This window comes from Bombina bombina, chromosome 4 (assembly GCF_027579735.1).
Source record: "Bombina bombina isolate aBomBom1 chromosome 4, aBomBom1.pri, whole genome shotgun sequence".
Taxonomy (NCBI): domain Eukaryota; kingdom Metazoa; phylum Chordata; class Amphibia; order Anura; family Bombinatoridae; genus Bombina; species Bombina bombina.
The window spans coordinates 813,614,710-813,686,798 of NC_069502.1; positions in this window are offsets into that span (position 1 = coordinate 813,614,710).

The following is a 72,089-nucleotide window of genomic DNA, read 5'->3' on the forward strand; positions in this document are numbered from 1 at the left end:
TCTTATATAAAATACAATATTAATATATAGGGGGCGCCCAAGCTAAAACAGTGGTTCAATATACTGTTGTTACAAATCTATAATGATACACTACAAGGAGTTATATGAATGTGGATCTATCCACTCTGTTTGCCACAATAGGCTATAAATAATGTATCCAGTATTATTATCCAAGCTACACAGTTATAAACTGGAACAAAAGCTAGTGTAATACAACAGCAATATAAGGCACAATTATGACAATGTAGAGAAACAATAATTAATAACCATAGATAATTAAATCTACAGTAAAAGTGGGTAAATCAAAGTCTCTTATGATGATGAAATAATCGATGGAGGCAGCAATCTGTGTTGTATTACACTAGCTTTTGTTCCAGTTTATAACTGGGTAACTTGGATAATAATACTGGATGCATTGTTTATAGACTATTGTGGCAAACAGAGTGGATAGATCCACATTCATATAGCTCCTTGTAGTGTATCATTATAGATTTGTAACAACAGTATATTGAACTACTGTTTTAGCAAGGGCGCCCCCTATATATTAATAGAGAAACCATGCAAATGCATGTATCTATGTATGTGCATGAAAAGCATATAAATGCCTGTATTTAACTATAAAAAATGTCTGTATCTATGCATGGAAACAAATACAAATGCATGTATTTGTGCAAGAAAACCATAAAAATGCCTGCAGGTGTATATAAAAACCATACAAATGCCTGTAGCAGTGCATGAAAAGCTTACACATGCATGTATATGTAAGTGGAAACCATACAAATGCATGCATCTGTGCTTGTATCTGTGCATATGCATGAAAAGCATATAAATGCCTGTATCTAACTATAAAAGTTACTGCATCTATCCATGGAAACTATTCAAATGCATTTATCTGTGCAAGAAAACCATAAAAATGACTATGTACATACAAACCATACAAATGCCTGTGGCTGTGCATGGGAACCATACAAATAATTGAATCTGGGAATGAAAACCATAAAAATGCCCGTATCTTTGCATGGAAACTATACAAATGTTGTATCTGTGCTTGGAAACCCTAGATATGCCTGTATCAGTGTATGAAAACCATACAAATTTCTGTATCGGTGCTTGGAAACCATACAAATGCTTTTGTCTGTACATGCAAACAATATAAAATAATTTATCTAACCATGAAAAACTAACAAATGCCTGTTTGAATCTCTGAATATAAACCATACAAATGCTTGGATATGTGCATGGAAATAAAATAAAAACCTGTATCTGTAAATTATACCATACACATGATTGCATCTAGGAATGAAAACTATGCATCTATGTAATGTATCTATTCATGGAAACCATACAATGCTTGAGTCTGTGCATGAAAAGCATATAAATGCCTGTATCTAATTATAAAAATGCCTGTATCTATGCATGGAAACTATACAAATGTATGTGTCTGTGCAAGAAAACCATAAAAATGCCTGTATGTGTATGGACAAACCATACAAATGCATGTGGCTGTGTATGGAAGTCATACAAATGTCTGAATCTGTGAATGGAAACCATACAAATGCTTGGATGTGTGCATGGAAACCAAATTAAAACCTGTATCTGAAAATGAAACCATATAAATGCTTGCATCTAGAAATGAAAACCATGCAAATGCCTGTATATGTGCATGGAAACCATACAAATGCCTGTATCAGTGAATGTGTAATGCTCGTGGGATATTTCCCTATCAGACCAATCCTGGCCCATAGTCTTCTGATCCCAGCGTTAAGTGGCAATATAAGGAAATATCCCAGAACAAAGGAGAGATAATAAATGAGGATGCAATCCGATATTTACAGTAGATATGAGAAAAACAGGGAAGTGGTCCCAGACAGGGCGAGGAAGGCACCAGGTAGACAGTCCAATCCTTCAGGGAACCAAAGGGTAATGCAGAGAGTGGTGAACAAAGCAAAGTCCGTCAACAGGCAGGCAATCAAAGGAATCAGCAGTTCAGGGGTTCATCAGTAGAGTGGTCAGAGACAAGCAGAGTTCGGCAACAATAAGGCAATCCAGCAGTTCAGGGGTTAATCAGTAGAGTGGTAACAGAATAGCAGAGTTCACAACAATAAAGCAATCCAGCACTTCAGGAATTAATCAGTAGAGTGGTCACAGAAAAGCAGAGTTCAGCAACAATAAGGCATTCCAGCATTTCAGGGGTTAATCAGTAGAGTGGTCACAGAAAAGTAGAGTTTAGCAACAATAAGGCAGTCCAGCAGTTCAGGGGTTAATCAGTAGAGTGGTCACAGACAAGCAGAGTTCAGCAACAATAAGGCAATCCAGCAGTTTAGGGGTTAATCAGTAGAGTGGTCACAGACAAGAAGAGTTCAGCAACAGTAAGGCAATCCAGAAGTTCAGGGTTTAATCAGTAGAGTGGTCAGAGAAAAGCAGAGTTCGGCAACAGTAAGGCAATCCAGCAGTTCTGGATTGATCAGTAGAGTGGTCATAGACAAGCAGAGTTCAGCAACAATAAGGCAATCCAGCAGTTCAGGTGTTAATCAGTAGAGTGGTCACAGACAAGCAGAGTTTAGTAACAGTAAGGCAATCCAGAACATTAGCAAACAGAGCAATAAAAAGTAGTACCCAGGGAGCACAAGAAAACCTATACCTGGGCAAGGTATAGGAAGTGAGGAGGTACTTACATAGGCGCAGGTTCGTGCCAAAGATAGCAGACAGGTGAGTGGCATCAGGAGTAAGATCTGGTGTTCGGCGATAACGTCATTGCCACATGCCACAACAACCACCGCAACCCATGGCAACAGCGTGACACAGCCCTCTTCTTAAAATGATACCTCAGGGACCCAAAGACGGCTTGGAGGGATGAGTAGCATGAAATCTGGAGACCAAAGATGGAGCATGCACATCATGGACTGGAATCCAGGAACGATTCGCCACAGAGTAACACCTCCAGTGCATGAGGTATTGAAGTTGCCTGCACCTGTATCTGGAGTCCAGGATCTTAGTGACCTCATACTCTGGTTCACCATAACCCAAGAGTGGAGGAGGAGGAGGTCTGAGTCAAGTATATCTGTTCATGATGTAGGGCTTGAGCAGTGAGATGCGGAAGACTGAGTGTATGTGCAGGGTTCTGCGCAAAGCCACTTTGTAGGCAACAGTAGATAGTCTTTTAAGGGGTTCATCAGTAGAGTGGTCACAGAAAAGCAGAGTTCAGCAACAATAAGGCAATCCAGCATTTCAGGGGTTAATCAGTAGAGTGGTCACAGACAAGTAGAGTTCAGCAACAATAAGGCATTCCAGCAGTTCAGGGGTTAATCAGTAGAGTGGTCACAGACAAGCAGAGTTCAGCAACAATAAGGCAATCCAGCAGTTTAGGGGTTAATCAGTAGAGTGGTCACAGACAAGCAGAGTTCAGCAACAGTAAGGCAATCCAGAAGTTCAGGGGTTAATCAGTAGAGTGGTCAGAGACAAGCAGAGTTCGGCAACAGTAAGGCAATCCAGCAGTTCAGGAGTTAATCAGTAGAGTGGTCAGAGACAAGCAGAGTTCAGCAACAATAAGGAAATCCAGCAGTTCAGGTATTAATCAGTAGAGTGGTCACAGACAAGCAGAGTTCAGTATCAGTAAGGCAATCCGGAGCATTAGCAAACAAAGCAATAAAAGTAGCACCCAGGGAGCACAAGAAAACCTATACCTGGGCAAGGTATAGGAAGTGAGGAGGTACTTACATAGGTGCAGGTTTGTGCCAAGGATAGCAGACAGGTGAGTGGCATCAGGAGTAAGATCTGGTGTGCGGCAATGACATCATTGCCGCATGCCACAACAGCCACCGCAACCATGGCAACAGCGTGACACAGCCCTCTTCTTAAAAGGGTACCTCAGGGACCCAAAGACAGCTTGGAGGGATGAGTAGCATGAAACCTGGAGACCAAAGATGGAGCATGCACATCGTGGACTGGAATCCAGGAACTATTCGCCACAGAGTAACACCTCCAGTGCATGAGGTATTGAAGTTGCCTATGCCTGTATCTGGAGTCCAGGATCTTAGCGACCTCATTCTCTGGTTCACCATAACCCAAGAGTGGAGGAGGAGGAGGTCTGAGTCAAGTATATCTGTTCATGATGTAGGGCTTGAGCAGTGAGATGACTGGGTGTATACGCAGGGTTCTGCACAAAGCCACTTTGTAGACAACAGTAGATAGTCATTTAAGGACCTTGTAAGGCCCTACATGTTGGGAAAGAAGTTTAAAGGTTCTTGTCAAACCAGGATGTCCTGATAGTTTGCAATCATGAGCCCAGGATAGCACTGGAGTACGTAAAAAGGAGGTACAAAAAGGATCTCAGGTGCTGCAGGGACTTCAGGAGGTTTTCTTGACTGAGCATGTTGCAGTATTTTAAAAAGAGAGGTGTTAAGCTGAGCAAGCACACAGAAAGGTGGAATAATTTATTTGGTAGGAACTTCAGAGGAATCACTAGACTGTGGAAACTGATGGGAAAGTGTGTCAGCCTTTTTGTTCTTAGTCTCAGGAAGATAAGAGACTATGAAGTTAAAATGGGAAAAGAATAAGGCCCACCTTTCTGCAGGGGAGAATTGCTTGGAGAAAAAGGGTACAGGATGCAATTTGGAGGTTAAGGGGTTCCTTTGGGTTAAGACTGCACCTGCTCCTATCTCAGAGGCCTCCACCTCTAGAGTGAACTGCAGGTCAGGGTCGGGATGGCGTAGTACAGGAGCAGTACAAAAGGCCTTCTTTAGGTGACCGAAATCGACCACAGCTACAGGAGGCCAGATTTTACAATCTCTGTTTCACTTAGTCAGATAAATAAGTGGAGCAATGATGCTGAAGAAGGTTTTTTTCATAAATTTGTGATAATAGTTTTAGAATCCCAAGAAACACTGTAGTTCCTTCAATGTGGTAGGTTGGGGCCAGTCTAGGACTGTGGTTAACTTAGTAGGTTCCATGGCAAAACCTTCCTTAGAGATAACATACCCTAGGAACTGGATCTGGACTTGATCAAATTTACACTTCTCCAGCTTAGCTAACAAAGCATTGTTTCTGAGACGGAAAAGCACTTGTTTCACATGTTCATGGTGTTCTCTAAGTTCGAGGAAAATATGAGTATGTCATCCAAATAAACAATGACAGTGTGATTAAGAAGCTCATGGAAGGCGTCATTGATGGAAGCTCGAAATATAGCAGGGGAATTGAACAGCCAAAATGGCATTACTAGGTATTCATAATGCCCGGATCTCATGTTGAAAGCAGTTTTCCATTCAAGACCCGGAAAAATACGAATGAGATTGTATGCCCCACGAAGATAAAGTTTTTATAAAGTAACAAGCATTCTGGAGTGAATCATTTAACTCATTGATTAGGGGAATAGGATAACGGTTTTTGATAGTAATGTTGTTTAGGGCTCTGTAGACAATGCAGGGTCTCAAACCACCATCCTTTTTACTGACAAAAAAGAAACCAGCCCCAGCAAGAGAGGAGGAAGTGCAAATAAAGCATTTAGCTAAGCTTTCTTGGATGTATACCTCCATGGTTCTAGTCACGGCCTTAGACAGGGGATAAGTCCTTCCTTTAGGGTTGCAGATTCAAAGTGGATTAGGCCTGATCCAAGGGGAGTGCCATCCAGAGTGGTTATTTTGAGACACTGGTTTTTTCGGAAGATGAGGCAAACCTGCAGGAATCATGAAATGGTGGTCTAGAAAATTTCAGCTGCTCCAGAATCAACAAAGGCTTGAGCATGGACAGATTTCTAGAGAAAGGTAAGGGTAATGGGTACCAGGATCCGAGAAAAGTGAGGAGAATTGGTAGCGACCATGCTTAAAGGTACCCCCTTTTATCCTCTAAGAGTTGGCTTTTCCAGGCCGTATGTCACAATTCTTGAGTTTGTGTGAATTAGAACCACAATAAAAGCCTAGTCTTAACCTCCTTCTTCTCTGTCTTTCAGATTCAGAGGACTTAAGGGAAGAGGTAGGAGGTTGAGAAGGTAGGATTCTGCGAGTTCTCTCTCAGCTTGTTGCTCTTGAAAGCGTGAATCCAGACTGATGCAAAGTTCTATAAATTCATCCAGGGTAGAAGGAACATCACGATAAGTTAGCTCATCCTTGATGCGTTCATGTAGACCTCTCCGGAAGGCCGTCCTGAGAGCACTGCAATCCCAACTGGTCTCGTGCCAAGGTGCACATGAAAAGCTTACACATGCCTGTATATGTGCATGGAAACCATTCAAATGCATGTATCTGTGCATGTGCATTAAAAGCATATACATTCCTGTATCTATGCATGGAAACTATACAAATGCATGTATCTCTGCAAGAAATCATAAAAATGCCTGCATGGGTACATAGAAACCATATGAATGTGTGGCTCTGCACGGAAACCATACAAATGTCTGAATCTGTGAATGGAAACCATACAAATGCCTAGATATGTGCATGGAAACCAAATAACAATCTGTATCTGTACATGAAACCATACAAATGATTGCATCTAGAAATGAAAACCATGCAAAGGCCTGTATTTGTGCATGGAAACCATACAAATGCTTGTATCTGTGCTTGGAAACCATACAAATGCCTGTATCAATGTATAAAAAATCATACAAATGCCTGTATATGTGCTTGGAAACCTTACAAATGCTTTTGTTTGTACAAGCAAACAATATAAATCCTTTATCTAAGCATTAAATGCATATGCATGCCTGTATATGTGAATGGAATCTATTCAAATGCATGTATTTGTGCATGTGCATGAAAATCATATAAATGCATGTATCTAACTATGAAAATGCCTCTATCTATGCATGGAAAATATATAAATGCATGTATCCGTGCTTGAAAAGCATAAAAAATGCCTGCATTTGTGCATAAAAAAAACATATGAATTCCTGTGTCTGTACATGGAAATCATACAAATGCCTGATTCTGTGAATGGAAACCATCCAAATGCCTGGATATGTGCATGGAAACCATACAAATGCTTTTATCTGTACATGCAAACCATATAAAATCCTGTATATGTGCATGAAAAGCATACAAATGCCTGTATCTGTGCATGAAAAGTTTACACATGCCTTTATATGTGCAAGGAAACCATACAAGTGCATGTATCTGTGCATGTACATGAAAAGTATAAAAATGCATGTATCTAACTATAAAAATGTATGTATCTATGCATGGAAACTATACAAATGCATGTATCTGTACTTGTAAACAATAAAAATGCCTTTATTTGCATTTGGGCATAACAACCAGTCAAATGCCTGTGACTGTGCAAGGAAACCATACAAATGCCGGAATCTGTAAATTGAAACCATACAAATGCCTGAATATGCACATATAAACCAAATAAAAACGTGTATTTGTACATTAAATTATACAAATGCTTGCATTTAGATATGAAAACCATGCAAATGCCTGTATTTGTGCATGGAAACCATACAAATGCTTGTATCTGTGTTTGGAAACCATACAAATGCTTTTGTCTGTAAATGCAAACAATATAAATCCTTTATCTAAGCATTAAATGCATAGGCATGCCTGTATATGTGAATGTAAACTATACAAATGCATGTATTTGTGCATGTGCATGAAAATTATATAAATGCATGTATCTAACTATGAAAATGCCTCTATCTATGCATGGAAAATATACAAATGCATGTATCTGTGCTTGAAAAGCATAAAAAATGCCTGCATTTGTGCATAAAAAAAATATAAATTCCTGTGTCTGTACATGGAAATAATACAAATGCCTGATTCTGTGAATGGAAACCATACAAATGCCTGGATATGTGCATGGAAACCAAATAAAAACCTGTATCTGCACATGAAACCATACAAATGCTTGCATCTAGGAAAGAAAACCATGAAAATGCCTGTATCTGTGCATGGAAACCATACAAATGCTTGTATATGTGCTTGGAAACCATACACATGCCTTTATCAGTGTATGAAAGCCATACAAATGCCTAGATATGTGCATGGAAACCAAATAAAAACCTGCATATGTACATAAAACCATATAACTGCTTGCATTTATTAATAAAAAAAACAACAAATGCCTGTATTTGTGCATGAAAACCATACAAATGCTTGTATCTGTGCTTGGAAACCAATACCAATACTCGTACCAGTGTATAAAAACCATACAAATGCCTGTATCTGTGCTTGGAAACCATAAAAAGGCTTTTATCTATACATGCAAACAATATACAATCCTGTATCTGTGCATGAAAACCATATAAATGCCTGTGGCTGTGCATGAAAACCATCCAAACGCCTGAATCTGTGAATGGAAACCATACAACTGCCTGGATATGTGCATGTAAACCAAATAAAAACCTGTATCTATACGTTAAACCATACAAATGCTTGCATCTAGGAATCTAGGAATGAAAACCATACAAATGCCTGTATCTGTGCATGGGAACTAAACAAATGCTTGTATCTGTGCTTGGAAACCATATAAATGCCTGTATCAGTGTATGAAAACCATACAAATGCCTGTATCTGTGCTTGGAAACCATACAAATGCTTTTCTCTGTATATGCGAACAATATAAAATAATTTATCTAAGCATGAAAACCATACAAATGCCTGTGTCTGTGAATGGAAACCATAGAAATACATGTATCAGTGTATGAAAACCATACCAATGCCTAGATATGTGCATGGAAACCAAATAAAAACCTGCATCTGTACATGAAACCATATAAATTGTCAGAGTATATGAATATTATGATGAATATTACATATGTATACATATATATGTATATATATGTATATTTTATACACTGTATATGTTAGATGAGACCTCAGGATTAATTGAACATGAGTTTGTTGAACACAGCTTCTAATCCACTGTGGTCCCAACCCCCTACCAGATGGGAGCTGGGTGAATACACGTTTATCAGGATTGGAAATCAGCATAGCTTTGAAGCACCACCTCCTGCTGTGTAAGCACGCAGACAAATTTTCCTAAAAGAAACTAACTCAGTGACCATGCTCATTTGACTATATGCAGAGTTTTATGACTCTAAGACATTTGGTCTACCCAATTTAAAACAATCACTTAAAAGGATAAAATCTAAAATAGTTGGATAAGCATAGTACTTACAGGAAACCCCTTTGATTATTTAGAATAAATGATCTGTGTTTTGGGTGGAGAATATGTTTGGGAGCTCTCTGGAATTTGTCACCTAAATCTTGTGATTTCAAAGTAAGATGTGTAGCAAACACACAGCTAGGGGGAAGGTGACACAAATAGAATTAAATACATTTTGCAAAGGGAACAATGTCAGTTTTCCATGTATGTTTAAAATGATTCATGATATATATATTGAAATTAAACACATTATATTAAATAGATAATTGCTAAAGGGGATATTTATATAGGAAATAAATTCATATATACATAGAAATGATATATATGTTTTGAAAACATAAAAGGTCTTACTTAGCCTCTGGTTTTTAAGAATATTTGTGGACCTAAAAGTAAATGATTAATAATACTTAATCTTATTTCATATGGACCATAGACATATGAATGCTTAGATCATTTCTAATAATTGTTTCCATTTCTATTGCAGGCATCAATTCATATATGCAGAAATTGTCGGAGACATAGAGCATACTATATCATGTGAAAACATATTAGAATGTATAAATGCCATTCATTTCAGAATAATTGGCAGTATAAATTAATATAATACAATATAAATAATGTTAGACACATGTTTCATATCAAAATGACCAGAGAGGTAATGTGATCTTACCCAGCTGCGATTGGTATTGCAAACTAATTAATATGAAGAAAATTATGGTAGTTATTACACATTTTAAAGAAAGATGTTTAAATGTATAGCTGTATTTTTTTTTTGTCATGCTGCATTTGTTTTGTGCTGTCTGTTTGTAATACTGCCACCCGATGGACAAGGTACGATGTTGCAACACAGGTATTACAGCCCGGAGATGATTGGCTGTTAAAGAATGCATCTCCTTAGCAACGCACACTCACAAGGTGAGCCAATAGCAGGGACAAGGTTTCGAAGGGCCACCCATATTTCACACCAATGATTAGACAATAAGTTGTATGCAGAAGGGAAAAAAGGGACACTGGCTGCTGAGTTTGGTAACTGACTGAAACTGTTTGCGTGGGACACAGTCAAACTATAAAACAAAGTGGGCCATACTTCTCCTTTTCCATTGCAATTACACTTATTTTATATGAGGTGGGACAAGTCTTGAAGCTGAATATCATCGTGGTAATGTATTAATAGATATGTACTTTTGTATCCAAGTAAGAATTGTATCTAAATAACTGAATATACAAATATTGACCTATTGTTTGATTTAAGCACTGTTTAGAATCGTGCAAGTCTGAATGTTTAGTGGTTTATATTTAGCCTCATTGTGTTAACTGAATGAAATTCAATTGTGAGTAAGGATGATTTTTAGAGATAAACTTTCATGAGCTTGCATAGCATATTTTAAATAGTTTTGTTTTAACGCATATAATATTGACTCATATTCTAATTATTACAATTATTTATGTATCAACATGTTCATAGTTATTTACTAATAATAAAGAATTCAGATACTTATATTAATTTTGTTGTCTTAGTAGAAGTATATTGATTGTGGGTTCAATCTAAAGAAAGATTGTTAAATATATTCCCTGCCATATACTCACACATCGTTTGGAGAATACTGCTAAGATTTCTATAAATATACTGACATATTGTATGGAGGCATTGCGCGAGATATTATAAATAATTATCATATTGATATAGTATATTTGTGGTAAATAGAAATTATTATAGAAGAGAAAAAAAAATAATTCATATTTCGAATTGATATTTTGAAAATATAAAGGTTTTTTTTTTTTGAAAATTGAAATATTGATTTTCGTGTTCAAGATTAATATTAATATTTTGAAATATTATTAAAAATAAATTTTTTGAAAAATTAATAAAAATATTAATTTTTCATATAAAAAAAATAATAATCAAAAATATTAATTTTTCATATTTCAAAATTTATAAAAATATTAATTTTTCATATTTCAAAATTAATCAAAAATATTAATTTTTCATATTTCAAAATTCATAAAAATATTAATTTTTCATATTTCAAAATTAATCAAAAATATACATTTTTCATATTTTAAGATTCATAAAAATATTGATTTTTCATATTTCAAGATTAATAAAAATATTAATTTTGTCATATTTCAAAATTGATATTGATATTTTGAAAATATAATTTTTTTTTCTCCCTCTCTCTTATTGGTCAAAATTGTATTAGCGTTTTATCTTATTAAGTACAACACTAAAATAACGATGTCTTCAGCAAAAAGTAATGCTAGCGTTTCTGTGCAAGATGAAATTGTGTCCTCCCCAAGGTCCTCCGTCAATGAAGTGATTCAGAAAAAAACGCTCAAATTAGACGCCATGAATCACATCATGACTAGACTTGATATTGGGGACGACGTCTCAAGGTATATTAATGAGTGTAAAGATAAGGCCAAAGATTTAGTTAAAGATATGTGGTTTGAAGATGGGGAATTATACCAAATGTTACTGCAACTTAATAGATGCACGGAACTTAGGGGGCGTTATGAATTAATTTTCGAAACTTGGCCGATCCTAATGTATTTGAGCTGTAAAATGTCTAACCAAATGGCAGGACAGAACAGACAATTAGGGCGGCTAAGGGATGAAAATAATTTATTACGAGAATTTCAAGATGCCTTTATTCAGGCAAAGACAGAGGTTTTCCATATTAGCCAAAAGGCTTCTGATTTAGATAAATATAATCAGGAACTAATGGCTGATTCTACAACTTTCGAATAAGAATATAAAAAGTGCCAAGATGAAAATAAAACTTTAAAAGCTAGATATCATAAGGCTGAAAAAGCATACGAACAGGCAATAAATAAATTACAGAGACAAATTAGCAGCTATAAGGACTGGGACAGAAATGAGAGTCAAGATCCCAGGCGGGAGGATAGACAAAGATACCCAAACTATAGCCCTAATTCAGGCCCAGAGGTAACTTTTTCCCCTAGGCAACTACATAACTCTGGGGGACCAGAAAATTATTACGCCTCAGATGAAAGGCACTCTAGCTCAAACAATAAGTCCCCAGTAAGATCCAGTGATGTACCAAATAAAGTGTATGACACCCCCACAATAATTAAATTCCTAAAGAATACAGTACGCCCATTTTCTAAAGGGGGGGCCACTTCCATAATTGACCACTTAGAGGCCTTTGAAAACGCATTATCTATAATGAGTGTTACAAGTGAGCAGTTAAAAATTGAATTTCTCCCCTGGGTATTTGAAAGTAAGCATCACAAATTCTTTGCTTCACTAAAGGATATGAATATTCGTTCCTGGAGTGAAACAAAACGACAATGCAGAAAAGAATTTGGACAACATCCCACTAAAACGGCAGCGAGAATAGCTGTATATGGTTTAAAATGTAGTGCGAATCAAAGTCCAATCGAGTTCCTTTCTGTATTGAAGAATGCGTACAACATGGTTATCCCATATTTGAAGGTTCAGAGTTTGTGAATATATTTTTTGAAGCGCTACCCACACCCATCAAAATCAACTTAGCTAGAGATTTTGAGGAGAACTGTTCATTGGAATGGCTGATCAAAGAGAGTACAAAATTATACTCTATTCAGCAGTCCAGTGAACAGGGGGAGAAAAGGGAGAAAAAGCCCAATCCTAAAATAGTGGCCGTAACTAGGGTGTCACCTGAACCCCTAAATTTGGAGTCTAAAAAGAAAACCTATGCAGAAGTGGCCAGAGAAAACGGGCCATCTCCACAGAGGTTTAACTCTACCCCTCCCCCAACACGGGATGAGGCGCAGAGAGACTATAGCCAAAGTGGGAGACATACTCAGGCAAATTATTACGCCCAAAGAGAATACCCACAGAATAATGGGTACCCCCGCAAAGGTAGATACAATAGATGACAAAGGTATTCTCAGGATAACCAGACACCCCAAGTAAATAATGCTCCCCAAAATAATAATGCTGAACAAATTGCACCCCAGGAACAACCACGCCAGGATAGAAATAGCAGCTCTAATTCTGAGGGGAACCAATGGTCCAAGAATCATTATTATGGGGCATCAAGAGATAGGCCCAGGAGTAGGGGTAACTTGTATAATCAAGTAGATCAGCTTAGTACCCAGCTAATTCGGTTGAGCGAACAAGTCGCTAATATGAGTCAAAAACTTACGGCTCAGCAACTGAACAATACTTTTTTAGGGGTACAGCCAGTGGTCAGCAGTGGACCACAGGCACAATCATAAACACTGCAGTATCACTTGAAAGGGACGGGAGAGATACAGGGAGTGCAGAATTATTAGGCAAGTTGTATTTTTGAGGATTAATTTTATTATTGAACAACAACCATGTTCTCAATGAACCCAAAAAACTCATTAATATCAAAGCTGAATATTTTTGGAAGTAGTTTTTAGTTTGTTTTTAGTTTTAGCTATTTTAGGGGGATATCTGTGTGTGCAGGTGACTATTACTGTGCATAATTATTAGGCAACTTAACAAAAAACAAATATATACCCATTTCAATTATTTATTTTTACCAGTGAAACCAATATAACATCTCAACATTCACAAATATACATTTCCGACATTCAAAAACAAAACAAAAAAAAATCAGTGACCAATATAGCCACCTTTCTTTGCAAGGACACTCAAAAGCCTGCCATCCATGGATTCTGTCAGTGTTTTGATCTGTTCACCATCAACATTGCGTGCAGCAGCAACCACAGCCTCCCAGACACTGTTCAGAGAGGTGTACTGTTTTCCCTCCTTGTAAATCTCACATTTGATGATGGACCACAGGTTCTCAATGGGGTTCAGATCAGGTGAACAAGGAGGCCATGTCATTAGATTTTCTTCTTTTATACCCTTTCTTGCCAGCCACGCTGTGGAGTACTTGGACGCGTGTGATGGAGCATTGTCCTGCATGAAAATCATGTTTTTCTTGAAGGATGCAGACTTATTCCTGTACCACTGCTTGAAGAAGGTGTCTTCCAGAAACTGGCAGTAGGACTGGGAGTTGAGCTTGACTCCATCCTCAACCCGAAAAGGCCCCACAAGCTCATCTTTGATGATACCAGCCCAAACCAGTACTCCACCTCCACCTTGCTGGCGTCTGAGTCGGACTGGAGCTCTCTGCCCTTTACCAATCCAGCCACGGGCCCATCCATCTGGCCCATCAAGACTCACTCTCATTTCATCAGTCCATAAAACCTTAGAAAAATCAGTCTTGAGATATTTCTTGGCCCAGTCTTGACGTTTCAGCTTGTGTGTCTTGTTCAGTGGTGGTAGTCTTTCAGCCTTTCTTACCTTGGCCATGTCTCTGAGTATTGCACACCTTGTGCTTTTGGGCACTCCAGTGATGTTGCAGCTCTGAAATATGGCCAAACTGGTGGCAAGTGGCATCTTGGCAGCTGCACGCTTGACTTTTCTCAGTTCATGGGCAGTTATTTTGCGCCTTGGTTTTTCCACACGCTTCTTGCGACTCTGTTGACTATTTTGAATGAAACGCTTGATTGTTCGATGATCACGCTTCAGAAGCTTTGCAATTTTAAGAGTGCTGCATCCCTCTGCAAGATATCTCACTATTTTTGACTTTTCTGAGCCTGTCAAGTCCTTCTTTTGACCCATTTTGCCAAAGGAAAGGAAGTTGCCTAATAATTATGCACACCTGATATAGTGTGTTGATGTCATTAGACCACACCCCTTCTCATTACAGAGATGCACATCACCTAATATGCTTAATTGGTAGTAGGCTTTCGAGCCTATACAGCTTGGAGTAAGACAACATGCATAAAGAGGATGATGTGGTCAAAATACTCATTTGCCTAATAATTCTGCACTCCCTGTATACAAAATGTAATAATAAATATCAATGATACTAATCATGTTCTCTCCCCACAGACCGGAAACGGACAATTTAGCCGTGATGACAAGCAACCTCATCCGGGAAAAATTAACAAATCCCTTCCTTTGCAGCACTCTCTTAACCTTATTTCCACAGATGCAGTACAAAAGAATCCAGCCGACCCTGTCATAGAGGAAACAGGTAGGTATGAAGCTTCCTCTGCACGGGAAAACATGGCGAATTCAGGTAACACAGATGTATGAGAATGCCAACTTTATGTGTGAAATGGTAGAAAATGCAGGAAGATATTATGTATTAGTTGAGCTGCAAGAGTCAGTCTCCAACCCTATCATGGGATTAGTCGACACTGGATCTCAGGCAACTATTTTATCCCACAGGTACTACACACAGCTAAATGAGCTAACACCCCACAAACCTAAAATAAAAGAATTTGACAGTTCTCTAATAGGATTTGGGGTGATTCTCTAAAAGTCTACGGTACGGCCTGGTTAAAATTTAAATTGGGGAACAGGGTCATAAGACACCCTGTCATTATAGTGGATCTGCCAACTGATCGTTTAATTATTGGTAGTGATCTCCTGAAGCGATTAAGCACCATAATTGATTGCATAAACAATGTAATTTGGTAACAAGTTAAACGGCCTATCAATTATGAAAAATCTGGTATATCTCACACCCGACATAGCTGTCACGTGGTGGAAGAGAAACCAGATGCTGTGGAGATTCTTTTCAGGAATAACTCTGTACCTGAAATCACTATTCTACAAATAGATGATCAGACTCCTTTTAGTGGCTCTGATGGTAATACTTTTAAAATATCGCCTGGAAAGATAGCGAATATTTCCCTAGATGGTGATGTATTAACCATATCACTCCACAAGGGGGATCATAAAATCCCTAAGGGGGGAGGCCACGCTCAATACCTCACAGGGATTGAGAGAGTTAAAGAGGATCTATTTATCCCTATACAAGTGCATGACCTTGGTAAAACCAAGTATGCTAAAATAAACTTAAAACAGAAAGCTAGCTATATAAGCGAAGGTTTATTAGCGCAAATAGCTGAACCTGAAGTGATTAAATATCTTTCTCCCCAAGACCACTGTGTCCACAACCTGGATAACAGGTCTGAAAGCTATAACATCACAGCTAAGTGCTTATTATCTATCTCTATAGGAAATAAGTCAGTGAAGCACCTGTTTTTAGTTTTAAATACTCCCCATAATCAAATATACATTGGCAATGATATCTTACATAGATATGCCATACAAATAGATTTGATTAACTCTTGCCTCTGGAGCAGATTAAAGGGGGACCCTGAAGTATTTCAGGATGAAAATGCAGCCCTGAAATCAAACCAACAATTGCCATATGCGGTGAATATGCAGGTGTCTAACGATGTTGTAATTCCTGCAGGGGCTGATAAATTTCTTTTACCCTTACAGGTAAAGAGAGGTCAGCAATTAAAAACTTCTGAAACACTGATTTGCCTCTCCCATAGAATACAAAATCTGGGTGTCACAGTAACCTACACTCCTATGGTGAATATTGAAACTGTCCCAATACATATTATTGTACATAACATGACCCCACAGGATATAACATTATCCAAGGGAACTACCATAGGATATGCACTGGAATCAAGTTATTACACTTTTGGATTCCAGAATAATGTAATTGGGCTAATACCTGAAGGATACCTAACTGAAGAACAATTAATAGAACAATCCTTTGCATCTATGCCAGAGGGTCTATTTAATGTTCAGTCTATTTATCCCTTCAGCTCAGAGGAAGGCATCTGTAAAATTGAAGAAGCCTCTCTAGTGTTTGATCAGCCAATCAAACAGCAAGATTACCCCAATACCCAGAGTCATGGGAGCAATGTAAATTATAATCAAGGGCATCGCACCTCTAGGTTGGAAGAAGCCTATGAAATAGCACAGCCTGAAATCTTTCCAGGATTTCAGCAAATAGTCAAAGAGCAAATATCCTTAGCTAATGGCTGTTCCAGCAATGATGAACGCCAACAGCTGCGAGAACTCCTAATGGAGTACAAGGATATTTTCGCTAGGGATTTTTACGATTGTGGTACTACAGACTTGCACATTGCAAGAATACAAACAGATCCTGATGCGCCACCTGTATTTGTCAAACAATACAGACTTCCCTTAGCCTCATATGATTCTCTTGCAGAGATCATAAGGAATTTGGAAGAAAGAGGTATTATACGACAGGTGCACAGCTCTTGTAATAATCCTATTCTAGGTTTCCTTAAGCCCAATGGACAATGGCGTTTGTGTGCTGATTTAAGACAGCTAAACAAACGAGTATACATGTCTGGCTGGCCTGTGCCATATATCGACCAATGCCTAGCACAAATGCAGGGATCCGAAATATTCACTGCCATTGATTGTGCACAGGGATATTGGACCATCAAGGTACATGAGGAGGACCAGTATAAGCTAGCATTCTCCTTCCAAAAGGTTCAATATGCATTCCAGAGACTTCCTTTTGGATACATAAATTCTGGACATGAATTTGCTGTATTCATGCATAAGGCTATGCCTGATGCACTGGAAAGGGGGACCTTATCTTATGTTGATGATGTTTTAATCAAAAGCACAGACTTTGAAAAACACTTTGCAGAGCTTAAACACGTCCTCAGCCAACTTAAAAGGGCAGGTGTCAAATTATCCCTACAAAAAGCTCAATGGTGCCGCACTCGTGTAAACTTCTTGGGACATGAAGTTACCCCTGAAGGATTAAATCCCCAGAAGAAAAAGGTGGAAGCTATAGTGAATTCGAAAAACCCAACTAACTTAAAGGAATTGAGATCATTCCTGGGTATGACGAATTATTCTTGCAAATTCATTGATAATTATGCAGAGTTAGCTAAACCACTACTACTTCTTCTAAAGAAAGATGTGAAATGGCACTGGAGTGAATCTCAAGAGACAGCCATCAAAGAGCTGAAGAGAAAACTCACTCAAGCACCTTGCTTAGCGTACCCTGAGGGAGGTAAACCTTTCTTCTTAGAAACAGGTTACACAGATGTAAGCATGAGTGCTGTTTTATACCAAAAGCAGGATAATTTAAACAAAGCCATTGCTTATGCGAGCAAAAATCTATCCCCAGTAGAAATAAAATTTAGCGATTGCGAAAAAGCCCTCTTATCTACTGTATGGGCTCTACAAAATTTCCACAGCTATATACAGGGCGAGAAAATTATTGTAGAAACGGCCCACCAGCCGCTGCTATATTTGCAAAGTGAGAGAATAAGAGATGGGAATTTGTCAAATAGCCGCATAACAGCGTGGACTCTTTCCTTACAAGGCTGGCCATTAGAAATTCGCTACAAGCAGAATCCAGTCGCACAGGGACTTGCCGAGCTCCACGACTGTACTGCTAGAGATCCTGGGGAAGAATTATCAGAAGATGATTTTCTGGAGGAACAATTGCTTTCCCCATATAAAATGTACAATGAGGAAAATTGCCAAACATTACCTTGGGTGTATGTTGATGGTTGCTCTTACCATGCCACTATTGAAATGAACGCAGATTAGTCGCTGGCATTGGTATAACTGGGGCAAATGGATTCCCAAATATATCTATAGGTTTCAACATTGGACCAAAATCCAGTCAAGTTGCAGAACTCACTGCCGTTTTCAAAACCATTGAAATGGCTATTGAACATGGTATTCATGAATTTGTGATCATAACTGACTCAAATTATGTGCGTGACAGTTTTGTTGAATACCTGCCAACTTGGAAAAGAAATGGCATGCAGGAAAGCAATAACAAACCAGTCAAGCATGGCAAGTTGTTCTGCGAGATTGATAATCTGGTGGTATCCAATGATTTAACCATACACTGGAAAAAGACCAAGGGTCATTCCAGGGTTCTAGGTCCGGATAAGGAAGGCAATGGCCTTGGGGATTCATTAGCCAAACAAGGAGCCATAACTGGAGAACTCCTTAATATTCACCACTTTATGGGTGCAATTCAGGTAGAAGCCATCATCAGAAACCAGGCAAAACAACAGAGTGAGCCTAATTTGGTACAATGGAGTCAGGATTCTCCTAGTGAGGACTTGATCACTAGTCAAAAAGAAGACCCCATTGTAGGCACCTTCTATAAACACATAGAAGATCCTGAAGGCAACCCCATCTCAAAAGATGATTGTATTGGCAAAGAAGATCTTAGAATATTAATGAAATCCAGATCACAATTCAAGTTACAGGATGGTTTGTTAATTAGAACCTCCAAAACTGGCATTAAGCAATGGGTAGTACCCACCAAGTTCAGAGGTCTAATGCTTCAACATGCCCATGATGCTCCCACATCTGGTCATCGTGGTGCCAAACTCACGTATGAAATATTACGTGATTACGCTTTTTGGCCACACATGTTGAAAGATGTTCAAACCTACTGTCAAGGGTGTTTAATCTGTCCACAGTTCCAACCCACTGCACCAACGCATAGAGCGCCATTGCAGAAGAGGGGGATGGTAATGCCATGGTCAGATATACAAATTGATTTTATCGGTCCAGTAACAAGATCATCAAGAGGTAACAAATACATGTTAACCGTAACATGCCTGTTCACTAAATGGGTAGAGTGCATTAGTGCACCTAACAATAATGCGGAAACATGCGCAGCATTGCTCATCAACCATGTGTTTTCCAGATTTGGTTTGCCCCAAAGAATCGAATCAGATCTGGGAACCCACTTCACTAGCGAAGTGATGACCAAAATGTGGAAAATACTAGGGGTTAAAAGAAAGCTCCATATTGCTTATAGAGCTGCCTCAAGTGGTGGTGTAGAGCGTTACAACCAGTCCATTGTTAAAATCCTCAAAAAGTTTGTGAGTGAAACGGGTAAAGACTGGGATGTAAAACTACCTCTAGTTTTAATGGCATTAAGAGCAACTCCAAGTAATGCTACCAAGATGTCACCTTTTGAACTGATGACTGGTAGAAGAATGGTTCTACCTCAGCATCTGCTGTACCGTCAGAAACCAGGCAAAACAACAGAGTGAGCCTAATTTGGTTACAGGATGGTTTGTTAATTAGAACCTCCAAAACTGGCATTCAGCAATGGGTAGTACCCACCAAGTTCAGAGGTCTAATGCTTCAAAATGCCCATGATGCTCCCACATCTGGTCATCGTGGTGCCAAACTCACGTATGAAATATTACGTGATTACGCTTTTTGGCCACACATGTTGAAAGATGTTCAAACCTACTGTCAAGGGTGTTTAATCTGTCCACAGTTCCAACCCACTGCACCAACGCATAGAGCGCCATTGCAGAAGAGGGGGATGGTAATGCCATGGTCAGATATACAAATTGATTTTATCGGTCCAGTAACAAGATCATCAAGAGGTAACAAATACATGTTAACCGTAACATGCCTGTTCACTAAATGGGTAGAGTGCATTAGTGCACCTAACAATAATGCGGAAACATGCGCAGCATTGCTCATCAACCATGTGTTTTCCAGATTTGGTTTGCCCCAAAGAATCGAATCAGATCTGGGAACCCACTTCACTAGCGAAGTGATGACCAAAATGTGGAAAATACTAGGGGTTAAAAGAAAGCTCCATATTGCTTATAGAGCTGCCTCAAGTGGTGGTGTAGAGCGTTACAACCAGTCCATTGTTAAAATCCTCAAAAAGTTTGTGAGTGAAACGGGTAAAGACTGGGATGTAAAACTACCTCTAGTTTTAATGGCATTAAGAGCAACTCCAAGTAATGCTACCAAGATGTCACCTTTTGAACTGATGACTGGTAGAAGAATGGTTCTACCTCAGCATCTGCTGTACCGTACATCAGACCAAAACTTGATAAACGCTGCCAATACACATCAATATGTGGAGAACCTAAGAAAGCACCTGCAATATGCATTTGCATTTGCTCAAAGGAATTTAGAAAGAGCCGCAACTGCCAATAAAACCTATTATGATCTCAAAACGTCCAAAAAGGAATATGAAATAAATGATAAAGTTTATCTTTATAACTTTGGAAGAGATCAGGTTAGGGAGAAGAAATTTCTTCCCTCATGGAAAGGTCCTTTCATCATTACTGACAAAATATCTCCAGTGGCCTATAAAATAAGGATCCCCAAAAAGGAAAGTTTCATAGATAAATGGGTCCATATCAATCAATTGCGGGCATGTCATCCCAGATCCCAACTACAAGTCATAGAGGGAGAATGAAGTGTCATATCCCCAAATGAACTAAAGACATACTGTAGTTTAAAGATGCCCAACTGATAAACATGAAGGCTCAAAATAACAAACTTTCTACATAAGAGACTGTCTATGAGGTATACGGTTGATGCTCATCAAATACCACTGACTTTAAGCCAATTCAAATACATGTGTCCTACATCTATTTGAAGTTGGAAGGGGGATTTATGTCAGGGTATATGAATATTATGATGAATATTACATATGTATACATATATATGTATATATATATGTATATTTTATACACTGTATATGTTAGATGAGACCTCAGGATTAATTGAACATGAGTTTGTTGAACACAGCTTCTAATCCACTGTGGTCCCAACCCCCTACCAGATGGGAGCTGGGTGAATACACGTTTATCAGGATTGGAAATCAGCATAGCTTTGAAGCACCACCTCCTGCTGTGTAAGCACGCAGACAAATTTTCCTAAAAGAAACTAACTCAGTGACCATGCTCATTTGACTATATGCAGAGTTTTATGACTCTAAGACATTTGGTCTACCCAATTTAAAACAATCACTTAAAAGGATAAAATCTAAAATAGTTGGATAAGCATAGTACTTACAGGAAACCCCTTTGATTATTTAGAATAAATGATCTGTGTTTTGGGTGGAGAATATGTTTGGGAGCTCTCTGGAATTTGTCACCTAAATCTTGTGATTTCAAAGTAAGATGTGTTGCAAGGTGACACAAATAGAATTAAATACATTTTGCAAAGGGAACAATGCCAGTTTTCCATGTATGTTTAAAATGATTCATGATATATATATTGAAATTAAACACATTATATTAAATAGATAATTGCTGCAGGGGATATTTATATAGGAAATAAATTCAGATATACATAGAAATGATATATATGTTTTGAAAACATAAAAGGTCTTACTTAGCCTCTGGTTTTTAAGAATATTTGTGGACCTAAAAGTAAATGATTAATAATACTTAATCTTATTTCATATGGACCATAGACATATGAATGCTTAGATCATTTCTAATAATTGTTTCCATTTCTATTGCAGGCATCAATTCATATATGCAGAAATTGTCGGAGACATAGAGCATACTATATCATGTGAAAACATATTAGAATGTATAAATGCCATTCATTTCAGAATAATTGGCAGTATAAATTAATATAATACAATATAAATAATGTTAGACACATGTTTCATATCAAAATGACCAGAGAGGTAATGTGATCTTACCCAGCTGCGATTGGTATTGCAAACTAATTAATATGAAGAAAATTATGGTAGTTATTACACATTTTAAAGAAAGATGTTTAAATGTATAGCTGTATTTTTTTTTTGTCATGCTGCATTTGTTTTGTGCTGTCTGTTTGTAATACTGCCACCCGATGGACAAGGTACGGTGTTGCGACACAGGTATTACAGCCTGGAGATGATTGGCTGTTAAAGAATGCATCTCCTTAGCAACGCACACTCACAAGGTGAGCCAATAGCAGGGACAAGGTTTCGAAGGGCCACCCATATTTCACACCAATGATTAGACAATAAGTTGTATGCAGAAGGGAAAAAAGGGACACTGGCTGCTGAGTTTGGTAACTGACTGAAACTGTTTGCGTGGGACACAGTCAAACTATAAAACAAAGTGGGCCATACTTCTCCTTTTCCATTGCAATTACACTTATTTTATATGAGGTGGGACAAGTCTTGAAGCTGAATATCATTGTGGTAATGTATTAATAGATATGTACTTTTGTATCCAAGTAAGAATTGTATCTAAATAACTAAATATACAAATATTGACCTATTGTTTGATTTAAGCACTCTTTAGAATCGTGCCAGTCTGAATGTTTAGTGGTTTATATTTAGCCTCATTGTGTTAACTGAATGAAATTCAATTGTGAGTAAGGCTGATTTTTAGAGATAAACTTTCATGAGCTTGCATAGCATATTTTAAATAGTTTTTGTTTTAACGCATATAATATTGACTCATATTCTAATTATTAAAATTATTTATGTATCAACATGTTCATAGTTATTTACTAATAATAAAGAATTCAGATACTTATATTAATTTTGTTGTCTTAGTAGAAGTATATTGATTGTGGGTTCAAGCTAAAGAAAGATTGTTAAATATATTCCCTGCCATATACTCACACATCGTTTGGAGAATACTGCTAAGATTTCTATAAATATACTGACAAAATGCATGCATCTAGGATTGAAAACCATACAAATTCATGTATCTGTGCATAGAAACCATACAAATGCATGTATCTGTGCATGAAAACCATACAAATGCACATCTCTGCTTGGAAACCATACATATGCTTTTATCTGTACATGCAAACCATATAAAATCCTGTATTTGTGCATGAAAAACATACAAATGCCTGAATTTGTGCATGGAGGACATACAAATGCTTTGAATGTGAAAACAATGCAAATGCCTGTATCTGTGCATAGAAACATACAAATGCCTGTATCTTTACATGGAAACCATACAAATGCCTTTATCTATGCATGGAAACTATACAAATGCATGCATCTGTGCTTGGAATCCATAAAAATGCTTGCATTTGTGCATAAAAAAAACATATAAATTCCTGTGTCTGTACATGGAAACAATACAAATGCCTGATTCTGTAAATGGAAACCATACAAATGCCCGGATATGTGCATGGAAACCAAATAAAAACCTCTATCTGCACATGAAACCATACAAATGTTTGCATCTAGGAAAGAAAACCATGCAAATGCCTGTATATGTGCTTGGAAACCATACAAATGCTTGTATCTGTGCTTGGAAACCATACACATGCCTTTATCAGTGTATGAAAGCCATACAAATGCCTGGACATGTGCATGGAAACCAAATAAAAACCTGCATCTGTACATGAAACCATATAAATGCATGCATCTAGGAGTGAAAACCATACAAATGCCTGTATCTGTGCATAGAAACCATACAAATGCATGTATCTGTGCATGAAAACTATTCAAATGCATATCTATGCTTGGAAACCATACAAATGCATTTATCTGTACATGCAAACCATATAAAATCCTGTATCTGTGCATGAAAAACATACAAATGCCTGAATCTGTGCATGGAGAACATACAAATGCTTTGAATGTGAAAACAATGCAAATGCCTGTATCTGTGCATAGAAACATACAAATGCCTGTATCTTTACATGGAAACCATACAAATGCCTCTATCTATGCATGGAAACTATACAAATGCATGTATCTGTGCTTGGAATCCATAAAAATGCTTGCATTTGTGCATAAAAAAACATATAAATTCCTGTGTCTTTACATGGAAACAATACAAATGCCTGATTCTGTAAATGGAAACCATACAAATGCCCGGATATGTGCATGGAAACCAAATAAAAACCTCTAACTGCACATGAAACCATACAAATGCTTGCATCCAGGAAAGAAAACCATGCAAATGCCTGTATCTGTGCATGGAAACCATACAAATGCTTTTATTTGTGCTTGGAAACCATACGAATGCTTGTATCTGTGCTTGGAAACCATACACATGCCTTTATCAGTGTATGAAAGCCATACAAATGCCTGGATATGTGCATGGAAACCAAATAAAAACCTGCATTTGTACATGAAACCATATAAATGCATGCATTTAGGAGTGAAAACCATACAAATGCCTGTATCTGTGCATAGAAACCATACAAATGCATGTATTTGTGCATGAAAACCATTCAAATGCACATCTATGCTTGGAAACCATACAAATGCTTTTATCTGTACATGCAAACCATATAAAATCCTGTATCTGTGTATGAAAAACATACAAATGCCTGAATCTGTGCATGGAGAACATACAAATGCTTTGAATGTGAAAACAATGCAAATGCCTGTATCTGTGCATAGAAACATACAAATGCCTGTATCTTTACATGCGCATGCCTGTATATGTGAATGTAAACTATACAAATGCAAGTATTTGTGCATGTGCATGAAAATCATATAAATGCATGTATCTAACTATGAAAATGCCTCTATCTATGAATGGAAAATATACAAATGCATGTATCTGTGCTTTAAAAGCATAAAAAATGCCTGCATTTGTGCATAAAAAAACATATAAATTCCTGTGTCTGTACATGGAAACAATACAAATGCCTGATTCTGTGAATGGAAACCATACAAATGCCTGGATATATGCATGGAAACCAAATAAAAACCGGTATCTGCACATGAAACCATACAAATGCTTGCATCTAGGAAATAAAACCATGCAAATGCCTGTGTCTGTGCTTGGAAACCATATAAATGCCTGTATCTGTGCATGAAAAGCGTACACATGCCTATATATGTTCACGGAAATCATACAAATGCATGTATCTGTGCATGGAAACCACACAAGTGTCTCTTTCTGTGCATGGAATCCATACAAATGCCTTTATCTGTGTATGAAAATCATACAAATGCCAATAAACCATACAAATGCCTGGATATGTGCATGGAAGCCAAATAAAAACCTTTAAACAAATGCATGTATCTGTGTATGTGAATGAAAAGCATACAAATGCCTGTATATATGCATGGAAACTATACAAATGCATGTATCTGTGCTTGAAAACCATAAAAATGCCTGCTTTTGGGCATAAAAACCATACAAATGCCTGTGGCTGTGAATGGAAACCATACAAATGTCTGAATCTGTGAATGTAAACCATACAAATGCCTATATATGTGCATGGAAACCAAATAAAAAAACTGTATCTGTATATGAAACCATACAAATGCTTGCATCTTGGAATGAAAACAATGCAAATGCCTGTATCTGTGCATGTAAACCAAACAAATGTCTGTATCTGTGCTTGGAAACCATATAAATGCCTGTATCTGTGCATGAACAGCTTACACGTGCCTGTATATGTTCATGGGAACCATACAAATGCATGTATCTGTGCATGGAAACCACAGTGTCTGTATCTCTGCATGATAAATAAAAAAAAAAAAAAGTTGCACGCTCCGATATGTATAAAAATCACTTTTATTCCAAGAAATATTTAAAAGTTTGACGGTAAACCAAGCCACCATACAAAAATATATACACAGTGAAGAGCGCAGCACAGAAGCTTACGTGTTTTGGGAGAGTCCCATAATCATAGCTTAATTTGTGCACACCATAGACAATACTTAAAAACCATATGGGATACATTGATTGGTTAAAAATTGGCGCTTCCAATGTGTGAACACCTGAAACAATATGGTTTGACTGCTTAAAGGTAGATGTATGCTTTACCATAATACGCTGATTGAGTGTTATCTAGTTCTGATTATATTGAACAATAGCGGTGCAATTACCCAGAATACTGTGACAAAAAAATGCCAACATGGTCTCACTCTGCAATTAACATAAATGGAACAGCAAATGTGATAATAATGAAAAGAAGTGGAAACATTGAAAACTTAAACACTCTCAAACCTCTGGGTATCATCTCTGATTCAATATATCTATCGAAAGTCCAACTGTCCCACTGAACTCTCGCCTCTTTGCACAATAGGTGTTCCATTGTATCAAACAGTGAGCTCAGAGATAATGCTCCTTTGTCTACTGAAAATATTTTCTCATATACACTTGATTTAACAGTCTGTGCCGTGACAGGCATTAAAGAATAAAAAGTGGGTTGTCTTGGTTCCATAGTGTAAACAGGCAATACCTTAAACGTGGCTTTAAACGGCTTGTGCTTGCCGGATAAGCACTATAATAAAGGATACAGTTAATGGTGATTGTGCAGTAAAGTCACTACCTCGTGGTGAGAACAACACTTCAGTATGTCAAAAACTCAGGATATGGCATTCACACCCCCCAGATGCTTGTTCATACAGATAAGAAAATGCAGTGGGGACACAGATATCCTACAGAGAAAACACAGTGTTCACCCCAGTATAAATTCCTGTTCGCGCTCCTAGTACGATTTAGGTGACAGACAGATGCACATCTGAAGAATTAATCTATACACTGTGAATAATTATGTGATACACAGACCCCGCTGTATTATTCACTACCTCTGTACTCCTAGGTGATGCACAAAAAGTGGCAGCTCCAGCAAATAATAATGCCTTACATGAATATTCCAAGACAAATGGATGGATAGTACCTTGCCTTCCAAGCAGACTGTCCTTTCCGTCTTCGTTTCTGGTTATGTGCTTCTTCGTGCATGCCCCACTGCAAAACTTGATTCCCAGCAGCAGCACAGCGTGCTACATTCGGCGTTGTCCATTAGGTATGGGGCGGGGTCTCACACTGTCCAATCCAGACGGTAAGCCAGTTACAATGTTGAACAGAGCGTGAAGCCGGTCAGCATACAAATACAACAAAAATATATATAGTTCACGCTCTGATATGTATAAAAATTACCTTTATTCCAAGAAATATTTAAAAGTTTGATGGTAAATCAAGCCACCATACAAAATATATATACAGTGAAGAGCGCAGCACAGAAGCTTATGCGTTTTGGGAATCGTAATCATAACTTAATTTGTGCACACCATAGACAATACTTAAAAACCATATGGGATACATTGATTGGTTAAAAATTGGCGCTTCCAATGTGTGAACATCTGAAACAATATGGCTTGACTGCTTAAAGGTAGATGTATGCTTTACCATAATACGCTGATTGCGTGTTATCTAGTTCTGATTATATTGAACAATAGCGGTGCATTACCCAGAATACTGTGACAAAAAATGCCAACATGGTCTCACTCTGCAATTAACGTAAATGGAACAGCAAATGTGATAATAATGAAAAGGAGTGGAAACATTGAAATACACTGAAACTGTATATATGGGGTATATATAACCAGATATATGGATCACAAAACCTATAACTAATGTCTAATTATATTATTTGTTGACATAAGACCACATACTGATGTTCCAACACAAACGTTACTGAATATTGCTAACACATGGTTAACAATATGCTTCATGTATATGCTGAAACACTTAGAATGGATGATACCACTGTAATTTACTAGCCTACTCCCAGTAGTTAATAATATCACATCTCGAGTTTAAACCTTCTGGATATCTAGTTCTCAACTTAAATATCCAGAAAATGTCCCGCTTGGCAAGCAGCTTATCCACATCCCCTCCTCTCTTTGGGATTTTGATTTGTTTGATGGCACACCATTTCATGGTGTTTAGATTGCCATTATAAACCTCTTAAAAGTGTTTAACCAAGGGGGTGGTCGACTTGTCTCTGCCAAGGGTAGATAGATGCTCCCTCATCCTAAATTTTATATCACGGGAAGTGAGACCTATGTATTGTATCTGACATTGTTCACATCTTATCATATATATTACGTTCTTGGACATACAATTCATTAAGGTTTTGATTGTGAAAACCTCCCCTGTTACATATGAATTGAATTCTTTCATTCTATCTGAATATTCACAGGGTTTGCATCTATTGTGACCACATCCATACATGCCTATACTTTGTAGCCAACTACTTCTACCTGTACTAGGCTATTCTGGCTTCAACTGTGTTGGGGATAATATGGTTCCCAGGGTAGGACATTTCTAAGAACTGCACCTGACACCATTCCTCACCACATCTATCAGCTTGTCATCTGCTGACAAGATCGAAAAGTGCTTCTTGATAATCTGTGCTATGTGTGGGAATTGTGCACTATAGCTTGTAATGAAGTTCAAACCTCTAAAAGGTTGTTTTGGACTACACTTGTCTTGTAATAAAGTATGTCTCGCCATGGTTTGTTTTTTAGTTTTCAAAATGGTGTTCCTGTGGTAGCCCCTATCCCTTAACCTTTGGGTCAATTCTTCTGATTGTGTGACAAAATCTGCAGAATTAGAGCAGTTCCTTTTGAGGCGAATAAATTCTCCCTTGGACACTGCCAATGGGGTATGCTTCGGATGGCAACTTCTCCCATGTAGGAGAGAGTTGCCAGTAATTGGTTTTCTGTATGTCCTTGTGACTATTTTGCCGTTTCCATACCTGTCAACGACAGATCCAGATAATTTATCATAGAAGAATTTGTCTCAAAGGTGAAATTAAGACCAATTTGGTTTTTGTTTAGATAATTGATAACCATACAAATGCTTGGATTTTTTGCATGAAAACCACACAAATGTCTCTATGGGTGCATGGAATCCACATAAATGCCTGTGTCTTTACATGGAATTCATCAAAATGCTTGAATCTGTTCTAAGAAACCATGGAAATGCATTTATTAGTGCTTTGAAACCCTAAAAGTGCCTGTATTTGTGCATGGAAACCATACAAATGTTTGTATCTATGCATGAAAACCATACAAACGCATGCATCTGTGCATGTGCATTAAAAGTATATAAATGCTTGTATCTGTGTAGGAAATCCTTACAAATGCATGTATCTGTGCTTGGAAACCATTCAAATGCTTTTATCTGTACATGCAAACCATATAAAATCCTGTATCTGTGCATCAAAACCATACAAATGCATGCATCTGTGCATGTGCATGAAAAGTATATAAATGCTTGTATCTGTGTAGGAAATCCATACAAATGCCTGTATCTGTGCTTGGAAACCATTCAAATGCTTTTATCTGTACATGCAAACCATATAAAATCCTGTATCTGTGCATCAAAACCATACAAATGCCTGTATCTGTTCATGGAAACCATACACATGCCTGTATCTGTGCATGAAAAGCTTACACATGCCTGTATATGTGCATGGAAACCATACAAATGCATGCATCTGTGCATGTGCATGAAAATCATATAAATGTCTGTATTTAACTATAAAAATGTCTGTATCAATGCATGGAAACTATACAAATGAATGTACCTGTGCTTGAAAACAATATAAATGCCTGCATTTGTGCATAAAAACCATACAAATGCCTGTATCTGTGCATACAAACAAATATCTGTGGCTGTACATGGAAACCATACAAATGCCTCAATCTATGAAGGTAAACCATACAAATGCCTGGATATGTGCATGGAAACCAAATAAAAACCTGTGTGTGCACATGAAACAAAACAAATGCTTGCATCTAGGAATGAAAACCATGCAAATGCATGTATCTGTACTTGGAAACAATAAAAATGCTTGCATTTACATTTGGGCATAACAACAATACAAATGCCTGTGCAAGGAAACCATACAAATGCCTGAATCTGTAAATTGAAAACACTCAAAAAAGCCTGAATATGCACATATAAACCAAATAAGAACTTGTATTTGTACATGAAATTATACAAATGCTTGCATCTAGGAATGAAAACCATGCAAATGCCTGTATCTGTGCATGGAAACCATACAATTGCCTGTATTTATGTATGAAAACCAGACAAATGCCTGTATTTGTGCATGAAAAGCTTACACATGCCTGTATATGTGCAGGGAAATAACTATATATATATATATATATAAGTATCTATACACTGATTAGTAGGCTGTTCAGTATAATGATAATGAGTATCTATACACAGATAATGACCACATGCCTATGTATAGACTGGCTGCTATGGGTTCCCCAGCACTTGGTTCCTGGTGCACTTGCACCTGCTGATCTAATGGTGCTCATAATCTCTTCATTTAACTGTCAAAGCTTAATGTTTTTCTTTATTTATATTTAATTTGTGTATTTTATGGTAGTTGTACCCAATATGGAATTTCCAGTCCCCCTTTACTCACTGATGTAATATTATTTAATTTATTAATAGCAAATGCTCTATTTAAATATCGATTCCCATAGACTTACATGGATTTCCAGAAGTATCAACCTTCTAAAGAAACATTTAAAACTCAGAACAAATGTCAGCAGGAACATTGTTTGTGGTATTTAACCTCTTAATGAGACATGTCGTTAGGGGTTTAAAGCGGCTGGAAGCGATCCTGATCACTTCCAGACGCTTTCAAGGTATTGCCGTGATGCCTCGATATTGAGGCATCACTGCAATACCTTTTTTGGCACACCGATGCAGAGAGGGCCTTCTCTGCATCAGCCAGCGATGGTACCGATCGTTGGTGGGTGGGAGCAGCTGCAGGGAGGCGGGTGGGGCGGCCCATCACTGGACAAGTTCCGGTGATGACACTGGCCACTGTTCCGGAAAGATAGGTGTGAGCTCACGAAGGGGTGGGAGCATGGGAGAGCGCACGCGCAGGCAACCGTCTGATCGGTGGAAGAGAGAGAGGAAGGAGGGAAAAGGGAAATGTTGTTGGGAATGGGATCTGGGAGGGTGGTAGGATATTGAGGGGGACAGTTACACTATGGAAACATGTGGGGGGATTTAAAAAAAAGCTAATTTGTTAACAAATTGGGTACTGGCAGGCAGCTGCCAGTGTAATGCTCATGGAATACCCCACAATCAGACCGAACTCGGCCAGTAGTCTTGTTATCCCAGCATCGAGCCGGAATGATAGGGAATCTCTCAGATCAGAGAAAGTTAGCAAGATGAGGAGAGCGGCACTCACCACAGGCAGGACAGTCCCCAGTGGCAACGGCAGAACAGGGCAAGGTAAATCACTGGAATGGTCAGACAGGCAGGATTTGGCAACAGTAAAGCAGTCCAAGGACAAACCACTAGAATGGTCAGGCAGGCAGGGTTTGGCAACGGTAAAGCAGTCCAAGGGCACACCACCAGAATGGTCAGGCAGGCAGGGTTCGGCAACAAAGAGGCAATCCAGAATAACAGGGGTTAATAAGCAGAGTAGTCAGACAGGCAGGGTTCAGTAGCAATATATATCAGTCCAGCAATTTAGGGGTTAAAAAGGTAGAGTAGTCAGACAGGCAGAGTTCAGCAGCAGCATATAGATCCAGCAATTCAGGGGTATGGCAGGCAGAGTAGTCAGACAAGCAGGGTCCAAAACACAGCAAGGCAAATAAGAAGAAAAATGATCTTTCACTCCCAGGAATACACAAAGTAACACCTATAATTGGGCAGTGATAGATCGTTTGGAGGAGGTTACATAGGCGCAGGACTCGCGCCACAAACGTCCGGACCGGCATCAGGAGAAGGGAAAGTGCGGCGATGACATCATTGCCGCACGCATCCGACCGACACAGCCCCTGGCAACGAGCAGGGAAGGAGACGCTGCGCCCTTAGCTACGGCTAGAGCGGCACAGCGTGACAGCCAGTACCTAAAATGGCCACAAATAGGAAGAGGGGGGAGGTTAAGAGAGCTGTTTGGGGGGGGATTGTGGAGGTCGTGGGGTTAGGGGGGAACCTATACTGCAGAAACTATTTATTTATTTTAGAAAAATGCTTTAAAAAAAAAAGGCTTTAATTTTAGTACTTGCAGACTTTCTGCCAGTACTTAAGATGGAGGTGACAATTGTGGGATGGGGGGGGGGAAGAGCTGTTGTGAGGGGTCAGGGAGGGATCAGGGGGCGGGATGTCTCAGGTGGGTGACTGATCTCTACACTAAAGCTGAAATAACCCTACAAGCTACCTAATTAACCCCTTCACTGCTGGGCATAATACAAGTGTTGTGCGCAGCGGCATTTAGTGGACTTCTAATTATCAAAAAACAACGCCAAAGCCATATACAAATGTATGTCTGCAATTTCTGAAGAAAGGGGATCCCAGAGAAGCATTTACAATAATTTGTGCCATAATTGCACAAGCTGTTTATAAATAATTTCAGTGAGAAACCTAAAGTTTGTGGAAAAGTTTGTGAAAAAGTTAGCAATTTTTTTTATTTGATCGCATTTGGCGGTGAAATAGTGGCATGAAAATGGGCCTAGATCAATACTTTGGGTTGTCTACTAAAAATATATATATATACCTGTCAAGGGATATTCAGGGATTCCTGACAGATATCAGTGATCCAATGTAACTATCGCTAATTTTGAAGAAAAAAATGGTTTGGAAATGGCAAAGTGCTACTTGTATTTATTGCCCTATAACTTGCAAAAAAAGCAAAGAACATGTAAACATTGGGTATTTCTAAACTCAGGACAAAATTTAGAACCTATTTATTTTGGTTGTTTTTTGGTGGTTTTAGATGTGTAACAGATTTTGGGGGTCAAAGTTAGAAAAAGTGTTTTTTTCCCATATTTTATAGTTGTTTTTTATAGTAAATTATAAGATATGATGAAAATAATGGTATCTTTAGAAAGTCCATTTAATGGCGAGAAAAATGGTATATAATATGTGTGGGTACAGTAAACGAGTAAGAAGACAATTACAGCTAAAAACAAACACAGCAGAAATGTTAAAATAGCCCTGGTCCTTAAGGGAAAGAAATTGAAAAATGGCCTTGTCCTTAAGGGGTTAAAGGGACATGAAACCCACATTTTTTTCTTTAACTATTTAGAAAGAACATGCAATTTAAACAACTTTCCAATTGACTTCTATTATCTAATTTGTTTTTTTCTTTTGATATCATTTAATGAAAAACATATCTAAATAGGCTCAGTAGCTGTTGATTGGTGGCTGCACATGTGATTGGCTCACCCATGTGCATAGCTATTTCTTCAACAAAGGATATCTAAATAATAAAGCCGGATTGCAGCCGCACATCCTGGAAACCCCATCAATCCACTGGGGACAGCTTTGCAAGTGAGGCCGCAAGGAGGGAGGAAGGAGACTTCGGGTGGTAAGGCGGAGCTGGACAAGATCTCACGGCCCAGGACATGGAGGTCATACGTGTATGGGCGCACCACTGGGAAGACCAGATTAGGTCCGCTCCAGCAATTCAGACCAAGACAAGGGTAGTTTCCAGAAGCCTTTAGATGAGGTCTCCAGTATCCCAAAGGCCCGCTAAGCCACAGGGTGAAGATAAGGAGTGATAAAAGCTTCTGCAGCACCCTTTGGAATTGCAAGTATACTATTGGTATAAGGGTGAAGAATTGTACACCAAGTGTTGGATAAATGTGCTCCTATTGAACTGGGCCCCCCATGAGCTGTGTTATAGTGTGTTGCTGCAAGACGTGTATGCCTCTGATAAGAGATCCTATTATTTGCAGTAAGGCATCCTGCTCTAAGAAGCTTCCTGAGTAGGTTATAAGTCCTGCTGAAATCCACCCCCTTACTCGTGGTTAATAAACCCCTTTCCTGGATTCATTACTACTTATGGCTGAAAAAAAGGGGAAAAAAGGAGAAAAATTGGAGACTTCTTTTCTAGTAATTGAATTGTTCTAAACCTACTGCATTTTTTTTATCTGTTTTTTTTTTCCGTTAAGATGAAAAATGGTATTAGAGGCAAAGTATAAGGGTAGTGTGGCCTGCCCTATTGCCTAGTAGTAACTTCTTTTTGTTCTTTTTTTTTTTTTCTCCCGGTTCGGGCACTAAGAAATGTAAATGATGGTATAGACCCACACAATTCACACAAACAACTTATATCTTGCCTCCATAAGGCAGAATAATCAGCTAAGCACACTACAGGCAAAGGTAGAGGAATTAGAGGACAAGGCCAGGAGGAACAACATTAAAGTGATAGGTTTACCCGAGACAAATGAGTACAGAGACCTGTCCCATTTTGCCTCAGTCCAATTACCTCAGTTGTTAGGCTTCCCCATAGACAATCCACCATTGGTCATTAAGAGAGTGCACAAGCTAGGTCCCTTAAGGCAGATACAGATAGTCAAATGAAACCTAGACCCATAATGATCAAGGTATTAAACTTTCAAGATAAAGTTAATATTTGTAAACACTATCGCATGAATACTCAGGAGGGAGGGACTATGTCCATTGGTAGATGGACCCCCCTCTCTCATTCCCCCCCCCCCTTTTTTTAATAAATGGATCATTTGAAATGTATGTCTTGGAATGTAGGGGGCATTACTTACCAAATAAAAAGAAAATTAATTATAAAGCAGCTTGGAGCACATAAACCAAGTATAGACCTTCTACAGGAAATGTGTCTTAATTCATCTGAAGTTGTTAAACTCAAAAGTAAATGGGTGTGGGGAGATTATATCTACACCCTACTGTGGCAGGTAAAGGGGAGCCGCCTTCTTATTTAATAAAAATCTGTCCTATAAGATTATGTCACAAGAAATATTTTTACATGCTAGGTATATCATTTTTAGAGATTCAAGTGGAAGGACTGAATTTGTTTTTTTTTTTTTAAATATACGGCCTCAGCCACATAGATAGGGGGTTCTGGGAAGATCTGAGCAGTAAGCTGATTAAACCAGTTGGGAAGAATATACTAGTAGCTGGAGATTCCAATATGACACCTATACCTACTCTGGACAGATTGTTTTGTAAATTGTTAAAATGATCAAAAAAGAGAATCCAAACCGATGCACACTTTTTTGCAAAAGGTTGAGATTGAAGGACGTGTGGCACATTCAAAACCCAGATCTCCGTGCATTTACATGTGAGTCCAAATCTTTTAGAACATTTTAACGTATTGACTTCTTTCTGCTTTCAGAGAATTTATTAGGTTTTGGGCTTAAAACAGATATTAAGGATATATTTATTTTGGACCATGCTATTATCTTCTTAGAGATACAATTTACAGCACATTTTTAGCATGACCCCTCTAGGTTTTTCTTCCTGAGATACTTGTTAGTTACCAAGTATACATTTTAACAATCAAATGGCAGAGAAATGGAAAGATTTCCAATCTTAAAATATCGCCTATAGACACAAAAGGGAGATATTTTGGGAGACAGCCAAAGCATTTATGAGAGGAGAAATAAAAGCCTACCTGTTTAAATGGAAAAAACTAAACAGAGGGAAGTACAGCTAGTCAATCAATTAAAAAATAGCTATAAAGCCTACAGGGGGTTAAACCACCATATAGTATGTATACAAAATGTCCGGTACGGAGCTTATAGTAAATATAACACTGTTAAAATGTCCCACCGTTTTAGTGCTCAAAGTATTGTTGCATGGCAATAAACATCCTTCCGCAACTATATACATTCCAAATATTTAACATTGGCATGACTGGCGAGAACTCACTGTTAGACGTCCTTTCCTCCGACCGTTAGATACTCCAGCGATAGGGACAAAAGACAGGATTATTGAAAGTGAATTGTACAGAAAAACAATTTCTAAAAATACGTTATTGCATGCTCAGAGTAATCACCCAGCCCATGTTCCCTTTGCAATAGAAAAGGGACAATTTACAAGAATTAAACGCAATTGTACTAACTTTGATAACTACAAAAGAGAATGTGATCTGCTATCAGACAAGCTAAGAGATAGAGGATACTCTAACAAAACCATTAAAAGAGCAAGATTCCAGGTTGATAATCTTGATCGTAAAGATCTTTTGAAAGATAAAATTAAACAAGATAATTCAAGAGTGGATAATAAGATAACATTTGTGACAGGTTTTAGCAACCGGTATACCACTGTCTGTAAAGTAATCAGAAAGCATTTACCCATTCTCCTGGCAGACCAGAAATTGAAACAACTTATTACAGAGGGCTGTAGATTTTCGTATAGGCGTGCAAAGACCCTAGGAAATATTCTTTCTCCAACTCAGTTACCACAAGCAGTAACTAGTGGAGGTAGTTCTTGGCTAAGACATAAGGGAACATACAGATGTGGACAAAGGAGATGTAAAGCATGTGACTATATTGATGTTACAGACAGATTTAAGTCATATGCCACAAATAAGGAATATACAACATCACATTGTATAAATTACTCAACAAATTTTGTGATTTATCTAGCTGAATGTAACATTTGTAAAAAACAGTATGTAGGCCTCACGACAAGGAGCGTGAGGTCTAGGATAAGAGAACATCTTTACAATATTGAGAAAGAGAGGGAGTGTTCAGCATTAGCGGCTCATTTTATCAAAGACCATCATGGAAATGTTAACTCTTTCAGATGGAAGAGTATAGAAAAAGTATTTTCCCCAAAAAGAGGAGGAGATAGAGTAAAATTATTATATAAAAGAGAGGCGTATTGGATCTTTACACTCCAAACTAGAATTCCCATAGGATTCAATTCCACTTTTGATTTAATAAACCACTGGGAATAGGTGTGATCATCCAATATGCACCTCTTTATACTACATTATATCTAAGTTTGTGTCCTTGTTAAAAGGTAGTATCAGGTAGCTCTAGTAGAGCCAGATTTTTTATTCAATGAAAGTAAATGTAGTACTTGTATACCCTCTGACACAATTTTTGGTTGTGTATAAGTGCAAGTTAATGTAGTTGAATTTTAACTCCAACTTTACATAGGTTGACTTATATAATGTAAGAAACCCAGGAATATATAGGAGTGAGGCCATTAAAATAACAAAACAAGAAAGGAAAATATTCTACAGTCAAACTATTCTCCCCAAATATTATAGATTAATTTAATTTAGATTAATTTAAGGTGACCCATATTCTTTAGCTATCCGGAAAATGTTCGCTCTGTTTTTGCTTTTGCAACTTTATGTTGTATAACCTTTGGTGAAATAGGATCTATCTAGTTTTCATAGTCTATTATGATTTTGAAATTAACTCCATCGGTGTACTGTATCGGCTAAAATGTGAGCATATGACACTAAGACAGTGTACATGCTAAGAGATATAAGAAATGTCATAATGTTATAAGGTGTAATCTAAATTAATAAATAAGTTTACTCCCTCTATCTGTTTGCGCCAAATAGCGCTATAGTTAAACTGAATGAAAAGCGAAGCATATAAAACTAAGATGATGAAATATATATCTAAGTGGGTTCTAGACATAGTTAAATTGAAGTATCTATTTTTACTTGTAATGTTCAAGATGATGTGGTACTAATGGTTAAATATTTAAGTACAATGTCAAATATTTCACTTTAAAACATGTATTTTTGAAATGTCCAATCAAAATGGTTCAGATTCAATTACGGAGCTTCTCAGCTGATTAACCTGTCTTTAAATGTATCCTTCGGCACCTGAATGTCAACTATGATTACGGGTCAATCCTGAAACACGTCAGTGACGTAAGCAGGGCCGAAGTTGTAGCTTCTTGTGTTTTAATCTGGCAAGTACACTTGCGAGTGGTTTGTTTGTAACTTTTAACGGTTGTTTGAAATAAAGTATCCTTTTACCCATCTACACTGGAGCCAGACTGGGTGCTTTTGTTCTGTCTGTAAGCTATAAAGCCTATATAGATAATCCTACAAAACAGCTATGGAGTAAATATAGAGAGAATAAACAAGAAAGAGATCTATTTTTAATACAGAACTTAACACAGAGTGACATGAAAGAAAAAGCTTGCTACAGTGGTAATTACGGTAGATCTGCAAATTCTGTCCAGACTTAGGGGGATATTTATCAAAGCGTCAACTGATAATATGCTGGAATCCAGCATCATATTTGACGCAAGATTGATCCGCTGTAGTTAACAAAGCGTCAAGATCATCAAATGTTGAAAAAGACTTCTCCCGGCTTCGTTGAGAATGGATGTCCGGTCTTCAAAACTGTAACTGGATCTTCAGGGGTTAGTGTTAGGTTTTTTTTTTTTTAGGTTTGGGTTTGAGCACTTGAAAAAGAGCTAAATGCCCTTTTAAGGGCAATACCCATCCAAATGCCCTTTTCAGGGCAATGGGGAGCTTAGGTTTTTTTAGTTAGGATTTTATTTGGGGGTTTGGTTGTGTGGGTTTTACTGTTGGGGGTTGCTTGTATTTTTTTACAGGTAAAAGAGCTGATTTCTTTGGGGCAATGCCCCGCAAAAGGCCCTTTTAAGGGCTATTGATAGTTTAGTTTAGGCTAGGGGTTTTTTTATTTTGGGGGGGCTTTTTATTTTTATAGGGCTCTTAGATTAGGTGTAATTAGTTTAAATATCTTGTAATTTGTTTTTTATTTAGTGTAATTTAGTGGGGTTTTTTTTTATTTAGGTAATTGTATTTAATAAATTTAATGTAGTGTAAGGTTAGGTGTTAGTGTAACTCAGGTTAGGTTTTATTTTACAGGTAAATTTGTATTTATTTTAGCTAGGTAGTTAGTAAATAGTTTATAACTATTTACTAACTAATCTACATAGTTAAAATAAATACAAACTTATCTATAAAATAAAAATAAACCCTAAACTATTAGTTATATTGTAGCTAGCTTAGGGTTTATTTTATAGGTAAGTATTTAGTTTAAAATAGGAATTATTTAGGTAATGATAGTAATTTTTATTTAGATTTATTTTAATTGTATTTAAGTTAGGGGGTGTTAGGGTTAGGGTTAGACTTAGGTTTAGGGGGTTAATAAATTTAGTATAGTGGCGGCTACGTTGGGGTGGCATATTAGGGGTTAATAAATGTAGGTAGGTTATGACGATGTTAGGGGCGGCAGATTAGGGCTTAATAATATTTAACTAGTGTTTGTGATGCAGGAGTGCACCGGTTTAGGGGTTTATATGTTTATTATAGTGGCAGCGATGTCCGGAGTGGCAGATTAGGGGTTAATAACATTATGTAGGTGTCGGCGAAGTCGGGGGCAGCAGATTAGGGGTTAATAAGTGTAAGATTAGGGGTGTTTAGACTCGGGGTTCATGTTAGGATGTTAGGTGTAAGCATAAATTTTGTTTCCCCATAGGAATCAATGGGGCTGCTCTCTCCTTTGATGTCTATGGGGAAATCGTGAACGTAAAACCAGCTTACTGCAGCTTTCAACAGCGCTGGTATTGGAGCATGGTATGGAGCACAATTTTGCTCTAGGCTCACTTTTTCCCTGTTAACGCTGGGTTTATGTAAACCTGGAATACCAGCACTGTAGGGAAGTGAGCGGTGACAATAACGTGCAAGTTAGTACCGCACCCCTCATAACGCAAAACTCGTAATCTAGCCATAAATTAATTAATACATCGATTTTACAGGGTCATAATTTAATTCTAAGTATTTGGAAGTCACTCCAAGCACCTACTATAGCAGAATTTTGTAAATGTATTATAAACCAGATGATATTAGAACAATATAATGTTGTGATTGACTCAGAGAAAAAACTTAAGGCTTTCTTTTGGAAATGGCTATACGGCATAGAGACACTACCGTTAAATGTTCAACTAAAATCCATCCAGCCGTTAAAAAGGTGTAAGGTGAGCTGCTTAACTGGAGAGACGTGTCTTGAAGTAGCTCTCCCTTAACTAAGCGATCTAAAGCTAAGATTAAATGCCCAAATTGTTAAAAGTACATTATTTTACCCCAGACTATACCCCAGTCTGATTACTGTGACTGGCTGAGGGAGATCGAAGCTTTTGAAATATAATATTGAGCGCAGCTGTGCTGTTGCTTGCACTCTCTGCCTTGCCGCCTGAGAAGAGACCTTACATTTGCCGGAGGCGCCAATCATCTACCCTACACTTCAGCAACCACTTCGCCCTGGACTAGGAATGAGCAATTCTCTGACTGCTTACCCCTGCTACACGGAGGGCCGGGGCTCCGCTCCGGTGCGGCAGTGGTGTTACACCTCGCGGGCTCCAGAGACAGAGGAACAGCCTGACCCCTCCGGCAAACTAATCACCCTCAACAGAAGGTCCTACCTTGTCAGTCCGGTGGTGAGCGGTGGTTAAGATTGATCCGGCTGTGGCCGGTCCGGGACTGAGAGGTGAGCGGCCTTGAGGACACACTGCAAGTGGAGACGTGCCAGGACCCTTTGGCGCGAACCTCCGCCATCTTGGGGCCTGCGACTACACACCATCCTTGTAGCGCAGCCCAACCGCTAGTGAACTTCATCTGTCCTGGCCATTGCCGAGTTCCGCTGTATACCGAAGAAGAGAGGTAAGAGAGAGCAGCTAGGGGGACACTACACAACACCTCTCCCTCAAATGTGGCAGATGGCCAATTAACTCAGAGACACATTACAGCGCGGTCACTTGCCAGACCGGGTCCCATCCAGCCTCTTGGCAAACATTACCCTTGAGATACATGTTTGAGGGGGGAGCTCACTCATCTCCAGCCTAAACCTATAAGGGATCACACCCTATCCCCCCATAACTTAACTTTGCTGACTATACTAGCCTTAACAGCCTGTGGGTTGTGCTGCTGCTGCATATGTGAATCCCTTATCTTGCAGCAGGGAAACCTAGGAGACAGACAATAAAAATAAAAGCTAAGTTCTGACCTATTGATCAGCCCTACTCTTTTAATCATTTGGAGAAGGGGTTTAACTGGCAAGCAAAGTTTATGTACTTGTTCACCCAGTTGCACCAAAATAGCAACACTCCTTCACTCTCTTTAATAGGTTTCCTGCAGATTCTTCAAGACCTTTGAACCCCCTACCATTGTACCCTCTGCAAAGTGTGTAGACTTGCCCTTCTGCAGTAAATTATCCACCCATACTACAGAAGACCACACAGGGCCATTTCTGCTGAAGAGGACTACAATTCCTGTTTACTGAGGTCTAGCTGCAAGCAGAAAGCCCTAATAGCACAACTCATCCCAAATAGTTGGGGAGCCGGGTGCCTTCCAGACCCCATACACTGACACCCATTAGGTTCAAAGAGACTCCGCAACCTGTACAGGCCATATAGACACCCTGGCCTGCTATCAGCTATTGCTATCAAGCCGCTACATCAGCCCTAAACCCTGCGCTGATTAATCTGACTTTATCCCATCAGTGGGATAAGCCCCACTGTACTGTGAATCTAGTGCTGCTGCGTCAGCCTATATGCCTTTGAGCCCTGACTTAAATCAGGATCAGAAAATTTATTTCCAGGGCTCACTCTACTCTGCAGAAAATCCGAACTATCCCCTTTTTCTCTGGCACTGCACTCCTCAGGGCAGTGTCTAATAATACCAGTCCTTACCTAACAATAACTTAACTCAATACTACGCTTAGAGCAATAATTTAGGACACTAAGTGTTTTACCCTCTGCTTTCCATCCAGCTGCTGCGTCAGCCAAATGTTCTCTGTTGCAAACAGAGTGGAGTGTAATTATTTTCATTGTATTACTACTTATGCGTGCTGTTCTTCGGTTTATGAGTACTGATTATGTAGAATAATCACACTACACACCTCTTCTTTTCTTAGACATCAAGATACCTCTCAAAACTGGTATAATATACTGACAATCTTTTAGTGCCACCCACTACACCAGCATAACATACCACTAGCCAATACCTTTACACCAGATTAGAACCAGATCACTTTCTTTGCTGCTCACTCACACAGGCCACACGTCTCTAACCTTTCATCTACTGACACACACCCATCACACACACCTAGATTGCACCATACTGTATTTTTATTACTATAGAACGTAAATTACCCTCATCCCCCACCCAAGCGACCCAAGAAGAACATCAGATCTTGAAAGCCAATATAACCACCTATATTCTTGGCTAGCTTGTTTCATTGCATTTTCCTTCCCCTTTCAATAACCCAATAGTAAAGTGTCCTGTTATCACATATCCAGTACTCTTTTGACCTACACTAGTGGCAGATCCATCTAGCACCTCCTCCTTTCCGGTCCAGCTAGTCTGGACTGGTCACTTCCCCTTCCCTTTTCCCCTTCTGCAAAGTCGTATCCCATCACTCCCTGAGGTGCTGGGGACCTGTACATTTTGGATAGTATTCTAATGTTGAAGGGTACAATTACTGTCTGCTATATGAGGTCTCAATAAAATGCCATAAACATAGGGGATGTTAGTAGCCCCCGCTCCGCAGCCTGAATATATATATAGTATATCTGGTGAGATTTACTAAACGGTACTTTATTTCTTCAGAGTCAGTAGAGGAGTGTCTTATATTTGGGGGGGGGGGAAAGTGGTTGTCCCTAATTCTTGATTCATAGAAATACTTAACAGACTTTTCATCATGCCTCATGGTTCCAGGCGTCTGGGGAAAACACCCACTAACACCAAGAAGACTGTTTATGACCATTTCACCCAACCTGGGAAGGAGCCTAACCCCGCTCCTAATGAGGAGCTCAGTGATCCTGAGTCATTGGATGCCGAATCCCATTCGAGTGTGCGCTCGGAAGCATCATCACATCACTATATTACAAAGGCAAGTCTACAACATATGTTGGCTAATCAAACACGCTCTATTACACAGGAAATTCAACGCTCATCTGTGGAATTGAAAAAAGAAATCTCAGAAATAGGTGAGAGAGTTGAAGCACTCGAGCGGAAACAAGATGATTTAGTGGTAGACCACACGAATCTGCTTACCTACTCTGAAACCCTGGCAGACCAGATGACTCAACTGGAATTTAAAATGTCGGATATAGAGGACAGGTCTCGCAGGAATAATATTCGGTTTAGAGGCATCCCAGAAACCGTTGAGAACGCTGAACTTCAATCATTTCTGAGAGAACTGTACGCAGTACTCGTGGGCGCCCCAGAGGGGTTAATCGACACTATGGAAAGAGCCCATAGAGCCCTGAGAACACGATCCACTCCTGTCGACAAAGAGAGATGTAATTGTGTGTTTCCACAGTTACATATATAAAGATAAGCTTATGCAAGCCGCATTCAAAAGGCCACCTATGCCAGAGAAATTTAAGGATATTCAACTCCTACCTGACCTCTCGACTCATACACTCCAGTACCGCAAAACATTTCACCAGATTACTTTAACTCTAAGGAAAGCTAACATCAAATACAGGTGGGGACATCCTACAAACCTTGTGGTCACCAGAAACAACCAAAGTCACACAATTACTACCATTCCCCAGAGCATGGCCCTGCTGACCACTTGGGGCCTACACTCGGATCAACCCCCAGCATTGCAACCTTCCTACCCAAAACTGAGAGCTTCGGCTCCCGAATGGTCCGCTAAAGAGCAAAGAGCGAAGAAACCTAAAACTAATCCACCGTAAAGTGGAATTGGTTGTCCCTATAGGAACTTACTTGGGTTTTGTTCAACCTGAAGTTTATTTGGACTTTAGTTAGCCATAATTGAGGCTCAAGTTAAAGCTTAGAAATTTATAAGAAATTTGTATAATTGTACTGTATGTTTGGTTATTATCTTCAAGGTTGACTTCTCATTACTAGTTAAGTATACCTGAAACTGTAGTTTAGCTTAAATAACTGCTGCGGAGCGGGGTTCACCTTCCTGACCCCCGTCTCTATCTGTCTTTCTCCCCCCCAGAGGTAGCCCACGCTAGGGCTCCGACGCAGCGAACTACTTTCGCTGACCTTTTCCTTACACCTGCTCCCTACCTCTCTCCCCACTCACCCCTACTAGATTACCCTTTCTCAATAGAACTGACCTACCCTTTATAGATCTTCATGCCCTCTCTTAAAGTCCTAACCCACAACGTGAGAGGCCTAAACTCTCCACATAAGCGTAGCCTCCTGGCTAGATCGCTTAAATTCCATAACCCGGATGTGGCCTTCCTCCAAGAAACACATTGGTCTTTGGATAACCCTCCTGGCCCAATATCTAAAGATTACACTGTTCTTGAATACACTTCCTTCTCAAAAAAAGCTAGAGGCACTGCAATTCTCATACACAAAAGAATAGCTTATGAACAAACTCAAGTCTTCAAAGATCCGCAGTCTAGATTCCTTATTCTAACATGTAAGCTAGACCATTTCGACCACACCCTAGTCTCTATTTACCTCCCTAACTCACACCAACCCAGATACCTTAAAAGAGTATTGCTCACAGTTGACAGGATTAAAATAGGTAGAGTCCTGTTAGCAGGAGACTTCAATATGACCTGGGACCCAATACTCGACAGGAAGGCAGTTAATCGCACAAAACGTACAGTCCCCTCTGCTCAGCTGTCCCACAAGTTCAGACAAATTATTGCCCATCATGGGTATTACGATATATGGAGATCAATTCATTCTAGAGATAGGGACTATACTCACTTTTCGCATCATCATAAAACATACTCCAGACTGGACTATGTCTTCTGTTCGGCAGAAGTTCTGAACCAGGTACAGCAATCCAGTATCTCCCTATGCCCATGGTCTGACCACGACCTAGTCTCGGTGACCTTCCGCTCAATAGAACAAAGTAATATGAGATCCTCCTGGCGCCTCCCACATGATATTTTCCAAGACGTAGCATTCAAGGAAAGTTTTAGGAAAGATATTATGTTTTACTGCCAATCCAATGATAACAACCAGGTTAGAGATGACACCCTTTGGGGTGCGGCAAAAGCCACCTTCAGAGGCCTGTTACTTAAGAGACAAGCCCACTTAAAAAAACTATCCGGCCTTCCCATTTCCAAAGCTCAGATTGAATTGCGCAGGTTAGAACTTCATAATAGACGCACACCCTCAGAAAACACAATAGCCCACATTATAAAGATCAGGAGTCATATTAGCCAGTTAGAACTGAAACGTACTCAAGCAAACCTATTTAGATTGAAACAACTCACCTATCATAAGAGTAATAAGGCAGACACACTCCTAGCTAACAAGCTTAAAAATAGAACGAGCTCATCTAGAATTCACCACATTCAATCGGAGAATCAGATTTATAGTAAACCCTCTGAAATTGGAACCTGTTTCGAAAAATTTTATTTAAAATTATATAATTTAGAAAACAGTGCAGGACATTCGCTAGCCCCTACTTCTAGCATTTGTTCCTTTCTGAGAAATTTAAATCTTCCCTCCTTGTCATCAGATGACCAAGAAGTACTCCTATCTCCCTTCACGCTAAAAGAAATTAAACAAGTAATAGCACACTTAAAACCTTTTAAAGCACCAGGCCCAGACGGCTTCTCAGCAGCGTTTTATAAAACATATATAAATGAGCTAACCCCTTTACTACTAAGATTCTTTAACCAAGCTAGAGGTCAGGGAAGCTTCTGTAGGGAATTTTTGGAAGCCACAGTGACCACTATCCCCAAACCACAAAAAGACCCATCTCTCTGTTCTAATTACAGACCAATCTCCTTGATTAACTTGGATGTTAAAATATACGCCAAACTACTTGCTATCCGCATCTCTAGACTCCTGCCACAACTTATAAACTTGGATCAGGTAGGATTTATCCCACACCGCGAAGGGCCTGATAATACTAGGCGTCTGCTAAATATCTGTTCAGAATCTACTAGACTTAATAGGCCATTCTCTGTAATCTCGTTAGATGCGGAGAAGGCTTTTGACCGTGTTCGATGGTCCTACTTATGTCAGGTCCTTAAAGCATTTGGCTTTCCAGACCAAATCATTAAGGCGATACAAGCTCTCTACTCTACCCCTTCGGCAGTAGTTAGAGGCCTGGGCTTTACCTCACCCACTTTCCCAATATCTAATGGCACCAGGCAGGGGTGCCCACTTTCACCCCTCCTCTTCGCCCTTGCGATCGAGCCATTAGCGGAACAAATCAGACATTACAAACAGATAGATGGCATTCGTCTGCATGGCACTGTTCATAAAATAGCGCTCTTTGCAGACGACATAACGATATTTTCTTCAGACCCTTTATCCTCATTCCCGAGACTGAAGGAAATCATAGAATCTTTTGGCCGTATGTCCCTCTATAAATTGAACTTGAACTTAGATAAAACAGAAATTTATCATTGGGGTTTCTCCCAAGATACAGCTGACACCCTCTCAGCTCAATACGGAGCCCACTGCACCACCAATTATATATTACATCTAGGGGTTAAGATATCCCATAATATCCCTCAGATGATCAGAGAGAATTACTTACCACTTCTGTCTGAACTGCGCACTCTGAAAGATAAATGGGACTACACCTACATATCATGGATAGGCAGATTAACGGCCCTTAAAATGTAATTTTACCAAAAATTACTTACCTCTTTAGATGCCTCCCTTTCCGCGTCTCAGGATGCTTGCTGCGCCAATTCCAGAGCGAGTTCACGAAATATATATGGCAACACAAACCCCCAAGGGTAGCGCAGAAAATCCTCCATAGCCCCCTTCAGAGAGGAGGAATAGCCTCCCCCTCAATATTAAGGTACTATGAAGGAGCCATGCTTACCCATATATCGCAGTGGGGCGCGAAGGAATCTCAGAGTAAATGGAAAGTCATAGAACAAGCCTCGCTCCCAAACCATATATACCTACCAGATCTGATCTGGATTCCCCTTCATTTAAGACGAACCACAGATATTAATAACCTTATAATAAGAGAATGTCTTGCCATGTGGGATAAGCTGAGACACTACCCACATATTGCCCCACATCCTTCACCCATCACTCCCCTGACGGGCCTGCTCCGAGGCTTACCTGACTCCCACCCCCATGGTTGGGCCCAAGCAGGAATACAGACAGTTACTGATCTCTGGGTTACTTCTCCAACTCCTCGCTTCATTACACTTTCAGAAATAAAAGCGGACATTAGCTTACCCAGACACATGACTTTTGAATACACAAGACTGAAGAGTTTCCTTCTCAGTTGGGGCTTCAAACCTGAACTACATCGAGCTAGAACACTGTGGGAAACGATTTGGCAACAAGGATGCAAATTACACAGACCCCTTTCCACACACTACACCCTAATAGGGAACACAGGCTCCGAAAATAAGCTCCCACATCTGCTCAAATGGGAATCCCTACTACACATGACTGTAACACCACAGACATGGCAATATGTTATCTCCCTTACCAAAAAAGCATTACATTGTGTTACTCTCTTTGAAACATATTATAAAATACTGACACATTGGTATCTCACCCCCGCTAGACTTAGTAAAATGTTCAACACATCATCTCCCTTGTGCTGGCGTAATTGTGGTAACAAAGGAGATTCTCTACACATATGGTGGGATTGCCCCAAGCTGAGACCCTTATGGAACACCTGCTTTCGGACATTAGCGGGATTAGGTATAGTGCTCCCCATGAAACCCTCTAATGCCCTCCTCCACATTGGTATTCTTAAATTACCTAAACATCAAGCCTACTTAGCTATTTACTTACTTACAGCCACTAAAGCAGCCATAGCTAAAGCATGGAAGTCCAACACTCCCCCAAAATGGTCATCTATTTTAAATTATATGGCATTTATTTATAATATGGAGAAAAACATTTTCTATTCTTTAAATATCTCGGACCTATTTGAATTGGTCTGGGCAGACTGGCAAACCCATTACGATACTACTTGGTCACCAAAACCTGAGGCGGAGATACATTAGAAATGATCGCCTTGGCTCTCTACCGAGTAAGAGTTCTTCCCCCATCTTTACCCTCCCCTACCTCGCCCTTCCCTCCCCTCTCCCCCTACCCCAACTTATTCCTTCTAAAGATAAGAATTATCTTATACCTATCTTCCATCTTATACATATACGTTAATATGGAATGTCGAAACTGTTTAGACTTTCTGTATGTATTCACGTTGGGAGCCTGCGTGCTCCAAGTATATCTCTTATATTATTTATGTATCTGAGAATATTTTATTTCAATAAAAACTTCTTAAAATTGAAAAAAAAAAAAAAGGTGTAAGGTAGTACAGAATAGGATTGTTTTAAATAAACTCCCCTCTGCCTGGAAAATTATATTATTATAGCGAAATCGGTCGCTTCGCTCCCTCCTGGCTGTACATAATCTTATAGTGCTCTGTTTGATATTGTGTTCTTGGTTTTGTTCTATATCCAACATAAAATCTGCTCTTTTATAAATGCATGGGGTCACTTCAATAACTAGAAAGATGGGAATTTAGATATTCAATGCTTTCTATATAATTGTATGTTAAGATTGTGCCTTCCCATAGTTCTGCTATATCCATATAAGATGATTGGCCCCATACATTGTTACAACTTTATTTAATTCAATTGCCTGCAGGCTGCTTAAAGTAGAGAAATGCCCTTTTCTGTTTGTTTTTCTTGTTGTAAACTTATTTAGGGATATAGGATTTGGCTTTGTTTAAGGTTCCCTCAACAATGTTTTTACTGGTTATGTCTGCTTGGGTATTGGGCACAAAACAAGTTTTGATTTAATTTCATCTAAGCTCCTGCAGACCAAATAAAAAGTGATATGTCTGTTTCTTTTTTCTATGCAATGTATAATAAAGGGCTGTTAGGTCACTTGACCAAACCCTATAAAGATTATCGGATGTGGATCTTATATAAGGACTTGTATATAATGTCTGCTCTACATTCCTCATGATTATATGTTTATTGGGCATGGAAATATGTTAAGAAATGTGGATGGTTATGAATTCTGCTTGTACTTTTTTGTCTGTGAAACAACATTCCCTGTATAGATATATATATATTTAAAATTAATATACAGTATATAAAAAAAAGGATAAGCCTAAAGCCAACCTTAGTGCTCAGTACAATTATTACCCTCACAGTCATGTAGATACATATTATTTTGAGAATTAAAGGGATAGAAGAACAAAATTTATATGTGAATAGGAGTTTTTCAGTTTTAAATGGAAGCATTTTGAAATAAACTTCTATTAGCAAAAATCCTTTTAGTAAAAGTTATTACTGTTAATCAGCGGCATACACACATATGCTGTGTGTGTGTGGGGCCTGTGCACCAGTACTATTTAAAATTGAAATGCACTTGTGCACCACTAAATAAACCTATTAACCCCTAAACCGCCAGCTCCCACGTCGCAACAACCTAAATTAAACTATATTAACCCCTAAACCTAACCCTAACCTAACCCTAAACCTAACACCCCTAACTTTAACATAAATAAAATAGAGCTAAATCAAGGTTTCAATTATTAAAGTGATGGTAAACTTTTCCATTTGCATAAACACATCCGGAATGTTATTAATATTCACCTAGATTACGAGTTATCCGTGCTATAGGGAAATTAACAAACGCAACAAAAGTTGCATTATTTCGGGGGGGCGGAGCCTGGCTGCAGCTAAGATGGCTGCGTAACTCCGGTGCTCTGCAAAGAAGGGCTCTTAAAACAATGACCTGAAGGAGCTAACCTGAGCTACGATAACTAATTTTACATTTTAAAGCAGGCTAAACATTAAAGGCATCTACCGATCGCTGCATATCACCTCTCACTGGTGTATAAGAGACTGCAGGACACTTTGCAGCATGTGGGACGCCACGCTACTTTTCAGACTACTACACGCTGCTTGAGACATAACGGACTACCACCAGCTCATTAAGACATAACGGCAATATCCTAGATCTCTTCTCACCACACTAACCACCTTTACCTGATCCCTGAGGACAGACTACCGCAATCATCGTGGAAGTGAGACCGAAAATCACCGATAAAAGCAGGGCTCAGTGAATGGCGGTGGCCATCTTGGTAATGTCGCTCCGATAACTCAGGTAACCCTGACACATTCTACAAATACAAGTGCCTTATCCTAATATTTAATCATTTAAAAACAGCCTGCGGACTACCATACACTTCCTATAAAACCAAAAAGAGGGACAAAATAAGGCACCACAATACCCGCCATAATAACTGTGGCCTAATTTGCTTAAGTGGAGAGGATAAGATCGTCATTACAAAGAAGGGGCTTTTACACACACAGCTTTAGAGACAGCTAGACGATATACCACCTATAACCCACATAAGACCTATAACAGCTGCCTGTTAATCTTTCAACGTTTACTGAGGATAAGTGTCCCCCTGCCCCCACGCCATCTACTACATGGAAGAGAGAGAGGGGAGATCAAAATATAAACTTTAATACAGTCTGAGAATTTCCACTAACTTCTACGAGAACTTCTTTATGCAGTATATACGGAACCCGTCTGTACTGGGAAGAATTTAGAAGCATTCATAACTAAAACTGCTTATAGATTGCTGTGTCCCCTAGCAGTCTGACTGCACTTTGCCTAACTAACACGTAAAAACAACAGACAACTAGAAGCAGGGTGATTGCAGACGGTGCACATTAGATATTCTGAAAGGTGCTGCAAATACTCTACGGAAGACCACATCCACATTCTTCACTATCTTTTTTATTAGAGCTGGATAACACCTGCTCCTTGTGAAAATTATTGCTTCTTATAACTAATCTTATAATGATGGCGGCTAGAAGACATACCAAACCTGAGAAAGCCCTGAAGCATGCATCAACAAAATCTCATACTGTATCATCCTTTTTTGCTACAGAACACTCCCTGTCTCCCAATCTCTCTCAAAACAAACATACTTCTACACCAAGCATAGAAGAACCTACAACGGAGCTCTCAGCCTCACCTAAACTACCTGACAATATTCCTACATCACTCCTATCTCAATTCGCAACGAAACAAGAGATTTCTTCGATTTTCCGGACATGTTTGCGCGAAGAACTACTAGAAATGAAACAGGACCTGCACAATTTAGGTTCTAGAGTTGACATGCTGGAAGCGGAGACTGAAGAGGTGAGAGAAGATATCCATAGAATTGAGGATAGAACTACAACACATCAGGAAACAATCACCACATTAATGGATAAGATTGACTACCTTGAAAACAGGAGTAGGAGGAAAAACCTGAGGCTACGAGGCATTCCAGAGTCTATCTTACCGAAGGACTTTCATGAATATTTACAATCGTTATTCACCTCCATCAAAGACTCCGCTTACCCAGACGACATACTATGGGTAAGAGCTCACAGAGCACTAAGGCCTAAACCTCCTGACAGCGCCCCTCCAAGAGACATCATTATCAGATTTAAAAATTTCCTTGAAAAAGAGATGCTGCTTAACCAAGCCCGTAGACATCAGCCTGTCAAGTTTAGAGGAAACGTGATACAGTTTTATCAGGACCTTTCTGCCAGAACCCTGCAGATAAGGAAAGAATTTTCCCCGCTCACATCCTTACTAAGGAATAAGAAAATTCCCTACAGGTGGGGTTTCCCTGTTCATCTTATGGTGATCCATAATGACAAACGTTATACCTGCCATACACCTGATGATACTTCAGCCTTCTGCAGGGATCTAGGCATAGAACAACCTACTATGGACCCCTCCGATCTACCCACTACCCAAACATCATACAAAAGATCACAATCCAACCTACCACGATGGCAAACCAAAGGGACACGAAAAGCACCCGAAGCAAAACAAGGCAAGGTCCGCAAAGCTACACCACCCCAGAAACCATCTCCACACCCTGATTCGGATGAAGATTGAGTTTAAACCCCACACGGAGAAGGGTTACTCAAATTCTGCTTGTTTTTCTTTTTTCTCTTATGGGGGTTTTATTTATTATTTCCTCTCCTTTATTGGATCTTTATGGACATCCACTCTGACTAGGTGGAACTGGGAAGGTGAGAGAGACGTGGTCAGGTAATATTAAAGACATTTGAAATACTAATTTAGTCTCTTTTCCCTCCCCTCCGCCCTCCTTCAATGTATTTGCAATCCCCTTTTCCCTTCGCTCTCTCTCTTTCTTTTGTTGAGATCACTTATAGTATTGTGCTACCTCAGGTCACTCTTATACAGCTAGTCATCACCTCCCAATTTTCGTTCCATGACAGACCCACTAACTCAAATGTGGTGACTTGCTGGAATAGTGTCAACATAATAAATAAGAGACCCATTCTTTTATATAGTACCCCCACAAAGGACTGGAACTCTAATTTATGTCTATTACTAGACTTAGAGTCATGTTTGTATTGTTTGTATTGTTGTTTTTGTTACTGTTTTTTTTGTCAAAGTTTTCAGAATATGCTCTCTCTGTGTATCATATTATTTTATCTAGAAGATGTGAAGGCTATGATAAGGTTTGTTCCCTTAGCGCAGAAACAATCCACCAACACTCCCAACACAGCTCCTATATAATATATTATACATTCACTCTCTCACACTTCTTTAAACACTAGACACATGGCTCATAGAAAAAATAAGGAACCATACCCTCTAATAATTTTATCACAAAATGCAAAAGGGTTAAACTCCCCAAGCAAACGCTTCAAAGCACTTGCTGATTTAGCAAGGAGAGGGGCAGATATTATCTACCTACAGGAGACGCATTTTAAAAAACAAAACTATCCAAAATATCTAGGCCGCACATACACCCAACACTACCACAACACAGGCCCCACTAAAAAATGCGGAGTAAGCATTTTACTAAAGAAAACATTGCCCTTCACACTACTAAAGAAAATATCTGACAAGGAAGGCAGACTCCTGGGCTTGGTAGGTCTTCTATATGGTCAACCCATAACCCTAGTAACTATATACACACCAAATTCCGCTCCTAAACCATTTTTTGTCAACTTATTTTCCAAACTACTCGATTCCTCTAAAGGCCCAATCTACCTGGGTGGAGATTTCAACTTCCCAATTCAACCACAACTAGACTGTACTAATCCCCTTACTAGAGGAAACACCAAATTCTTAACATATTTCTGGAAGAACCTTAAAGTACACAACTTACATGATACATGGAGATACATACATCCAGAAACCAGGGATTACACATTTTATTCATACCCAAATAAATCATATAGTCGGATCGATTATATTTTCACTAACCAACTCGGCCTTTCCCAAATCACTAAATGCTCAATCACACCCACCCCATGGTCAGATCACAGTGCAGTTCAATTACATGTTAATTGGCCGGAACGCAGCACACATTATCATCACTGGACACTGGACAACACCCTACTGAGTGACACAGATAATGTCATGAAATTGAGCAAAACTTTGGAGGAATACTTTCTTCTTAATGTCCCTTCAACACCAAACCAATTTTCGGTTTGGGAGGCACACAAATGTTTCCTCAGAGGCGAACTTATCAAGCTCAAATCTAAGATCAATAAGGTGAAACAACAAAAATACAAAGCCCTTACCACTAAACTCGCACACATCACCCTACAACACAAGCTCTCTCCAACAGATCCCTCTATCTTAGATGAAATAACAGCTACACGAAAGGCATTAGACGATTATTTACAGATAGAATACCATACCCTTAAACAGAAGACAAACAGCCTATTTCATTTTGAGGGGAATAGAGCAGGTAAATACTTAGCGAGATCACTCCGAAAAAGAAAGCTCAAATCATACATTACTGAAATACACACACCAAATAAACCCCCTCAAAAAACTACCCCAGATATCCTAGAGGCCTTTCACACCTATTACTCAACTCTCTATAACATCCAGCCCGAGTCGCCAGCAAACCAGCTTGCTGAAGCCACCCACAATTTTCTTCAAGAATGCCAACTCCCATCCATAAACGACACACAATTAAAAGATATCACCTCATATATTACCCCGCAAGAAATCATATACGCAATCCAGGAATTAAAAACAGGGAAAAGTCCAGGTCCTGATGGGCTCTCAGCCAAATACTACCAGACATTTAGAGACATTTTAGTACCCCACTTAACGAACTTATTTAAATCTATAATAGACGGAGCACAATTTCCCCCTCCCATGCTAGAGGCACATGTGGTGGTTCTGCCCAAACCTGGCAAACCACCCACAACACCCTCCAACTTCAGACCCATATCATTGTTAAATTTAGACATCAAGCTATATGCGAAAATTTTGGCCACCCGATTGAACAGAGTCATCCCAGATCTCATTCACACTAATCAGGTGGGCTTTACCCCACGCAGAGAAGCCCGTGATAACACCATGAAAATAATAAATATTATAGAACATGCTAATACCCACCATATCCCATCTATAGTCCTCTCACTTGATGCCGAAAAGGCGTTTGATCGTCTTAGCTGGCCTTTTCTTACTCAGACCCTGAAAAAATTTGGCTTCAATAATCAATTTATTCATATGATTTTTGCACTATATAATAACCCCAAGGCGAAAATAAAGCTGAACGACTCGTTATCTAACCCTTTTCACATTAACAATGGCACCAGACAGGGGTGTCCACTCTCCCCAACTTTATTTATTTTGGCAATGGAGTCGCTAGCAACCCAAATTAGGACAATACCTCAGATTTCCGGAATTACCATAGGACAAAAAGAATATAAGGTCTCCCTATACGCAGACGATATCATACTTACTCTCACAAATCTCTCTACTTCTATTCCCTCCATAATGCATCTTTTTCAGAGATATGGAATGCTATCCAATTTCCGCATCAATAACACTAAATCAGAATACATTAACTTAAACTCTCCCCCTGAAGACCTAAATATATTATTAGTGCACAATTTTAAACACCAGCCAAAGGCCTTAAAATATTTAGGGATCCTTATTACACCATTTCTGCAGGAGATAATTCCCTTAAACTTCAACCCTCTTAGAAACCACATCAAAACTACTCTATCCTCCTGGTCCAATAAACCAATCTCTTGGTTAGGACGGGTGAATGCCATTAAAATGGTTATACTTCCTAAAATCCTGTACATTTTACAGGCGATACCCAATCCCATTCCCGACTCTACTATCCACTCCTTACAGAAAATTATTAATTCATACATCTGGGGACATAAGCGCCCTAGGATTGCTACGCAAACTTTATACCGCTCTAAATCAGAGGGGGGATTGGGAGTTCCCAATATACTTTTGTATCGTTATGCTACACTCATGACCAGAATAGTAGATTGGTGTAAACATGCCCGACATAAAGAGTGGGTAGGCTTGGAACATGTATCTACAGGAGAGATTCAATTGGGGGGCAGGTGCTGGCTCCCAATGAAACGGGATAAAGGTACATCAGACCCTCCCATTTTAGTGAAGGAAACGCTGAATATATGGGGAAAAATCCTAAAAAAATATAAATCCATTTCTACACTTTGCTCCCCTTTAACTCCCACCATAGGCAACCCCATATTCCCGTCTCAGCTTCCTATTCACTTCACCGACACTCCTAACCTAACTCAAATGATCCCACACTATTCCCTTATACGGGATAACAAGTTAAAACCTAGAGAGGAAGTGTCCGAGATACTGAGACTACCCCTTAAGGATTGGCTCTCGTACCATCAACTTGTTCATTATTTCACAACACATATAGAGAAACGTAATTTGTCTAGACCACTAACACCATTTGAATCCTTATGCTACCTGCCCTTCCCGGACACGGGTATCCTTTCCATATCTTATAAATTACTGGTTGCAGACAGATCAACTCACCCTCCATCCTACACGATAAGCTGGGAGAAAGAGCTTAATGAACAACAAACACCCAAAACATGGAAAATAATATATACACACATGAGCTCCTCCGCCTCATCCATGAACATAGCGGAAATGAACACAAAACTTCTCTGCAGATGGCACTATACCCCCGACAGATTGGGAAGGTTATTTCCACACACTAACTCCAATTGCTGGAGAGGCTGCACACAAAGGGGCACATTCACTCACCTATGGTGGACCTGCCCGATTGCACAAACATATTGGACAGACATTAGCAGGGAAATACAAATAGTGATAGGAACCTCTCTTCCATTCACACCTTGGACCTTTCTGTTTAACTATCTCCCACAGATAACATGTACACTAAGACTGAAACTAGCCACAATAATGATCAACACAGCCAAACGATATATTCCATATTATTGGAAACAGTCCACCTTACCATCTGTAAAATTCTGGCAAGAGAGGGTGTCCACGGCATTAGCATTGGAACAATACCATTATATAAAACTACGCAAATTAGAAGATTTTCTTTCCATCCGCCTTATATGGGAGGAGTATCTTCCCCCCCTAAACAATAAACAAAAAAAACAAAAAAAAAAACAAAAAAAAACAACCCCCAGCACTACTCGCACTTATTGACAGGTCTCGCACATACACAACCTACGGCAGAGCCCCCCGAGAATCTGCGCTAATTAGAACCTAAACCCATCAAATTACACATTACCTTTTGTCTGATTCAACACATAGACCTTCTTACACTGTTCTTTATAATTTCATAAATAATAGTTATAATTATAAGGATAGCTATATTCTGATTTTGTCTGTTCTTTTTGTTTGCATTATTGAATGTTTTATTGGAGAGATGTCAAGTCGCATTACAGAGGAAAAGGACTGCGCCTAATAAAGAACTCTTTTTCACCTCTATTGCAGAGGAACCTCTGCTACATGTAAACAGCTACATGAGAAACCAGTATATAATTATATCTTTGTATTGCACTGAACACATTTTATTATTGTATGCTGCATCTTGACAAAATAAAGTTTCTTTTAAACTCAAAAAAAAAAAAAAAAAGTTGCATTATTTCACCCTCTATAGCGCAGCATTACAAGTTTTCAAACAGCTTGTGCGTTCGATATGGTTGCGTTGAGCTCCATACCACACACAATCCAAGCGCTGTTTTACACATACATTTATACACATAGGGACTTGTTAACTTATGTGTACTTGATACTATAAAAAATGTTTATATTGCAATTGATTCATTGGGGCATATTTATCAAAGGTCTTGCGGACCTGATCCGACAGTGCGGATCAGGTCCGCAAGACCACGCTGAATGCGGACAGCAATACACTCTCCGTATTCAGCATTGCACCAGCAGCTCACAAGAGCTGCTGCTGCAACGCCGCCCCATGCAGACTCGCAGCCAATGGGCCGCCAGCAGGGAAGTGTCAATCAACCCGATCATACTCGATCGGGTTGATTTCCGGCGATTCCTGTCCGCCTCATCAGAGCAGGTGGACAGGGTTATGGAGCAGCGAAAGACTCGCAGGAAACACGGGCCCCAGCTTGATAAATGGGCCCCATTGTATAATCAAATCAAACATTTCAGAGAGACGTCCCTCTTTTTATAAAGATACTGAGATATTAGCTATTTAGCTTTTAATAATGTTCAAATGTGTGTATGTGTGTATATATATATATATATATATATATATATATATATATATATATATATATATATATGAGGTTAACAAGACCTTTGTGAGCAGGGGCATTGCTAGGGGCACAAAGATTTGAGGCAAGAACTCAATACAACATTTAGTGGCCATAAGCACATTCCACAACAACATACCTTAGATAAATTGTGTACTTACTGCTTCATCCTCTGCATCTCCTTCCTTTTCCTCTACTATTGTGCCCAGTGTGTAACGGTAAATTATTGGCCTATATCGCCATTTAGAGAGATATCATTTAAAATCCATCAATCCCTTATATATTTCAGACTAGAAACACAAGCAAATGAAATGAAAGGTTCTGCAGTGTTCTATTTAATATTACAGTGAAATGTAATAGCATGAGACAGTGTGGGTTAGGGGTAGATTAGGATAATGCTAACAAGTCTAATTACCTTAAAGTCAATGAGGAACATCTTGTCATCAAAAGACAGAACATCATTCAGCATCTGCAGAAGACAAGATAATAAGAATATTGTTATATGGACAATCCCAGTCTAATGTGTAACTTCTATTGTGTTTATCTGTCTTCATTTAATGGGATAGAGAGGTAAGAATACAGGGAGTGCAGAATTATTAGGCAAATGAGTATTTTGACCACATCATCCTCTTTATGCATGTTGTCTTACTCCAAGCTGTATAGGCTCGAAAGCCTACTACCAATTAAGCATATTAGGTGATGTGCATCTCTGTAATGAGAAGGGGCGTGGTCTAATGACATCAACACCCTATATCAGGTGTGCATAATTATTAGGCAACTTCCTTTCCTTTGGCAAAATGGGTCAAAAGAAGGACTTGACAGGCTCAGAAATGTCAAAAATAGTGAGATATCTTGCAGAGGGATGCAGCACTCTTAAAATTGCAAAGCTTCTGAAGCGTGATCATCGAACAATCAAGCGTTTCATTCAAAATAGTCAACAGGGTCGCAAGAAGCGTGTGGAAAAACCAAGGCGCAAAATAACTGCCCATGAACTGAGAAAAGTCAAGCGTGCAGCTGCCAAGATGCCACTTGCCACCAGTTTGGCCATATTTCAGAGCTGCAACATCACTGGAGTGCCCAAAAGCACAAGGTGTGCAAAACTCAGAGACATGGCCAAGGTAAGAAAGGCTGAAAGACGACCACCACTGAACAAGACACACAAGCTGAAACGTCAAGACTGGGCCAAGAAATATCTCAAGACTGATTTTTCTAAGGTTTTATGGACTGATGAAATGAGAGTGAGTCTTGATGGGCCAGATGGATGGGCCCGTGGCTGGATTGGTAAAGGGCAGAGAGCTCCAGTCCGACTCAGACGCCAGCAAGGTGGAGGTGGAGTACTGGTTTGGGCTGGTATCATCAAAGATGAGCTTGTGGGGCCTTTTCGGGTTGAGGATGGAGTCAAGCTCAACTCCCAGTCCTACTGCCAGTTTCTGGAAGACACCTTCTTCAAGCAGTGGTACAGGAAGAAGTCTGCATCCTTCAAGAAAATTGTAGGAAGATAGATGGCGCTGGTCTGTAAAATGATTTTTTCTCTGATAATGAAGAGAAAAAAAGGGCTTGAGGTGTATATAGCTACTAGATAAATATGGGTGCAGTATACTCACTCCATATGCTGCAGCAGTTCAGCTCCAAGAACGTATGTCTCCAAAGAAGGATGTGTGGTGTTCCTGTGAAGCCTGTTATTTGACTGTAAATAGATGGAGACTCCAATGACAAATAATCCAGTGTGCATAGGATAAACAAAGTAGTAACTTACTCCTTAAAAACAGGAAATCCGGCTTGATACAGCGAAGAAAGAAGTCAGCAGTCTTTCAACTTTCATAAAAAATATGTTTTTTAATAGCTCAACGCGTTTCAACGTTTAAACGTCTTTATCAAGAGCAAAATTTAAAAACAGAAATAAAAAAGTGGTAAAGACAAATGACTGAGTAAACTCAGTCATTTGTCTTTACCACTTTTTTATTTCTGTTTTTAAATTTTGCTCTTGATAAAGACGTTTAAACGTTGAAACGCGTTGAGCTATTAAAAAACATATTTTTTATGAAAGTTGAAAGACTGCTGACTTCTTTCTTCGCTGTATCAAGCCGGATTTCCTGTTTTTAAGGAGTAAGTTACTACTTTGTTTATCCTATGCACACTGGATTATTTGTCATTGGAATCTCCATCTATTTACAGTCAAATAACAGGCTTCACAGGAACACCACACATCCTTCTTTGGAGACATACGTTCTTGGAGCTGAACTGCTGCAGCATATGGAGTGAGTATACTGCACCCATATTTATCTAGTAGCTATATACACCTCAAGACCTTTTTTTTCTCTTCATTATCAGAGAAAAAATCATTTTACAGACCAGCGCCATCTATCTTCCTACAACGTTCTATCCACACAGTCCTAGAGGAGAGACTGTAAGAAGGCTGCGGTCTACCCTAAAAGGAGAGTATTAGTTCTTAGTTTGTGAACACATCTGTTTATCCATTAATATTGTATATTTATTCACATTGTGTATACCTTTTGCTTGTATTTTCGATCCTTCAAGAAAAACATGATTTTCATGCAGGACAATGCTCCATCACACGCGTCCAAGTACTCCACAGCGTGGCTGGCAAGAAAGGGTATAAAAGAAGAAAATCTAATGACATGGCCTCCTTGTTCACCTGATCTGAACCCCATTGAGAACCTGTGGTCCATCATCAAATGTGAGATTTACAAGGAGGGAAAACAGTACACCTCTCTGAACAGTGTCTGGGAGGCTGTGGTTGCTGCTGCACGCAATGTTGATGGTGAACAGATCAAAACACTGACAGAATCCATGGATGGCAGGCTTTTGAGTGTCCTTGCAAAGAAAGGTGGCTATATTGGTCACTGATTTGTTTTTGTTTTGTTTTTGAATGTCAGAAATGTATATTTGTGAATGTTGAGATGTTATATTGGTTTCACTGGTAAAAATAAATAATTGAAATGGGTATATATTTGTTTTTTGTTAAGTTGCCTAATAATTATGCACAGTAATAGTCACCTGCACACACAGATATCCCCCTAAAATAGCTAAAACTAAAAACAAACTAAAAACTACTTCCAAAAATATTCAGCTTTGATATTAATGAGTTTTTTGGGTTCATTGAGAACATGGTTGTTGTTCAATAATAAAATTAATCCTCAAAAATACAACTTGCCTAATAATTCTGCACTCCCTGTATAATATGCATAAGTAGTGAATAATGTGATACTGTAAGAGCAGACCATGATGTACTTAGTGGACACCTACAGTAACATATATTCACTTCCTTGCTCTCTCTAAACAAATAACAATTAAATTAACAGATATTCTACTTACATTCTCAGCTGCCATAATTCTATAAAGGATAAATCACAAGAATTCACTGAATACTTCTTGTTTGCTTTAGAGCAAGAATCCAATGCTGTCAACTACACCTCCAATAGCACCAGTGAAGACTCTTACCTAAAGCACACAGTGATAATGTAGCATACTGTGACATCATAAGGTGATGGAATACTGTGCCATCATCAGCTTCTGCACTAGCTTGTTACCATGGATACCAGATAAACAAATAACATTTAGCATTACTGTATATGATTGATATAATATTGTATTAACTCTTTGTATGCTAAAGCTCAGCGTACATTTTCTACACTTTGGTGTATACTTAAATACCAGAAACAATGTTGACATTTGTTCTGAGTTGAAAATGTTTCTATAGAACAAAAGTGACATTTGAAGGTTGAATCTTCTGGAAATCTGTGTAAGTCTAGAGGAATTGATATTTAAAAAGAGCATTTGCTATTTATACAATAAATTATACTTTATGTAATTTGAGCGCTCCACTTGTAATCTAGCCCAGTGCTGCTAGGATTTCATACAACCTTCTAGCTCTTAGACAGCTTAGTGTACTTTGCAAGGTGTTGTAATATTGTGTAAGGTGCGTGTGGTACAAAGAATATTTTACACTGAAGGCACTTTTGGTGTATTACATCATTGCTTATTTTCTACACCATATCATGTTATTATTGGATATAAATACATGAGTAGGTCATAAGAAAATTGTATATACCAATAAAAATAATGATTTCCTTGGGAAAAAGATAAGAACTGAGCACATAATTTTTTCCCTCCACAGGGTTTTCAGATGCAAAGTCAATACAATACATTGGCTATTTGCACGTTTTTTTCCTCATGTTTTGTTATGTACAAGCTCAGTTAATAAATGTGACGTTAAAAATTTACTTTCACACTCACTGCATATTCTTTGTTCCTCTGTCCGGCCAGTGAAAACCAGACTGTGCTTCCAGGTGTTGCCCTGCTGCCGATCTTTATGTGAGGAGACACCGGTTCCAAGGGTGTTGCAGCCTCCTGGTTATCACCAGTATGCAAAAACACCAAAAATGGCGGTGAGCCACCTCTTTAATTCTGCTGCCCCTCACAGCTACAAAACACTCCATCATAGCAGTGTCGTAACTCCAGGGGCCGGTCGCACCTGCTGACCCCCCCTCCCCCCCCTTGGTGGAGCTCAAGGGCCCAGTGGCACCTGTGACCTTTTCAACCCTGGAAGTTCTGTCACTGCTCATATCACTATACAGTGCAGCACAGTCACTGTTTGTGTAAAGATATTACATCATTATACAGCACAGCATACTCATCAGAATATATATACTCACATACTCATCATATTTATACAGCGCAGTGTACTCCTCAGGGTATAGTGTATAGAAACTGACATCTTTATACAGCACAGCATACTCATCAGAATATATATACTCACATGCTCATCATATTTATATAGCGCAGTGTACTCATCAGGGTATAGTGTATAGAAACTGACATCTTTATACAGCACAGCATACTCATCAGAATATATATACTCACATGCTCATCATATTTATACAGGGCAGTGTACTCCTCAGGGTATAGTGTATAGAAACTGACATCTTTATACAGCACAGCATACTCATCAGAATATATATACTCACATGCTCATCATATTTATACAGTGCAGTGTACTCCTCAGGGTATAGTGTATAGAAACTGACATCTTTATACAGCACAGCATAGTCATCAGAATATATATACTCACATGCTCATCATATTTATACAGCACAGCATACTCATCAGAATATGTATACTCACATGCTCATCATATTTATACAGCACAGTGTACTCCTCAGGGTAGAGTGTATAGAAACTGACATAATTATACAGCACAGCATATTCATCAGAATATATATACTCACATGCTCATCATATTTATACAGCGCAGTGTACTCATCAAGGTATAGTGTATAGAAACTGACATAATTATACAGCACAGCATACTCATCAGAATATATATACTCACATGCTCATCATATTTATACAGCGCAGTATACTCATCAGGGTATAGTGTATAGAAACTGACATCTTTATACAGCACAGCATACTCATCAGAATATATATACTCACATGCTCATCATATTTATACAGCGCAGTATACTCATCAGGGTATAGTATATAGAAACTGATATAATTATAAAGCACAGCATACTCATCAGAATATATATACTCACATGCTCATCATATTTATATAGCGCAGTGTACCCCTCAGGGTATAGTGTATAGAAACTGACATCTTTATACAGCGCAGTGTACTCATCAGAATATATATACTGACATGCTCATCATATTTATACAGCACAGCATACTCATCAGAATATATATACTCACATGCTCATCATATTTATACAGCGCAGAGTACTCCTCAGGGTATAGTGTATAGAAACTGACATCATTATACAGCACAGCATACTCATCAGAATATATATACTCACATGCTCATCATATTTATACAGCGCAGTGTACTCCTCAGGGTATAGTGTATAGAAACGGACATCTTTATACAGCACAGCATACTCATCAGAATATATATACTCACATGCTCATCATATTTATACAGGGCAGTGTACTCCTCAGGGTATAGTGTATAGAAACGGACATCTTTATACAGCACAGCAAACTCATCAGAATATATATACTCACATGCTCATCATATTTATACAGCGCAGTGTACTCCTCAGGGTATAGTGTATAGAAACTGACATCTTTATACAGCACAGCATACTCATCAGAATATATATACTCACATGCTCATCATATTTATACAGCGCAGTGTACTCCTCAGGGTATAGTGTATAGAAACTGACATCTTTATACAGCACAGCATACTCATCAGAATATATATACTCACATGCTCATCATATTTATACAGCGCAGTGTACTCCTCAGGGAATAGTATATAGAAACTGACATCTTTATACAGCACAGCATACTCATCAGAATATATACTCACATGCTCATCATATTTATACAGCGCAGTGCACTCATCAGAGTATAGCAGTAGCAGACGTACTCAACAGTGGGCCCTGGTGCAAAATTTTCTTTAGCCCCCCCCCCAAGTTAAATGAGTAGAAAGCAATAGTAATATACTCGCTGCTCTTCCTAATGATTTTGATGATAGATAAATATGCCCTAATAAAAGGCTCCCCTGCATTAGGATTGTAAATATTCTGCACACGCCTATGTATAAACTGGATGCTATGGGCCCCCTACAGCACTTGGGCCCTGGTCGCACTGCATCTGTTGCACCAATGGTAGTTCTGCCCCTGGGGTATAGTGTATAGAAACTGACATGATTATACAGCACAGAGTGCTCACTGTCAGTGTATAAATACTCAGTATCATTATATATTTGCTTATTATAAATTAGTTATCAGTGTGTATGTATATGTATATATTTATATACACACACACTATACATCAAGGGTGCCCACACTTTTTTTTGTTGAGATCTACTTTTCAAATGACCAGCTCAACGAGATCTACCCACTACCCAAGCTCCTAAGCTTACATTCCTGCTTTTCAAATAAAGATACCAAGAGAATGAATAAAAATTGATAATAGGAGTAAATTAGAAAGTTGTTTAAAATTGCATGTTCTATATCTGAGTCATGAAAAAAAATGTGTGTTTCATATCCCTATTTAAAAAACTAAATATATATATAATTATCTATTCAAAACACAAAAATTGGTTAAAAATTATTTAAAAAGTTTATATATGAGTGTAATAGTTTATTTTAATATGTTTTGATGCGTTTTGTAAAAATGTCTTGTTTAACCCTTACACTTTACTTCAGGGGGCCTATTTATTAATGCGCGAGCAGACATGATCCAATATTGCGGATCATGTCCACCGCACATCGATAAATGCTGACATCATATGGTGTTGTCATTTATCATTGCACCAGCAGCTCATGTGAACTGCTGGTGCAACGCCGCCCCCTGCAGATTCACGGCCAATCAGCCGCCAGCAGGGGTTGTCAATCAACCCGATCATATTGGATCGGGTTGATTTTCGGCAATGTCTGTCCGCCACCTTAGAGCAGGAGGACAGGTTATAGAGCAGCGGTCTTTAGACTCGCCAGAAACACGGGGCATAAAGCTCCATACGGAGCTTGATAAATAGGTCCCATTGTCCCACCCTTTGAAATATAGGTTTTGCTAGGGTGATGTCAGCCGCGCTAACCATGCTCTGGTAAATGGGATTTACTAGACATGAGCATTAGTTCTGTAACAAATGTATATTCATTAACGAAGCAGGGATATTAGTTTCATTTTCACAAAACGACTATCAGAAAGAATACACACGTCATTTTATAGAAAACAAAGGAATAATGACACATTCGTCGGTATATTCCTTTGATTCCTTAAAAAATCCTCAAATACCTTAACATGCTGGAGAGCTCACTAACCCAGTCCCCTTGTTGCCTGAGCCCGGCCTGCGCTAAGCCTCTAGTTAGTGCGGGATAGGCTCAGGCAAGAAAAGGACCCACTTAGCGTGCTCTGCAAAGTGTTTACGTAAGTATTTGAGTTTTTGTGCAGCGGTTTAATGAAAAAGAATGTAAATGTTTGACAAATCTTAAAGGGATAGTAAACCCAAACATTTTCTTTTAGGATTCAGATAGAACATACAATTTTAAACAACTTTCCAATTTACATCTATTATCAAATTTGCTTCATTGTCTTGTGATCCATTGCTGAAGGGACAGCATTGCACTACTGACAGGAAGCTGAAAACATCTAGTTAGCCAATCACAAGAGACAAATGTGTGCAGGCACCAATTAGCAGCAGCTCCCACTAGTGTATGATATGTGTGCCGCCCCAATGGGGCATAGAATATGACATAGCCTCTGTTAATATTCATGTTGATATAGTTAAAAAATGATAGTTTTTCTATGCCATTTTCTCAAAGCTACTCTATGAGGCCTATTTAACAAAGGTCTTGCGGACCTGATCCAACAGTGCGGATCAGGTCCGCAAGACTTCGCTATTGCTCTCCACATTCAGCATTGCACAAGCAGCTAACAAGAGCTGCTGGTGCAATGCCGCCCCCTGCAAATTCGCGGTCAATGGGCCGCCAGCAGGGAGGTGTCAATCAACCCGATCGTACTCAATCGGGTTGAATTGTGGCGATTCCTGTCTGCCTGCTCAGAGCAGGCGGACAGGGTTATGGAGCAGCAGTCTTTAGACCACTGCTTCATAACTGCTGTTTCTGTCGAGTCTGAAGTCTCGCCAGAAACACGGGCCCACAGGCTCCATACGGAGCTTGATAAATGGGCCTCTATGTTTTATCCTGTGCTGCCATCTAGTGACCTTTTTTGGTAACGCTCCTGTTTTCTGTGGTACCTTCCCTCAGACCTATTATGCATTTCCCTTTTGTGTATTGCTCCGCCCTTGTAGTTCGATGATGTTTTTCCTGTGTCATGGCTGCAGTTAACAGGCCACGTGTAACCTGCATGTAACAAGGACGCATGTTAATCTACAATGCACGCTACGAACAGTATCAACTTTTAACCACTTAAATACTGTAACCATTCATCTGCTGTATCTTATTATCTGCTGTAACCCGATATTCAGAATAAAACAACTTTGTGGACGGACAAGGTATTGGTGAGTTCAGCTATCTGACAAGGATTGTCTGCAGTGATTGTATCTTCTTATACAGGCCAGGCATAGAGGTCTCAGCAAGGGATAGATCACTATCACAACTATCAGAGTCAGAATAGTCAAAGGTTGTATATAATTCCTACAGCCTGCTATGTATATGTGTGTGCCTACTCTGCAATCAGCTCAAGGCTATCCGCAATCTTGTGAAAGCACATGGTCACACAAGCTTACTGCACTTTGTCTGTGAATGTTGAAAACTGTTTCTCTGCATTGAATTGTGTTACTCCACCTGTCTAAGCTGCTGTTTGTCTTCTTAAAGAGACAGTACCACTTTTTGCAAAACTTGAAAAAATGTCTAGACAAGGTTCTGAGCACTCTTTTATAGCTGAACCAACACAGATACATCATGCCTCTGAACCCGCAGACGTACAGGGAGCAGATCCTGCAGACATTGCCGAACAGAGTGTAAGACCCAAACATACAATAAAACCGACACAGAGACTCAGAGAAAACTATGAAACCACTAGAGATGAGTTCTCCAGCAATCTAGCAGACCTATGGGACAGAAGTTTGCAATGCATGTCAGGTTTGTCACACTTTAATGATCAACCAGCCGGATTGAGAGACTCTATAGATCACCTATCTGCTGCGTATGAACTCTATCAGCGGCTGTCTGCAAAATACACAGCCTTCTTACAGGACTTTAATATAGAGGACTCTTCAGCAGAACTGACCAGGACTGATGCACTGGACCAACATAGAGATCTCTTAGTACAAATCGCTAAAGAAAGGGCAGAGTTCCGCATTGCTCAACTGCAGGAGACCAGATCTCATAGATCCACATTAACTAAGCTCACTGCATGTTCTTCTAGATCCTATCGCTCCAGAAGTTCAACATTAAGCGACAAGCGGAATCAAAAAAAGCGCAAAGCTCCTTTACCAGAAGGGAAGCAGATATGGAAGCCCAAAGCAAAGCTCTCAAAGCACAAATGGCTACCCAGCATGCAGAGGTGGATTCCAAAATAAAGAATTGGCAAATGGAAAAGAAAGAAGCAGCGGCCCTAGCAAGGCTGAAAGTCCTTGAACAAGCAATGGGAGAAAGTACTAATTCAGACTGCCATATCCCAGCAGATCTGAAAGACCCAGTTGAAAATCACTAGTGAATACATGCTAAAGCATAATATTTGCAACGATACAGAGTCATCTCCTGTACCTCCTACTAACACCATCATTCTCACTCCCAACACAGAGACTTCTTAGCACCAATTGCCTGAGCCTCTTTAAATACACAACACAAGTGCATCTACGCAGCAAACCGCATCACCTCCCTCTGACAACAAGGTGACTTCCAGTGACAAGTCGTAGCTCAAGCCACAGCCAGCAGAAGCCTTAGAGACTACATCACAGTTGAACGCTCTTACAACATAATTTTATCCTGGTAAACTTAAAGGGACACTAAACGATGAAAAACATGTAACTTTAACCTCGCAATACATTTATTATAATCATATTTGTAATTAGCTTTGCGTGTCATATTTGTACCGTACTCTAGTGTTACGGTTACCCTTAGTCTCGCTGAGAGATGGACCGCTTAGTAGCCTGGATCCCTATTGCTAAAGAGGGGAGAAGCTGCTTTCCATAGTATTCTATATGAGTCTCGCAAATATAGAATAATCTCCCTTAGCTGCAGTACAGCTAGGATACCCTTCTGCCCACAAAAACGAGTCAACGCTGCGATTGAGGGTCAAACAAGAACTCAGGACTGGGATGCCCAGCCTGCTTTTTATTAAGGTTACATGCACACAGGGCACTCCCAGGGGGAGAGGGGGGGAAGCACAAAATCCCCCATCACACATTTAGATAGAGAGCACTGTCCTTTGACAGGCCACAATAGGATTACAGTACTTAAGATAACAAGTTTACAAGTTCATCTTATCAATTAGCAGTCTGGCTCCAGAGGTGATTAGACAATAGTTTCTAAAAGCTGAAAAAAAAGAGTTAACTCTTTATGAAATGATACTTGTTACGGTTTTCTTGGAGCCCTTCTTAGGCGCTGGCTTGCTGGTTCAGGCATTGCTGCTGGGAAATAAGCTCTTCACAACAAAATAACTAATGCTTCTGTAACATCTAGTTATGCTGATCCAAAATTTTATTGATTTCCAAACCCACCGATCTAATCTTATTTTTCTTTCACGAATCGTGTACGATAACCTGAGTTATCAATATTTCAGACTTTGTGCGTAATGCTCATGCGCGATCTTCTAGAAACGTCATTACATACGTCACGTTCCATTGAAACCGCAGTGTTTCCAGTAACTTGGTTTGGGTAAGTCTGGCATCGAAGCGGTAATCTGCGCATGCGCTAATTGCTCTATAGTATTGCGCATGCGCCGGGTGAAGAATACAACCGATAATGAGATGCACAAAATCGCAATGTGATTGGCTAATAGTTTTTGCATTGAAGGCACCAGAAACGGGGTTTGGCTTCGAATTACGTTTTTTCCTAAATGTAATATATTATTTTAATCATCTTCTAATGCTCGTTTTCTGTTCAAAGTGGGTACGTTTTGCTACTGAAGGTTTATAGATACAATTTCGATATAATTTAAACAATGAAAAATACAAAGTTTTGGAATCCTTTAACCCTTTTTCACCAGAGAACTTTCACACCCAAGGGGTTCCTCAAGTTACTTTGGCACCAAAGAGTGAGAGATCAGACTTGACTGACTTCACCAGATACATGATATGCCGCAAGCTCATTAACACAAGCCTCTCAAGGTTTGACGACTGTCCAGAGAGCTACAGGGTCTGGAGATCAACCTTCAAGGCTGCTATTGCTGATCTCAATTTGCTCATAAAGTGGCTGGGGCCAGAATCTGCAGATCGTGTTAAAAGACTGAGAACAATACCAGTTGACCACCAAGATGCGGGCCTTGTAGCTGGATGGGTAAGACTTGAGCAAGCCTATGGTAGCTCTGAAGCCATAGAAAGTGCTCTGTTCAAGAGACTGCAAAACTTCCCAAAAATAGGGAACAAAGACTCCAAGAACTAAGTGACCTCCTTTTGGAGCTAGAGTTGGCAAAGACAGACCAACTTCTACCTGGACTAAGCTTCCTGGACACTGCTTATGGTGTCAATCTAGTGGTGTCTAAACTGCCATGCAACCTGCCAGAGAAATAGGTGCAACAGGGCTCAAGATACATAAGAGACTATAACGTATCTTTTCCTCCATTCTCATATTTTTGCAGGTTCATCAGCGATCAAGCCTGGATGAGAAACAATCCCAGCTTCAGCTTCTGCAAACCCAACTTGCCCGCTTTATCGTCATAAAGGTATGATAACACAGCAATAGAGATAGTGAGTACAGCACCAGAGGCTAAGGTATAAAATATAAACACTAAAAGTAATGATTATGTCTGCTATGTTTCAAGCAGTATGGGGTATTGCTGACCAAAATGATAGTTAAAACAGTGGTTTATTCAGAGGTATATACAAAAAGGATGGAAAATAAAAAATAGAGGATATTCCTTTTTTTCCACTCCAAGGATATTATTTTACTAAGGACGTATTACGCTATGTGTACATTTTTATTACAGGGACGTTTTTAGGCTATTGAACCAGCAGCTGACCGTTGCCAGGGATTCGCCTAGGGATTTCTATCAGCAGGATTCAAGGTTCTTTTTTGTGATTTTGCTTTTATTCAATTGGATTACAAATCATGTACTTTTCTGATAATCATTAACATTTGTTGAACATCACTGTGTTTTTTCACCTTTTTACATTTTTATTGGATTTTTTTCATCATCTCATCTTTTGATTTGTTTCACATCATTGTGCCACTTCACTTAATTTTTTCAACATTTTTTAACTATTTTTTCATTCCTTTTCTTTGCATAAAACACAATTTTTGCACTGCTGTGCTGTTTACACCTCACATTGATTATTTTATTTTTATTGCATTGTCATTTTTTTTGCATTGTCATTGTTTGCTCTTGTTGAGACTCACTTTGCTTAAACCACCTCACTATTTAATTATATTGTTGGCAATATCAAGGTTCATACCCTTGATCCACCCTATTACTGTTTTACCATCCATTTATCCCATTGGTAACATCAAGGTTTATATCCTTGATCCACCATATTACTGTTTTTCACGGATCAATGATTTTTATTGTTAATTACTTTTAATGTTCATTTTTATTGTTATCATTGTAGATTTTATGTGGGGATTCTGTAACCACGTCCTGTGTAATTTTAATTTTATCTTCTATTTTTTATTTTCCATCCTTTTTGTATATACCTCTGAATAAATCACTGTTTTAACTATCATTTTGGTCAGCAATACCCCACACTGCTTGAAACATAGCAGACATAATCATTACTTTTAGTGTTTATATTTTATCCCTTAGCCTCTGGCGCTGTACTCACTATCTCTATTGTCATTTCACTCCTTTGGGGGTTTGGTTAGGACCCCATCTGTGTACAGCTTAGGGATTGTCTTAGCGCTTGGCTACACCACCCTATCTTCTATGATAACACAGCAGTTAAATGAAGAGACTTTAATAGAACAATATCTGTAAAAGGACAGACATCTCACCACCCGTATCCTCTCCTGTACACCAGAGCGACTCGGGTGATAGAGATAAAGACACTAATCGTCAGTGCCCTATTCACAGGAAGCTTCACCCTCTTAAGAAATGTCATGGGCTTAGGGCAAAGACTTTACAAGAGTGCAGGGAGATTCTCCAGAAACTTTGAGTATGCTACAGGTGTTGTGCTTCTTATGGTCACCTTGCTAAAGACTCTAAAGTTGTCATTAAGTGCACAGAATGCAGTAGCGACAGACACGTTACAGCTATGCATCCTACTCCACTTCCAGACAACCTACAGCAGCTAACTGCCTCCACCCCTGTCTCAAATCATGGCGGGGAGCAACAAAGTCGTGCTCCAGTCACAGCGAGTGTTTCATCTGCATGTACAGATGTCTGTGGAGAAGGCATAGACCACAAATGCTGTGCCAAGGTATGCCTAGTCAGGATTTACCCACAGGATCAACCTGAGAAAGTTGCTAGGATGTATGCTATAATAGATGAACAGAGCAACAGGTCCCTGGTTAAGCCTAAATTCTTTGAGATCTTCGGCATAGAGGGTCATGCAACACTGTATACTCTCAGAGCCTTTTCCGGTCGTGTAGAGGCCTTCGGCAGAAGGGCCGATGGATTCATGGTCTCTTATATCAAAGGAAACGAAGGCATACCCCTACCAACATTAGTCGAGTGTGACAAGATACCAGATGCAAGGGAAGATATTCCTACTCCAGAGGCTTCATATCACCATCTTCACTTAAGGCACCTTGTTGATGAGATTCCGGCAATGGATATGAATGCTGAAATATTGGTCCTGCTAGGAAGAAACA